The sequence below is a fragment of the Heptranchias perlo genome, unplaced genomic scaffold, assembly GCF_035084215.1.
Source record: "Heptranchias perlo isolate sHepPer1 unplaced genomic scaffold, sHepPer1.hap1 HAP1_SCAFFOLD_143, whole genome shotgun sequence".
NCBI classification, from domain to species: domain Eukaryota; kingdom Metazoa; phylum Chordata; class Chondrichthyes; order Hexanchiformes; family Hexanchidae; genus Heptranchias; species Heptranchias perlo.
In genome coordinates, this window is record NW_027138678.1 from 531030 (window position 1) to 603118 (window position 72089).

General features: G+C 43.6%; 1 protein-coding gene across 1 annotated transcript; it reads left to right on the plus strand.

The window, feature by feature from the left end:
* The first annotated feature begins 21003 nt into the window (after positions 1-21003).
* On the plus strand, positions 21004-56019 carry LOC137308901 (immunoglobulin superfamily member 1-like). Its single transcript, XM_067977337.1, has 10 exons — positions 21004-21123; positions 33453-33482; positions 36906-37205; positions 38909-39214; positions 39581-39871; positions 44677-44967; positions 47852-47872; positions 48224-48319; positions 49283-49320; positions 53502-56019. The coding sequence occupies exons 1-10, from the start codon at positions 21084-21086 to the stop codon at positions 53529-53531; spliced, it is 1443 nt and encodes a 480-aa protein (XP_067833438.1). The 5' UTR covers positions 21004-21083; the 3' UTR covers positions 53532-56019.
* The last annotated feature ends 16070 nt before the right edge of the window (positions 56020-72089 follow it).

Consider the following 72089-nt stretch of genomic DNA (forward strand, 5'->3'; position numbering starts at 1 on the left):
TCTGTCCTGCTCACATCAACAACTCCATGTGGGAACAAGTTCCAAATTCGAACAAACCTCTGGGGACAGAGGTTTCTGCTGAATTCCTTATTGGTTCATCAGTAGCAATCTTACATTTATGGCCAATAGTTTTGACACGCCCACCCCACAAGTGGAAACATCTTCTCTACGTCTACCCTATCAAATCCCTTCATAATCTTAAAGACCTCCATCAGGTCACCCCTCAGTCTTCTCTTTTCCAGAGAAAAGAGCCCCAGCCTGTTCAGTCTTCCCTGATAGTTATGAACCTCTCAGGTCTGGTATCATCCTATCTATCTATCCATCTCTCTATCTATCTATCTATCTATCTATCTATCTATCTATCTATCTATCTATCTATCTATCTATCTATCTATCTCTATCTCTCTAACTCTCTCTCTATCTCTCTATCTCTCTATCTCTCTCTATCTCTCTCTCTATCTATCTGTCTATCTATCTATCATCGATCTGTCTATCTCTCTCTATCTATCTATCATCTATCTGTCTATCTATCTATCATCTATCTGTCTATCTATCTATCATCTATCTCTCTCTCTCTCTCTATCTTTCTTTCTATCCCTCTCTCTCTCTATCTTCTCTCTATCTCTCTCTAAATACCCACCTATCTCTCGATCTATCTGTCTCTCCATCTATCTCTCTCTCGATATCTATCTATCTATCTATCTATCTATCTATCTATCTATCTATCTATCTATCTATCTATCTCTATGTCTCTCTATCGCCCTATCTATCTATCTATTTAATGTCGTTATATTTAATCAAATTGCAAAATAATAGTTGACTGCATAAAACAACTGAGGACTTTTGAATGGAATAAAATAAACTTTTACAAACCTGGTGACAAGTATTTTATTGGTCTCCATCATTGTTGGGTGAGGACGCCTTCTCGGTCATGGTTTCAGCAAAACCCTAACAGGTCGAAGGACAAGAGCAGCAGGTACATGGGAACAACACCACCTGCACGTTCCCCTCCAAGTCACACACCATCCCGACTTGGAAATATATCGGCCGTTCCTTCATCGTCGCTGGGTCAAAATCCTGGAACTCCCTTCCTAACGGCACTGTGGGAGAACCTTCACCACACGGACTGCAGCGGTTCAAGAAGGCGGCTCACCACCACCTTCTCAAGGGGCAATCAGGGATGGGCAATAAATGCCGGCCTCGCCAGCGACGCCCACATCCCATTAATGAATAATAAAAAAGTTATTTTCTATGTGTGTAGAAAACAGAGACATTTCGAGGCCGTGGTGTTGATATTTATCCGCAAAGGGAATTCCCATTCTGGAGTTCACCAATAACCTTTCTTGTCAGGTTCAATTATTTCTAACTGAGAACAATTGATTGATGGAAATCACCAGAGGACCTGCAGTGGATAAAGTAAGAGAATGGAGAATAGTTTTCCACACAGATTTCGCCATCCTCATCATCGGTTAATAGATTTATTAATTATTCTATTTAATAATTCGTTCTGCCCTTTTTTTCTAGACCGTCCGTTAAAACCGAAAATTTCCCTGGAAACACAAGGTCCCGTTACCGAGAAGGGGCAAAATGTTACTGTGAACTGCACAGCTCCAAATGTAGATCCGACCATGAAATTCCTTTTGTTCCTAAATTCTGAAAACCGGAGTCAGATATCCGAAACAACCGAGGGGCAAAAATCTGCCACGTTCAGTCTCACCGTACCCCGCTTAAAAATCGGCACAGAATATTATACATGTCGATACCAAGTCCACATATCGGGGCGATGGATCGACTCAGACACAAGTGATCCTCAGAGATTGGGCGTATCAGGTGAGGCGGAGTTCGACTAATCGTATTTTATGTGAATTGTGGAAGTTTGGCAAATAACAAATCATCAGTTCAGTGTGTTTGAGGATTCTAATCTCGGCCTCTTAGAGCAATAATAATTACAGATTGTTAATATCGCCAGCTATTGCATGCACGATTCGTTAGAACTAAGAATGTCTAAAATGCAACAACATCCATTTGCAAAAAGAACACAGACACAAGGGGGAAATGTGCAGGAGTCTGCAATGGTTGGGATGGACAGATCTGCGTGTGTGGGTGTCCGTGTGTGTTGGAGTTTCTGTCTGTTTGTGTGACAACCTTCAGACAAGTGTGCGAATGTACAGAACCTGCTACATAAATGCTTGTCCCTGTCATTACCTTCCAGATGGTTATAACTGGCAATTGACACTGCTTCTCGGATCTGCACTGCTTCTATTTCTGCTCATCCCCCTTTCGGCCTGCTGTGTGGCCATGAACAATAGAGGTAATGAACCACGTGTTGAAAATAAGTAAGAGGATTCTGCAAACATCTCTCCAAATAGAAATTAGTTTAATTATATCATTGTTTGCATTGCCAAGAAACAGCCCCTCCACCAACATTATTTCTGGGTTCTGAGACGTAGTAAATGTTCAATTTGCACTGGTCCTAAGAATATGCCTTATTATTAGTGTCAACATGTTTTGAAAGGTACAACGACATACACATCATGTGTTAGATATTAATCTTGTTATTGATGTCTGGAGAAAGGACACAGCAGTTCGCTGCTCGCCTTGTGCAGCGTCCGCTGAAACACGATTGTAAAAACTTCGGATTTGGTTCTTCGACTTTATTGATGAAGTCAAGAAATCCAAAACCGGATAAATCTTCAGAAAGGATAAAAAGAACTCGAGGTTTTCGATGTGTTTAACATTCAAGGGATTCCATGGCGCGGGATTAAACTAGTTGCTGAGGGTAACATGTAACTGCTTTGAGTAAGCTTATTGTATTTAGATGTTCCCCTTGTCATTATCGAGAGAATCTCACCCGATTCATTTACTACATTGTTTCAGCAACATGCAAAAGTTGCTGATGCTGAAAATCTGTGATAAAAACAGAAAATGCTGGAAATACTCAGCAGGTCCGGCAGCATCTGTAGAGAAAGAGAGCAAACGTTTCAGGTCGATGGCTTTTCGTCACAACGGGGAGAAATGAAAGATTTAACAGAGTACAGGGCCAATTAAAGGGAGGGAGAAGGGAGAGGAGGGAACATAAGAACATAAGAAATAGGAGTAGGCCAATCGGCCCCTCGATAAGATCATGGCTGATCTGATGCTAACCTCAAATCTAAATTCATGTCCAATTTCCTGCCTGCTCCCCGTAACCCCTAATTCCCTTTACTTCTAGGAAACGGTCTATTTCTGTTTTAAATTTATTTAATGATGTAGCTTCCACAGCTTCCTGGAGCAGCAAATTCCACAGACCTACTACCCTCTGAGTGAAGACGTTTCTCCTCATCTCAATTTTGAAAGAGCAGCCCCTTATTCTAAGATTATGCCCCCTAGTTCTAGTTTCACCCATCCTTGGGAACATCCTTACCGCATCCACCTGATCAAGCCCCTTCACAATCTTATATGTTTCAATAAGATCGTCTCTCATTCTTCTGAACTCCAATGAGTAGAGTTCCAATCTACTCAACCTCTCCTCATATGTCCACCCCCTCATCCCCGGGATTAACCGAGTGAACCTTCTTTGCACTGCCTCGAGAGCAAGTATGTCTTTTCTTAAGTATGGAGACCAAAACTGTATGCAGTATTCCAGGTGCGGTCTCACCAATACCTTATATAACTGCAGCAATACCTCCCTGTTTTTATATTCTATCCCCCTAGCAATAAAAGCCAAAATTCCGTTGGCCTTCTTGATCACCTGCTGTAAGAATAATAGGGAAGGTCAGTGATAGGGTGGAGGGCAGGGGTGATTAAATGCCAATAGGGATAATGGTGCGAGGCAAGGTCGGTGGTAATGGGACAGGTTAAGAACCAAAATGATGGGCCTAGAGTAGCTGTAAATGGCAAGAGCAGAACCATTACCGGCACCTGCTGACCAAAAAATGGGAGCAGCGGTTCTGATCTGAAGTTATTGAAATCAGTGTTGAGTCAGGAAGGTTGTAAAGTGTCTAAACGACAGATGAGGTGATGTTCCTCGAGCTTCATTGGAAAAGTGTAAGAGGCCGAGGACAGAGAGTTCAGCGTGGGAGTGGGACAGGGAATTAAAATGACAAGCGGACTGAGCAGAGGTGTTCAGAGAAGTGATCACCCAGTCTGCGTTTGGTCTCCCTGATGTAGAGGAGACCGCATTGTGAGCAGCGGATAGAGTACACTGAATTGAAAGAAGTACATTGTTTCACCTGGAAGGAGTGTTTGGGGGCCCTGAACAGTGGGAAGGGAGGAGGTGAAAGGGGCGGGTGTTGCTAATCCTGTGCTCGCACGGGAAGGTGCCGTGGGGAGGAGAGCAGGAGTTGGGGGTGATGGAAGAGTGGACCAGCGGAGGGAGCAGTCCCGTCAGATTGCTAGAGGCGGAGGGGAGGGGAAGATGTGTTTAGTGGTGGGATCGTGCTGGAAATGGCGGAGGATGATCCGTTCAATATCCTAAACTCAAGGGAATACAAGTTATCTTTATGCAAACTATCACCATGAGGTAAAACTCCCAGTCCCGGTATCATTCTGGTGACTCTGGGCTGCACCCCCTCCATGTCCAATATATCCTTCCTGAGACATGGTGCCAAAACTGAACGCAGTACCACAGATTGGTTCTGACCAAGGCTCTATACAATTTAAACATGACTTCCTCTGCTTTGTATTCCATCCTCCTTGAGATGAAGTCTAACATTCCATTAGCCTTGTTGATTGCTTTTTGTTCCTGTCAATGATTTGCGTACTTGGACTCCCAAATCTCTTCGGTCCGCTACAGCCCCTAGTGTCTTACCATTTAGAAAATACTCTGATTTGTCTTTCTTTGGTCCAAAGTGGTTGGCCTCGCCATTGCCCACATTGAACTCCATTTGCCACAGTTTTACCACCATGGCTCTCTTATTCTGTCCATGTCCCTTTGTAAATTGTTGCTCCCATCTGCATTACTTACTGTCCTTCTGAACTTTATCTCAGACGAAAACTTGGATACACAATTCTCTATTTCGTCATCCAAGGCATTAATATGTCTTTACATATGGTGAAAAGTTGAGGACAAACGACAGAGCCCTGGGGAACACCACGACTAACTATTCAACCCGTAGAAAGATCCGGCAGGTCATAGACTACAGGAGATCAACAGCTTAATGTGCCAACAAGAACCAATGAACACATTTTGTTTGACCTTTTCTATGTTCTGGTGAATCCAACGCTGCCAATTTTATCGAATATTGCCTTCTAACAGCTTATATTTATCAATATCTGAACAGATGTGTATGAAACATGATTTCTCCGAATTTACTAATCTCCATCTTCTGTTTTATCCTAACCTGGGAATCAAACAACACAGTGAAGAAAACGTGAGTAATATATTACATTTTTCATTTGTTGCAATTTTGCAATCTCCTAATCTATGTTAATTATCTGAACAACAAAAAATCACTAATATAAAATATCTCTTAGATGAATGTTACAACGATTGTCCATGATAAGGAGAGTAATAATTTAATATTTATAATATAGAGAGCTGTGTCCGGCGAGTGTACCAAAATTAAAATATCAGTTAGAATCATAGAATCATAGAAGTTTATAACGTGGAAACAGGCCCTTCGGCCCAACATGTCCATGTTGCCCAGTTTATACCACTAAGCTAGTCCCAATTGCCTGCACTTGGCCCATATCCCTCTATACCCATCTTACCCATGTAACTGTCCAAATGCTTTTTAAAAGACAAAATTGTACCCGCCTCTACTACTGCCTCTGGCAGCTCGTTCCAGACACTCACCACCCTTTGAGTGAAAAAATTGCCCCTCTGGACCTTTTTGTATCTCTCCCCTCTCACCTTAAATCTATGCCCCCTCGTTATAGACTCCCCTACCTTTGGGAAAAGATTTTGACTATCGACCTTATCTATGCCCCTCATTATTTTATAGATTTCTATAAGATCACCCCTAAACCTCCTACTCTCCAGGGAAAAAAGTCTCAGTCTATCCAATCTCTCCCTATAAGTCAAACCATCAAGTCCCGGTAGCATCCTAGTCAATCTTTTTTGCACTCTTTCTAGTTTAATAATATCCTTTCTATAATAGGGTGACCAGAACTGTACACAGTATTCCAAGTGTGGCCTTACTAATGTCTTGTACAACTTCAACAAGACATCCCAACTCCTGTATTCAATGTTCTGACCAATGAAACCAAGCATGCCGAATGCCTTCTTCACCACCCTATCCACCTGTGACTCCACTTTCAAGGAGCTATGAACCTGTACTCCTAGATCTCTTTGTTCTATAACTCTCCCCAACGCCCGACCATTAACGGAGTAGGTCCTGGCCCGATTCGATCTACCAAAATGCACCTCACACTAAGCTTTATCAATCATTGGTTCAACCTCAGCTGGAGGATTGGGAATGATGACAAGTCCTTGGAGAGATGCAAAGGACACTTACCATAAAGATAACAGGGACAAGGGGCTTCAGTTATGTGGAGAAACTGGAGAAGCTGGGATTGTTCTCCTTGGAGCAGAGAAGTTTAAGGGGAGATTTAATAGAGGTGTTGAAAGTTATGAGCGGTTTTGATAGAGTAAATAAGGAGAAACTGTTTCCAGTGGCGGCTGGATAGATAACCAGTGCTTTAGAACATATCTTCCAGCCCATTGTATTTCAGTCCCCGTGGAGATGAAGGCAATACATTATTTGGACCTGCCACTAGTATTTAGTGCTTTCTGTACACGGACCCCTAAATCTCTCTGCTCCTCCACCGCATCTAGTTTCTCACCATTCAGAAAATAAGTTGACCTGCTCCACACCCAGTTACGTTAGCATTGTTTACACCTACCATTCTGTAACATAAACTAAAGTGAAGTTGATTAATTGGGTTGCTGAGAACCATGAAAATGAACAAAAAATATTAAATTTGTATTTTTTTTCCCGTTCCAGCGAACAGTCTTTAATTATAGAGCAAGACAGCGAAAACACCCGACCAATCTGTGAGTAACTACATTAACATTAAGGATAAGAAACGGGTAAAGCCCTCCCAAAGAAAAAGTACGAACAAGGAAATGTCATCAGTGTTGATTAAAGAGGAACTGAAAGCATCTTTCCTCCAGTGTTTATCAGTCCACAGTAGAAACAGGGGCAGTCACTAACACATGACACAGATACTAACGTTAAGCTATCGGTCTATAACCTGGTCCAATATTAAATGTGGAATTTATTTCTTAATCCAGGGAAGGGGAACGGTAACCTCCTTTAATATTTCGCATGGCGTATTTGGTCATGATTAGGAAGATTTTCCTCTATATCCGATTGATTTTTTTCAATATTTTGATTCCAAAAGGTAATGATGATAATGATTATTATTACTGCAATATTATTGTCATTGTGGTTTAGAAACATAGAAAATAGGAGCAGGAGTAGGCCATTCGGCCCTTCGAGCCTGCTCTACCATTCAATATGATCATGTCTGATCCTTTATCTCAATACCATATTCCCGCTCTCTCCCCATACCCCTTGATGCCTTTTGTGTCTAGAAATCTATCCAGCTCCTTCTTCAATATATTCAGTGACTTGGCCTCCACTGCCTTCTGTGGTAGAGAATTCCACAGGTTCACCACCCTCTGAGTGAAGAAATTTCTCCTCATCTCAGTCCTAAATGTCCCACCCCGTATCCTGAGACTGTGACCCCATCGTTCTGGACACCCCCAGCCAGGGGAAACATCCTCCCTGCATCCAGTCTGTCTAGCGCTGTCAGAATTTTATACGTTTCAATGAGATCCCCTCTCATTCTTCTAAACTCGAGTGAATACAGGCCCAATCTCTCCTCATACGACAGTCCTGCCATCCCAGGTATCGGTCTGGTGAGCCATTGCTGCACTCCCTCCATTGGAAGTATATCCTTTCTTAGGTAAGGGTTCAGGTAACAATCTGTATTACTGACATTTTTTTCATTCTACTCGTTTTACATGCAAGTATAATTGAACAAAGTACTTAGACAATAGCATTCCCAAGGACTGACCACTTGCGCTCAATTATTCTCCGCCGACGGTCACGATTTGTTCTCCTATTCTGGTTCAATCACGTTCAACTGAACCTTACTGGGATGAGTCACTTCAACAAGGCTGGGGATTAATTTTATCATTGGGGGATTGTATAAAGCGGGCAGTATCGAATTAGCCGTCCTTTGTACACCACATCTGATTTTCCTTTCCACTCAATTCAATGTTCCAGGCATGAGGGACTCTAGTTATGTAGACAGGCTGCAGAAACTGGGGTTGTTCTCCTTAGAGCAGAGAAGGTTGAGTGGAGATTTGATAGAGGTGTCCAAAATGATGAAGGGCTTAGATAAAGTAAATAAAGAGAAACTGTTCCCATTGGCGGAAGGGTCGAGAACCAGATGACACAGATTTAAGGTGAGTGGCAAAAGAACCAAAGGCAAAGTGAGGAAAAACCTTTTTCATAGAGAGAGTAGTTGTGATCTGGAATGTGCTGCCAGAAAGAGTGGTAGAGGCAGAATCAATCGTGGCTTTCAAGAAGGATTTGGATAAATACTTGAAGGGTACAAATTTTCCGGGTTACGGAGAAAGAGCTGGGGAGTGGGACTAACTGGACTGCTGTTACAAAGGGCCGACATGGGCTCGATGGGCTGAATGGCCTCCTTCTGTGCTGTAACCATTCTATGATGCTATGGTTCCAATTACATATAGCCGATTTTACAGCATCGCCCAAGGATAAAATTACCCCTGATATAATAAGGCCAATTGACAGATGTAAATCTGGCTGTGAGATCCCCAACACCCGTTTTACTATAACATACAAAGACAAATTTACCCCCAATTGAGTGTAAAAGTTTGAGCTAAAAATTGGGACAACAGGTAGTGAGGCCCTAGACAGGATCTCTCGATTCCACGAAATTGTATATAGATATATATTTACTTGCCTAAAAATCTATTTTCTTTTTTTTTGCAGATTCAATGGTCAAGAAGGCGCACAAGACAACCCAGGACAATGTAAGATTTTATTAATGGACACACTACTTTATTTAGCATTTATTAACTATGGGACAGAAATCGCTCACATCCGGACGCTGTCCCATCATCCAGCGAATCCAGGAAGCAAGTTCACAAACCCAGAAATCGTGAACTAGCTCCCATTGGTTCTCCACAGAATTAAAGGGGCGTGGCACGCTACAAACACTGAAATCATTCAAAAATCGTAATCTTACCCATCTGCCCAGTTGGAAGGTAAATACTCACGCCACCAAAAGTTACACTGAAAAATACCAGCTGTACGCTAATTTTGAAAAGCGCCAGGACTCCCAATGATGGGAATAAAAACTAAAAATTAAAATTTTAAAAATGTCATGTTACCCTTGTTTTAATATTTTCTGATCATTTAAAATAATTTTGAAAATTGGAATTGTTTTCTAATTTTAACTGCTGTCTCTTTCATTAAATTAAACCAAAGAAGATATGTGCAATTTTTATTCACACTGACGCACAGAAGTTTACTTGAAATGAATGATTTCTACTTGCCTGCCACGCCACGGATCTGCAGTAAGTAAATTCATGCGTTTTATTCGCAGGAGCTTCTGCGAACGTTGCCCTGCCGATGTGAGTAATTTCTGGCCCCATGTATTATTCAATGACTTAAGGAAAATGCACAGGTCCAAACGGGCAAAATATAAACTCAATGGTGTCATCCAACATTTTCGAAACAATTACTACCAATATTTGTCAGAAATGTAATTTCTGAGAAAGAAATAACATAGAATCATAGAATCATAGAAATTACAACATGGAAACAGACCCTTCGGCCCAACATGTCCATGTCGCCCAGTTTATACCACTAAGCTAGTCCCAATTGCCTGCACTTGGCCCATATCCCTCGATACCCATCTTACCCATGTAACTGTCCAAATGCTTTTTAAAAGACAAAATTGTACCCGCCTCTACTACTGCCTCTGGCAGCTTGTTCCAGACACTCACCACCCTTTGAGTGAAAAAATTGCCCCTCTGGACCCTTTTGTATCTCTCCCCTGCCACCTTAAATCTATGCCCCCTCGTTATAGACTCCCCTACCTTTGGGAAAAGATTTTGACTATCTACCTTATCTATGCCCCTCATTATTTTATAGACTTCTATAAGATCACCCCTAAACCTCCTACTCTCCAGGGAAAAAAGTCCCAGTCTATCTAACCTCTCCTTATAAGTCAAACCATCAAGTCCCGGTAGCATCCTAGTAAATCTTTTCTGCACTCTTTCTAGTTTAATGATATCCTTTCTATAATAGGGTGACCAGAACTGTACACAGTATTACAAGTGTGGCCTTACTAATGTCCTGTACAACTTCAACAAGACATCCCAACTCCTGTATTCAATGTTCTGACCAATGAAACCAAGCATGCCGAATGCCTTCTTCACCACCCTATCCACCTGTGACTCCACTTTCAAGGAGCTATGAACCTGTACTCCAAGATCTCTTTGTTCTATAACTCTCCCCAACGCCCTACCATTAACGGAGTAGGTCCTGGCCCGATTCGATCTACCAAAATGCATCACCTCACATTTATCTAAATTAAACTCCATCTGCCATTCATTGGCCCACTGGCCCAATTTATCAAGGTCCCGTTGCAATCCTAGATAACAGAAGACAAGATTCTAGGGTGATTTTAAGCTAAGGCGCAAGTGGGGAATTGACTGCATCAAATCGGCCGTCCATTTTATATCCAATCCGAGTTGATGCAGGCATGTGGGACGTTAGTTATGTGGACAGACTGGAGAAGCTGGGGTTGTTCTCCTTGGAACAGAGACGGTTGCGAGGAGATTTGATCGAGGCGTTCAAAATCATGAAGGTTCCAGACAGAGTAGATAGAGAGAAAGTGCTCCCAATGGCGGAAGGGTCAAGAACCAGAGGACACAGATTTAAGGTGATTGGCAAAATAACCAAAGGCGACATGAGGAGAAACTTTTTTACGCAGCGAGTGGTTAACGGGGGTCATTGGTCGTGGAAGGTTAATGGATGATGAGATGTCAGGTAGCACGTTAAAGGGTGCCCCGCCCCTCACTATCGCCGACAGTAATTTTTACCCTTGAAGGAATGCTGGGATATTGTGACTTACTTTCGAAACAAGCGACAAACATAAAACACAACACATTTTCTGAAAATATATATATATATATATATAAGAAAATCAAACCAGACAAAGAACTAGGAGACTCATGGCAACAGTTTCCCCCAACTGCAATAATTAATATTTTGTCTCTCAGGTTGAACATGTGTATGACATGGTCCATTTAACGGATTTCACGGCAGAGTCAAAAGCGCCTTTGGCGAGCAAGGAATCATGCATCTATTCCCAGGTCAAATAGCGACTGTACCTGTATTAGTTTGCGAAAGCAGTTCAGTTGCTCAGGATGTTGATGAACCATAGAAGATACAGCATAGAAGGGGGCCATTCGGCCCATCGTGTCGGCGCCGCCTCGAAGAACAACCAGGCGCCCATTCTAATCCCACCTTCCAGCAGCCCGTCCGGGAAAACATAATAATTTCTCAAGAACACTTTTTAATTACCAGCTTTCTGACCATTGACCATTTTTCCAATGTTACCTAATTATTAGGCCCGGTTTCAATCTAACCTACCCGTCTGGTTCGGGAGGGCCGCCCGTTTTACAACCGGTCCGATTTTAATCTCAATTGAAGTCAATGGAGAGTGCAATCGGGCGGGATGTAAAGACACGTTCCCCTCAGGTAGGTGAGGTTGAAATGGGGCTGTTTCTGTTATCACATGGTCTGCAGATCTCACTGTCTCTTTTTAATTAAAGCTTGCCAATTTGCTGTCCCATGCACATCACAATTGGTATGCGTGTTTACAATCATAATTTCGCTATCCTTTGACCATAAGGCCATAAGAGATAGGAGCAGGAGTTGGCCATTCGGCCCCTCTAGCCTGCTCTGCCATTCATTCAGATCATGGCTGATCTGATTTTTACCTCAACTCCACTTTCCCCGCCCTTTCCCCATTTCCTTTCACTCCCTCGCTGATCAAACATTGGTCTAACTCAGCCTTGAATGGATTCGATGATTCGGCCTTCACTGCTTTTTGGGGTAAAGAATTCCAAAGATTCACGACCCTCTGGGAGAAGAAATTCCTCCTCATTTCCCTCTTAAACGGGCGACCCCTTATTCTGAGAATATGACCCCTCGTTTTAGATCCCCCATGAGGGGTAACATCCTCTCAGCATCTATCCTATCGAGTCCCCTCAGAATCTTGTATGTTTCAATAAGATCTCCTCTCATTCTTCTAAACTCCAATGAGTATAGACCCAACCTGTTCAATCTTTCCTCATAAGACAACCCTTCCATACCCGGAATCAACCGAGTGAACCTTCTCTGAACTGCCTCCAATGCAAGTATGTCCTTCCTTAAATAAGGGCACCAGAACTGTACGCAGTACTCCAGGTGTGGTCTCACCAGCACCCTGTACAGTTGGAGATTGACTTCCCTGCTTTTATACTCCATCCCCCTAGAAATAAAGGCCAAATCCTTGTATCCTGTCCTGAAGGGATGCCCAAAGACAGGCGTTTTCCAGTGATTGTAGTTGGTAATGTGTATGTTTGTCCTCGGCATATGCCAGCAATGCTGATGCCAATTCCAATGCACAAATTGTTATCTAGCTGATTGTAGTCTAACTCAACATTGGCATATAATGGAAGTTGGGACTTGTGGTCAAAATCAGTCTTTGGCGATATCGCATCGGCCCGCTGTGATATGTGCCCACCGATATATAGCTCCACTGAAGTCGAAGACAGATTTCTACCAGTTACTTCTGTGCAGCTCACTGGGGCCTTTTGCACAAGAGAATTTGAAGGCATTTGAGCATTTTCATGTATGTCCGTTTTTCAATTGTGTGCAGAAGTGGATGCGTTGGGAATGGGACAAAACATAACATATGTTGTATTACAAATTTACTGATATTCACGAATGTAAATAAAATCGAATTTCCCGTGGTTATATATTTGAGGTCATTTCTCTGGTTCTCATTCTGCAATCCGCATGGTAGAAACATAGCAATCGTTTTCTGTCAACAGACTCAGCCATGAGGAGAGCGAAAACTTAATGGGAGACATAGGTTAAGACTCACATTTTTCCTCCAAAAAGGATGTGGATAACTCATTTTTCAAGCGGCGATAACATTAATTGTGATAGTCCGAAGGAAACAATTTGGGGGAGAAATTTAATTGAGGGGGTCAAGAATTGTTGGAAAAACGGATGAACAGAATATACAATAGAATCGTAGAATGGGTGCAGCACCGAAGGAGGCCATTCGGCCCATCGAGCCTGTGCCGGCTCTTTGTAAGAGCAATCCAGTTGGCCCCACTCCCATTCTCATTCTCCGCAGCCCTGCAAGATTTTTCCCTCAAATTTCTGTTTTGAAATCCACGATTGAATCTTCTTCCGCCGCCCTATCAGGAAGTGCGCTTTCAGATCAGAACATTCGCTGCGCAAATAAGTTTTTCCTCCTGTCGCCTTCGGTTCTTTTTAAGTCTGTGTCTTCTGGTTTTCGATTCTTCTGCTAATGGCAACAGTTTCTCTTAATTTACTCTGTCTAAACCCTTCACGATTTTCAACATTTCGATTAAATTTGCTCTGAACCTTTTCTGCTCTAAGGAGAGCAACCCCAGCTTCTCCAGTCTATCCATGTAACTAAAGTCCCTCATCCCTGGAACCATTCTAGTAAATCTCCTCTGCACCCTCTCTAAGACCTTCACATCTTTCCTAAAGTGCGGTTCCCAGAACTGGACCCAATACTCCAGTTGTGGCCGAACCAGTGTTTTTTAAGGTTCATCATGACTTCCTTGCTTTTGTACTCTGTGCCTCTATTTATAAAGCCCAGGATCCCGTATGCTTTTTTAACCGCTTTCTCAACCTGCCTTGCCACCTTCAACGATTTGTGCACATATACCCCCAGATCTCTCTGTTCCTGTACCCCTTTTAGAATTGTACCATTTAGTTTATACTGCCTCCCCTCATTCTTCCAGCCAAAATGTATCACTTCGCAATTCACTGCGTTAAATTTAAAATGGAAGTGGAAAAATTTTCTGTAAGTCTACTGTACCAAACCCTTTCATAATCTTAAATAACTCTATCAGGTCACCCCTCAGATTTCTAGAGAAAAGAGCCCCAGCCTGTTCAGCATTCCCTGATAAGTATGGCATCTCAGTTCTGGTATCATCCTTGGGAATCTTTTTTGCTCCTTCTCTAGTGGCTCTATATCTTTTTATAATATGGAGGTCAGAACTGAGCACAGTGCTCCAAGTGTGGTCTAACCAAGGTATATGGAGACCAGAACTGTGCACAGTGCTCCAGGTGTGGTCTAACCAAGGTATATGGAGACCAGAACTGTGCACAGTGCTCCAAGTGTGGTCTAACCAAGGTATATAGAGACCAGAACTGTGCACAGGGCTGCAAGTGTGGTCTAACCAAGGTATATGGAGACCAGAACTGTGCACAGTGCTCCAAGTGTGGTCTAACCAAGGTATATGGAGACCAGAACTGTGCACAGGGCTGCAAGTGTGGTCTAACCAAGGTATATGGAGACCAGAACTGTGCACAGGGCTGCAAGTGTGGTCTAACCAAGGTATATGGAGACCAGAACTGTGCACAGTGCTCCAGGTGTTGTCTAACCAAGGTATATGGAGACCAGAACTGTGCACAGTGCTCCAAGTGTGGTCTAACCAAGGTATATGGAGACCAGAACTGTGCACAGTGCTCCGAGTGTGGTCTAACCAAGGTATATGGAGACCAGAACTGTGCACAGTGCTCCGAGTGTGGTCCAAACAAGGCTCTATACCAATTTAACATAACTTCTCTGCTCTTCAATTCTATCCTTCTGGAAATGAACCTCAGTGCGTGGTTTGCTTTTCTTATGGCCTCATTAACATGATTCGCTGCTTTTAGTGATTCCTGTATCTGTACCTTTAGACCCCTTTGCTCCTGTACCCCACAAAGGGCTAGAAATCTGGCCGTGTAGCGTTGTTTCTTAATGTTGATTTTTCATTCGGTCAAATCAAGATATTTTAGCGAAATTTGGATGGGCCTAGCAAAATTCATTTAATGTGAACGACACACAGTTAAGGAACAAAATGAAATTATAAAAAAACTCCAAGGTGTATATGTAACATGCAGGGGCGGCCATTCAGTATAAAGTGTAAAAGGGAGACCTGGGGCTAGTAGATGGTCATTCATTAAACTTGCAAACGGAGTGCGAGGTAGATATAGAGAAGGGAAACTATACTTTGGATTCTTAACGATCGGAAGTAACCAAAACTTGGCTAGAGTGTGCGGCAGTGGGAGCCAGGCAGTAGAATGTGTGTCTCTGGAGAGTGGGCAGAGATTGGCTTTCAGCTGATTCCAAATCCATAAACATGTTTACATTGGAGAAATGCAGCTTCTTTGGGGAGTGTGATTGAGGTATTAAAATGAGCGGTGAGATGAAAAAAAAACGTTTTACGCAGCGAGTTGTGACGATCTGGAATTCACTGCCTGAAAGGGAGGTGGAAGCAGATTCAACTTTCAAAAGGGAATTGGATAAATAATAAAAATTGGGATTGTATTCTCTGGAGTTTCGAAGGTTAAGGGGTGATCTGATTGAAGTTTATAAGATATTAAGGGGAACGGATAGGGTGGATAGAGAGAAACTATTTCCGCTGGTTGGGGATTCTAGGAGTAGGGAGCACAGTCTAAAAATTAGAGCCAGACCTTTCAGGAGTGAGATTAGAAAACATTTCTACACACAAAGGGTGGTAGAAGTTTGGAACTCTCTTCCGCAAACGGCAATTGATACTAGCTCAATTGCTAAATTTAAATCTGAGATAGATAGCTTTTTGGCAACCAAAGGTATTAAGGGATATGGGCCAAAGGCAGGTATATGGAGTTAGATCACAGATCAGCCATGATCTTATCAAATGGCGGAGCAGGCTCGAGGGGCTGAATGGCCGATTCCTTTTCCTATGTTCCTATATTCATATGTTCCTATGTACTTGAAGGGGAGAAAATTGCTGGGCACAACTGGATCTTCTCCCTCATGCTCCAAATTCTTTCCCAACTGCAATGAGATATCCTTAACTCTGAAACTGGGCAGGCAACACAGCCTTCAGGACCCTCGGTCGCAGCTGCAGAGAACAGTATCTATCCCCATGACTATACTATCCCCTACCACTACCACATTCCTTTTTACTCCTCCCACTTGAATGGCCTCCTGTACCACAGTGTCATGGTCAGTTTGCCCATCCTCCCTGCTCTCATCCATACAGTTAGCCCGTACCTCATAACTGTTGGGCAAAGTCAAAGACGGAGGCTCGGCCGTCACTAGATTCTGGGTCCCCACACCTGCCTGACTCGCGGTCACACCCTCCTGTCCCTGGCCACTGAACGAATCCAAACTACTAACTAACCCAAGAGGTGTGACTGCATCCTGGATCAAAGTGTCCAGGTAACTCTCCCCCTCCTGGATACATCTTAATGTCTGCAGCTCAACAACTCTGAGCCGAAGTTCCTGGAGCTGCAGACACTACGGAACATTTAGATAAGCATAATTTAATAGGACAAAGTCAGCATGGCTTTATGAAGGGGAAGTCATGTCTGACAAATTTGCTTGAGTTCTTCGAGGATATAACGTATAGGGTGGATAAAGGGGAACCAGTGGACGTAGTGTATTTAGACTTCCAGAAGGCATTCGACAAGGTGCCACATAAAAGATTATTACTTAAGATAAAAAATCACGGGATTGGGGGTAATATTCTGGCATGGGTGGAGGATTGGTTATCTAACAGGAAGCAGAGAGTTGGGATAAATGGTTCATTTTCGGACTGGCAACCAGTAACCAGTGGTGTTCCACAGGGGTCGGTGCTGGGTCCCCAACTCTTTACAATCTATATTAACGATTTGGAGGAGGGGACCGAGTGCAACATATCAAAATTTGCAGATGATACAAAGATGGGAGGGAAAGTAGAGAGTGAGGAGGACATAAAAAACCTGCAAGGGGATATAGACAGGCTGGGTGAGTGGGCGGAGATTTGGCAGATGCAATATAATATTGGAAAATGTGAGGTTATGCACTTTGGCAGGAAAAATCAGAGAGCAAGTTATTTTCTTAATGGCGAGAGACTGGAAAGTACTGCAGTACAAAGGGATCTGGGGGTCCTAGTGCAAGAAAATCAAAAAGTTGGTATGCAGGTGCAGCAGGTGATCAAGAAAGCCAACGGAATGTTGGCTTTTATTGCTCGGGGGATAGAATATAAAAACAGGGAGGTATTGCTGCAGTTATATAAGGTATTGGTGAGACCGCACCTGGAATACTGCATACAGTTTTGGTCTCCATACTTAAGAAAAGACATACTTGCTCTCGAGGCAGTACAAAGAAGGTTCACTCGGTTAATCCCGGGGATGAGGGGGCGGACATATGAGGAGAGGTTGAGTAGATTGGGACTCTACTCATTGGAGTTCAGAAGAATGAGAGACGATCTTATTGAAACATATAAGATTGTGAAGGGTCTTGATCGGGTGGATGCGGTAAGGATGTTCCCAAGGATGGGTGAAACTAGAACTAGGGGGCATAATCTTAGAATAAGGGGCTGCTCTTTCAAAACTGAGATGAGGAGAAACTTCTTCACTCAGAGGGTGGTAGGTCTGTGGAATTTGCTGCCCCAGGAAGCTGTGGAAGCTACATCATTAGATAAATTTAAAACAGAAATAGACAGTTTCCTAGAAGTAAAGGGAATTAGGGGTTATGGGGAGCGGGCAGGAAATTGGACATGAAGCTGAGTTCGGATCGGTCAATGCCCTGTGGGTGGCGGAGAGGGCCCAGGGGCTATGTGGCCGGGTCCTGCTCCGACTTCTTGTGTTCTTTAGATTTGTGGTTGGGATCAGATCAGCCATGATCTTATTGAATGGCGGAGCAGGCTCGAGGGGCCGATTGGCCTACTCCTGCTCCAATTTCTTATGTTCTTATGTTCTTATGTGGTTACTCGGAATCTAGGGGGTCTCCACCAACTCGCACATGCTGCAGTTATGACCCATCACCTGTCCTGCCATTATTTAATTAGTTTTTAAGTTTTTTTTATTCAATCGGTTATTTCTAGTTTTATTAATCTAGTAAATAATCTAGTATAAGTTATTAATTTAATAAAGTAATTGCAGTTTTGTTCTCCAAACTCTTAATTTAATTTAACCCGCTGCCCTAACAGAGACGAGCAAGAAGTTGTAATACCAACCAGCCAATCACCTACCTGCTGTTCCGTGAAGTCTGTCCTTGGTTTTTCCGCTGCTCCAGGGGAGTTTAGGCCTTGGAGATTCCCACTGTTCCAGGTTATGATCAACCATGACAACCAGATCAACCATGACAATAGTTAAGATAAGGTGTACGGTTACATAGTGGTTATGTTACTGGACTAGTAATCCGTGAGACGAGGAATTCAAATCCTGCCACTAGCAGCTGGGGAATTTAAATTCAATTAATTAAATAAAATCTGGAATTTACAAAACCTGGTATCAGTAATAGTGACCATGAAACCACTGGATTGCAGTAAAAAAAATCTGGTGCATTAATCTCCTTCAGGAAAGGAAACCTGCCGTCCTTACACAGTCTGGGCCTGCATGTGACTTGAGACCCACAGCAATGTGGTCGATTCTTAACTGCCGTCTGAAATAACGTAGCATGCCACTCAGTTGTCAAGAAGGTAACTCAGCACCACCTTCTCAAGGGCAATTAGGGATGGGCAATAAATGCCGGCCTCGCCAGCGACGCCCACATTCCATGAATGAGTGTAAAAAAACATACATTGCGAAATTTAACAATTGAAATATCACATATGGATAGACAACTTTCACTCCAAAAGGAAACGGTGGAAGATTGTCTGTCACAGCATATAGGGCCAGAATTGACTGTAGCCAGCAAAAGAACAGCGCAGAAATTCCTTGAGACTTTGCGCTCCAAGTGGCTGCCTGTGGGAGATCGAGATGGCGAGTTGCCCTCCGCAGCGCACCTGGGACCTGTGTGAGCAGACGAGACACAGTAATGGGGGGTTAAATCAGCTAAGCCTCTGAACAGGGTTGATTCGCATGGAAATACCTGTGGGAATAGAAGTCATGCCCGGAAACAGGCTTCATCCATTTAAAAATAGTATCGTGGAAGTCATTGCAAACATGTTTTCATATAAAAAGCCAAAGAAATAATGGAATTAAATTAAGGAGAAAGTAAATGATCAAAAATTATTGAAATGAGGAGTAATATGAGACTCCACATTCTTAAAATTTACTGTTTAGTTGTTTGGCAGTCAGAAAAAGTTATTGAGCTTTTGAAAACTTGGTTGAGACACGGTGCAATTTTTTAGCGTGCCTTTTGGTGGCGGACTCAGTTACTTTCCAGCGAGGTGGATGAGCAAGATTGCGATTTTTCAATGATTGCTGCGTGGGATGGCCCTTTAATTCGACGTGGGCGGGATCGCAAAATGGGCGTTATCGCTCCTGCCGCCAGTGATACCACCTCCCGCCCCGCCGGATATTCAGTCGGTAGGTTCGATACCGCCCATTTTGCGCCGCTGCCCAAGCCGAATTTCATCCCTTACGTGATTCGAAGCATGCATCGTATTAACCTGACACCTCCTGCTTATTATCAATTCCCCCCGTGGAATCCCAATGATCTAATTTAAAGCATGTGTTAGCCTCTATCAGGGAGAATACTGACTCCCCAAAGCCTTTCCACCATCTACAAGGCACAAGTCAGGAGTGTGATGGAATACTCTCCACTTGCCTGGATGAGTGCAGCTCCAACAACACTCAAGAAGCTCGACACCATCCAGGACAAAGCAGCCCGCTTGATTGGCACCCCATCCACCACCCTAAACATTCACTCCCTTCACCACCGGCGCACCGTGGCTGCAGTGTGGACCATCCACAGGATGCACTGCAGCAACTCGCCAAGGCTTCTTCGACAGCACCTCCCAAACCCGCGACCTCTACCACCTAGAAGGACAAGGGCAGCAGGCACATGGGGACAACACCACCTGCACGTTCCCCTCCGAGTCACACACCATCCCGACTTGGAAATATATCGGCCGTTCCTTCATCGTCGCTGGGTCAAAATCCTGGAACTCCCTTCCTAACAGCACTGTGGGAGAACCTTCACCACACGGACTGCAGCGGTTCAAGAAGGCGGCTCACCACCACCTTCTCAAGGGGCAATTAGGGATGGGCAATAAATGCCGGCCTCGCCAGCGACGCCCACATCCCATGAACGAATAAAAAAAACACTATGTTACCGTGCCCAGTGTTGCCAGCGCTCCCCAGTGTTGCAATATTCCCCATCGCCTCTGGCAACTTGACACATTGTTTTTGCAGGACCAACGCAAAGCAAATGACAAAGCATTTCCTGCCAAAACAGAATTAACTGTTACTGCCCTCCGCGAAAAGGGCGGTCCGGTCTCCCCTCTTGCAGCTGTTATATCAACAATATGGTTGCTTGCGAGCTGGGAAGACGTACGGCCGCTTCCATCACTCGATGATTCATGAAACAGGTGACTCACTTCTCCAAACTAGCTCCAATTGGCTTTGCTCCAAACTCAGCATGCCCGCAAGTTCGCAGTGGTCTGGAAGAGGGACCAGCGACAATCAAAGGCTAATCATAGGGCAGAGTGGGGGGGGAAAAAAACTGGTCAAGAGATACATATAATGGCACAAGAGGCAATGGAAATCTCACATGCTACCAAAGAGCGTGGCCCTGCTTCGTCATGGATTGTACGCCCTGCCAACAACACGTCCTTGTGTAACTTGCCTTTCCTAGAATCATAAAGTCTTGCTCAAAACAACTCGCTGTCTGTAAAAAAAAAGTCTCGCTGACAATGCACGTTTATCATGCACGAGCTTCCTGTTTGAGCGATGTGCTCGCCAAATATGGATATTTTGCCCAACAGTGTCTGACCAAATACTTCCGTTATAGTTCTCAGAGCTGGTTAGGGTTTCATTGTTCCTGAAACTCAGTCCGCATATGCAAGCTTGCAGTGAACTCACGTTTTGCTAACTTTCCCTTCTCGCACTCCCATGACCAAGATGACCCGGGCAGCCTTTGTACTTTTTATGGGTGAGTACTTGTTTTAACACCGCTGTGAGTGAAGCTGCACAATTTGAAAGTCTCTCTGTTGAAAATGTGTGAGGCGCTCCACCTCGCAATGAGATGATTTGGGCAGGTGACCTGTCTCTGATCTGTGCATATTTTGTAAATGTAAGGAATCTTACAACACCAGGTTATAGTCCAACAAATTTATTTTAAAATCACAAGCTTTCGGAGATTATCTCCTTCGTCAGATGATTGAATGAAAAGGTTCTCAAATCGCATATCTTATACGATGTTGGGACAGCATCACACCAATCAAAAGGTGTCGTTGTTATTCAAACAGGCCAGTCACGGAGAACAGAACGTCCCAGTACACTCGATATACATTGTGTCTTTTACACAGGCAAGCAGAAAGAAACTTAAAATGGCAGAGAGAGAGAGAGAATTTTAAAAAACATATAAATTTTTTCCCCTTTTTTGCTGGTGGGGTTACGTGTAGCGTGACATGAACCCAAGATCCCGGTTGAGGCCGTCCTCATGGGTGCGGAACTTGGCTATCAACTTCTGCTCGACGATTTTGCGTTGTCGTGTGTCTCGAAGGCCGCCTTGGAGAACGCTTACCCGAAGATCGGTGGCTGAATGTCCTTGACTGCTAAAGTGTTCCCCGACTGGGAGGGAACCCTCCTGTTTGGCGATTGTTGCGCGGTGTCCGTTCATCCGTTGTCGCAGTGTCTGCATGGTCTCGCCAATGTACCATGCTCCGGGGCATCCTTTCCTGCAACGTATGAGGTAAACAACGTTGGCCGAGTCACAGGAGTATGAACCATGTACCTGGTGGGTGGTGTCCTCTCGTGTGATGGTGGTATCCGTGTCGATGATCTGGCATGTCTTGCAGAGGTTACCGTGGCAGGGTTGTGTGGTGTCGTGGACGCTGTTCTCATGAAAACTGGGTAACTTGCTGCGAACGATGGTCTGTTTGAGGTTGGGTGGCTGTTTAAAGGCGAGCAGTGGAGGCGTGGGGATGGCCTTAGCGAGGTGTTCGTCGTCATCGATGACATGTTGAAGGCTGCGGAGAACATGGTGTAGTTTCTCCGCTCCAGGGAAGTACTGGACGACGAAGGGTACTCTGTTGGTTGCGTCCCGTGTTTGTCTTCTGAGGAGGTCTATGCGATTCTTCGCTGTGGCCCGTCGGAACTGTCGATCGACAAGTCGAGCGTCATATCCCGTTCTTACGAGGGCGTCTTTCAGCGTCTGTAGGTGTCCATCGCGTTCCTCCTCGTCTGAGCAGATCCTGTGTATTCGTAGGGCCTGTCCATAGGGGATGGCCTCTTTGACGTGGTTGGGGTGGAAGCTGGAAAAGTGGAGCATCGTGAGGTTGTCCGTGGGCTTGCGGTAGAGTGAGGTGCTGAGGTGCCCGTCTTTGATGGAGATTTGTGTGTCCAAGAAAGAAACCGATTCTGAGGAGTAGTCCATGGTGAGTTTGATGGTGGGATGGAACTTGTTGATGTTATCGTGTAGTCTCTTCAGTGATTCTTCGCCGTGGGTCCATAGAAAGAAAATGTCGTCGATGTATCTGGTGTATAGCGTTGGTTGGAGGTCCTGTGCAGTGAAGAAGTCCTGCTCGAACTTGTGCATGAAAATGTTGCGTATTGGGGTGCGAATTTGGTCCCCATGGCTGTTCCGTGTGTTTGGGTAAAGAACTGGTTATTGAAGGTGAAGACATTGTGATCCAGGATGAAGCGGATGAGTTGTAGGATGGCGTCTGGAGATTGGCTGTTGTTGGTGTTGAGTACTGAGGCTGTTGCAGCGATGCCGTCATCGTGGGGGATACTGGTGTAGAGTGCCGAGACGTCCATCGTGGTGAGAAGTGTTCCTGGTTCAACTGGTCCGTGGGTACTGAGTTTTTGTAGGAAGTCTGTAGTGTCGCGACAGAAGCTGGGGGTTCCCTGTACAATGGGTTTCAGGATGCCCTCGATGTATCCAGAGAGGTTCTCACACAGGGTTCCGTTGCCTGATACGATAGGACGTCCGGGTGTGTTGGCTTTGTGTATCTTTGGGAGGCAGTAGAAGTCTCCCACACGGGGAGTACGTGGAATGAGAGTGCGTAGGATGCTTTGAAGGTCTGGATCGAAGGTCTTGATCAGTTTGTTGAGCTGGTGGGTGTGTTCTTTGGTCGGATCTGCGGGTAACCGTCTGTAGTGTTCCTGGTTGTCCAGTTGTCGGTATGCTTCTTTGCAATAGTCCGTTCTGTTCTGTATGACAATGGCTCCTCCTTTGTCCGCTGGTTTGATGACGATGTTTCGGTTGGTCTTGAGAGCGTTGATGGCGTTGCGTTGTGCTCGGGTGACATTCTGGACTGTCTTCTGAGTGCGCCTGATGAATCTGGCATTGACGCATTTCCTGACAGCTTGGGCATACATGTCAAGCTGAGGGTAGCGACCCTCCGGAGGAGTCCAGTTTGACTCTTTCCTCTTCGGTTGCTGTACCGTGGATCCCTCTGTCTGCTGTTCTGGATCATTGATTGTCTCATTGGGTTCACTGTTGAAATCTTGGGGTTTGTGGTAAAATTCCCGGAGCCTCATTCTCCTGATGAATTCCTCTGTGTCCGCCGCGAGACCGATGCGGTCCATTTTGGTGGTGGGGCAGAAATTGAGCCCTCGGCTGAGAACCTCGATTTCGTCTGGTTGAAGGGTGTGGTCGGACAAATTGATGATAGACTTCCCTGTGGTTGTAACCGTGGTACCGGGGGAGGCTTGGTCGTTGCTGGTGGTGATGCCGAGTTTCTCAAGCTTCCTGCTCTTGGTTTTCATGTAGGCAGTGTAGTTCCGTTGCCTCGTCTGTTTGGCGGTATATCGTAGCTGGTCTGCTGTGTCCTGAGTACAGGTTGAGAGTATGGACTCTATCTTGGTTTCGAGGTTGTGGCGTCTGCTGTAGAGTTGGTGTATGAGATGGTTGCAGAGTGTGCGAGAGGTATGGCGGCAGAGTCTCTCAGCGTAATCCGAGTTGTATGTGGACTTGAGTGGGTTCTTGATCTGTAGTCCTTTCGGGATCTTGTCTGCTTTCTTGCAGCTCTGTAAAAACTTGATGTCTGTGTCGATATGCGCGATCTTCATGGAGATCCTTAACACTGTGAGCCGGCAGTTTGTGGTGTCGATAGTAGCCATGATGTGGAGATGCCGGTGATGGACTGGGGTGGACAAATGTAAGGAATCTTACAACACCAGGTTATAGTCCAACAAATTTATTTTAAAATCACAAGCTTTCGGAGATTATCTCCTTCGTCAGATGATTGAATGAAAAGGTTCTCAAATCGCATATCTTATACGATGTTGGGACAGCATCACACCAATCAAAAGGTGTCGTTGTTATTCAAACAGGCCAGTCACGGAGAACAGAACGTCCCAGTACACTCGATATACATTGTGTCTTTTACACAGGCAAGCAGAAAGAAACTTAAAATGGCAGAGAGAGAGAGAGAATTTTAAAAAACATATAAATTTTTTCCCCCTTTTTGCTGGTGGGGTTACGTGTAGCGTGACATGAACCCAAGATCCCGGTTGAGGCCGTCCTCATGGGTGCGGAACTTGGCTATCAACTTCTGCTCGACGATTTTGCGTTGTCGTGTGTCTCGAAGGCCGCCTTGGAGAACGCTTACCCGAAGATCGGTGGCTGAATGTCCTTGACTGCTAAAGTGTTCCCCGACTGGGAGGGAACCCTCCTGTTTGGCGATTGTTGCGCGGTGTCCGTTCATCCGTTGTCGCAGCGTCTGCATGGTCTCGCCAATGTACCATGCTCCGGGGCATCCTTTCCTGCAACGTATGAGGTAAACAACGTTGGCCGAGTCACAGGAGTATGAACCATGTACCTGGTGGGTGGTGTCCTCTCGTGTGATGGTGGTATCTGTGTCGATGATCTGGCATGTCTTGCAGAGGTTGCCGTGGCAGGGTTGTGTGGTGTCGTGGACGCTGTTCTCATGAAAACAGCCACCCAACCTCAAACAGACCATCGTTCGCAGCAAGTTACCCAGTTTTCATGAGAACAGCGTCCACGACACCACACAACCCTGCCACGGTAACCTCTGCAAGACATGCCAGATCATCGACACGGATACCACCATCACACGAGAGGACACCACCCACCAGGTACATGGTTCATACTCCTGTGACTCGGCCAACGTTGTTTACCTCATACGTTGCAGGAAAGGATGCCCCGGAGCATGGTACATTGGCGAGACCATGCAGACGCTGCGACAACGGATGAACGGACACCGCGCAACAATCGCCAAACAGGAGGGTTCCCTCCCAGTCGGGGAACACTTTAGCAGTCAAGGACATTCAGCCACCGATCTTCGGGTAAGCGTTCTCCAAGGCGGCCTTCGAGACACACGACAACGCAAAATCGTCGAGCAGAAGTTGATAGCCAAGTTCCGCACCCATGAGGACGGCCTCAACCGGGATCTTGGGTTCATGTCACGCTACACGTAACCCCACCAGCAAAAAGGGGGAAAAAATTTATATGTTTTTTAAAATTCTCTCTCTCTCTCTGCCATTTTAAGTTTCTTTCTGCTTGCCTGTGTAAAAGACACAATGTATATCGAGTGTACTGGGACGTTCTGTTCTCCGTGACTGGCCTGTTTGAATAACAACGACACCTTTTGATTGGTGTGATGCTGCCCCAACATCGTATAAGATATGCGATTTGAGAACCTTTTCATTCAATCATCTGACGAAGGAGATAATCTCCGAAAGCTTGTGATTTTAAAATAAATTTGTTGGACTATAACCTGGTGTTGTAAGATTCCTTACATTTGTCCACCCCAGTCCATCACCGGCATCTCCACATCATATTTTGTAAGGCGAAGTAACATCTCAGTACTAAGTGACTGCCTTTAAAGGGTTGGAGAGACAGTGGGGGTCAGATTCCACTTGGACCTGGAGGGTAAAGCGGGCGGTATCGCATCTCCCACCCCTTGTATGGGTCGCCCATTATAGAAAAACCCTCAATTGTCATTATAGAGAAATCGATTGATTGACTTGAATGGAAGTGAATTTTGGTTCCAAATAGACATCATGAAAATTTCGGTTGTAGCTTCCCGATTGCACCTCCACAGGAAATTCCACCCCATTTGTGGTCTTGTACGCCCCGGCCACAAATCGTAAAGGCGGGATTGGCTTAAATTACTGTCCCACATTACCCCCCTCCCCCGGCCAGATTCCTGCATCAAGTGGAATCAATTCCAGTAAATCGGAATTTACTGGATTCGGAAGTGCAATTTCAAAGTTTGCGGATTACGCCAAATTTGGGCGTGTAGTTAGTACTCAGCTATACTGCGACAAAATACAAGAAGACTTGCAGAATGGGGGGCGTGTCATTGACAAGTTAATTTCAATATAGATAAGGGTGAGGTGGTGCGTTCTGGTAAGAAGAACAAGGAGGCCACACATTCCTTGAAAAGTTAGAGTCTAAATGGGGTTGAGGATAAGATAAGCAAATGACAAAATTGAGGCAGAGACTTCTTTCCCCAGAGAGTGGTGAGAATGTGGAACTCACTCCCACAAGGAGTAGTTGAGGTGAACAGTGTAGATGGATTTAAGGGGAAGCTGGATAAACACATGAGGGAGAAAGGAAGAGAATGTCAAGCTGACAGGGCGAGATGAAGTAGGGAGGGAGGAGGCTCATGTGGAGCATAAACACCGGGATAGACCAGTTGGACCGAATGGCCTGTTCGTGCGCTGTAAATTCTATGCAATTCTTTGTTAAATGTGTTGGTTAAAATACAATAGAATAAAACTGGACCAAACAGTATGATGTGTTCGTGAATACATAATCTTCTTTAAGTAAGTCAATTAGGGGTTACGGGGAGCGGGCAGGAAATTGGACGTGAATTTAGATTTGAGGTTAGGATCAGATCAGCCATGATCTTATTGAATGGCGGAGCAGGCTCGAGGGGCCGATTGGCCTACTCCTGCTCCTATTTCTTATGTTCTTCTGTTCTTATGTTCAATCTTAACAAGTTAAATATAAAAACAGAACGGTAGGAATATAGGAACATAGGAATATATGAACAGAGATAGGCCATTCAGCCCCTCGTTCCTGTTCCTCCATTCAATTAGATCATGGCTAATTTATATCCTAACTCCATTGATGCGCCTTGACTCCATATCCCTTAATACCTTTGGCTAGCAAAAAGCTTTCGATCTCAGATCTAAAATTAATTGAGCTAGCAACTACTGCTTTTGTGGGGGAGAGTTCCACATTTCTAACACCCCTCTGTGTGGAGAAGTGTCTCCTAACTTCTCTCCTGAATGGCCTGGCTCTGATTTTAAGGTTCTGTCCCCTTGTCTTACACTCCCCCACCAGTGGAAATAGTCTCTCTCTATCTACCCTATCAATTCATTTCAAAATCCTGAAAGCCTCAATCAAACATCCTATAACCTGGATATTCGCGGGAATACAAGACTGGTGTATTTAATCTCTCCTCATAATCTAACCCTTGGAGCCCTGGTAACATTTGATGAATCTGTGCTGCACTCCTTCCAATGCCAGTAGATTCTTTCTAAGGTGCGGTGCCCAGAACTGTACACAGTACTCCAGATGTGGTCGAACGAGGGCTGTGTACAGCTGTAGCAAAACTTCCTCCCCTTTTATATTCTAACCCTCTAGATATAGAGACTGACATTCCATCAGCCTTTTTGATTGTATTTAGAGTTTTGCACAGATAAGCAAATGAAGAAATTCACCCTACAAGGTAATGAACAACATATAAGACACTGCAGCACCGCGTGATAAGATAAAATACAAAATGTTCCAAGCCAAAGGTTATCTCCGCCCACCAAACCATCCCTTTAAGGGGCCAAAGGATGGTTTCTATATGGGATGCTGACTTCCCAGATATTTGTTAATACATTCCTTTAAGAAGTGTTACATTCCATCCCCTAATACCAGCAAATATGCGACATCCACTGGTTCCCCTTTATCTACTATTTATTAGAATGATACCCGGACTTCAAGGGTTAAGTTACGAGGAGAGATTGCACAAATTGGGGTTGTATTCTCTAGAGTTTAGAAGGTCAAGGGGTGATCTGATCGAAGTTTATAAGATATTAAGGGGAACGGATAGGGTGGATAGAGAGAAACTATTTCCGCTGGTTGGGGATTCTAGGAGTAGGGGGCACAGTCTAAAAATTAGAGCCAGACCTTTCAGGAGCGAGATTAGAAAACATTTCTACACGCAAAGGGTGGTAGAAGTTTGGAACTCTCTTCCGCAAACGGCAATTGATACTAGCTCAATTGCTAAATTTAAATCTGAGATGGATAGCTTTTTGGCAACCAAAGGTATTAAGGGATATGGGCCAAAGGCAGGTATATGGAGTTAGATCACAGATCAGCCCATGATCTTATCAAATGGTGGAGCAGGCACGAGGGGCTGAATGGCCTACTCCTGCTCCTATGTTCCTACCCTGCTAGTTACACTCTCAAAAAACGCTAATAGAATTGGCTAACACGATTTCCATTTCATGAAACCGTGTTGACTCAGTCTAATCATATTATGAGTTCCCAAATGCCCTGTTACTACATCCTTAATGATATATTCTAGCATTTTACCTACTATTGATAGCAGACTAATTAGCCTATAGTTCCCCGTTTTCTCTCTCCCGCCTTGCTTGGATAGCGAAGTTACATTTGCTACCTCCCAATCTGTGGGGACCGTTCTAGAATCTAGGGAATTCTGGAAGATCACAACCAATGCACCCACTATCTCTGCAGTCACCTCTTTTAAAAGCCTACTTTGTTGGCCATCAGGTTAGTCCCATTAATTTCTCCAGTACTTTTTCTTTACTGATATTAATTACTTTAAGTTCCTCGCTCTCATTCGACCCTTGGTTCCCCATTATTTCTGGTATGATTTTTGTGTCTTCTACTATGAAGACAGATGCAAAATATTTGCTTAATGTCTCTGACATTTCCTCATTCCCCATTATAATTTCTCCTGTCTCAGCCTCTAATGGACCCACGTTTACTTTCGCTACTCTCTTCTTTTTTACATACTTGTAGAAGCTCTTACAATCTGTTTTTATATTTGTTGCTAGTTTACCCTCATATTCGATTGTTTCCCTCTTCATCAATTTCTCGGTCATCTTTTGCTGATTTCTGAAACCCTCCCAATACTCAGGCTTATTACTCTTTTGCCAACATTGTAAGCCCCTTCTTTTAATCTGATACTATCCTTAAGTTTTTTAGTTAGCCAGGGTTGGATCACTTTTTCCGTGCAGTTTTTTATTGCTCAAGGGGATGTATATTCGTTGAGAATTATGAATTATTTCTTTAAATGTTCACCATTGCTTATCTACCATCATATATTTTAATCTAATTTTCCAATCTACCTTAGCCACTCGGCCCTCATCCGTACATAATTGACTTTGTTTAAATTTAAGACACTAGTTTCGGACTTAACTACATCACTCTCAAACTCATTGTGAAATTCGATCATATTATGATCACTCTTCCCCAGTGGATCCTTAACTATAAGATTACTAATTAACCCGGCCTCATTACACAATACTAGATCTAAAATAGCCTGTTCCCTGGTTGTTTCCTCGACATATTGTTCTGGAAAATTATCTCGAACGCATTCGATGAACTCGTCCTCCAAACTACTTTTGCCAATTTGGTTTGCCCAGTCCATATAAAGATTAACGTCCCCCATGATTATTGCATTACCCTTGTTAAATCCTTCCCTAATTTCCTGATCTATACTCTGTCCAACACTATAACCATTGACAGGGGGCCTGTAAACTACTCCCACTAGTGTTTTCTGCTCCTTGTTATTTACTAGCTTTATCCTTTCTGATTCTACATTTTGAGTTTCTGAGTTAAGATCCTTTCTCACTGCTGCCTTTATCTCATCCTTTAATATCAGGGCCATGCACACACCGCCCCCGCCTTCTTTTCCATTTTGCCCATCCTTTCTAATAGTCAAGTACCCTGGAATATTTAGTTCCCAACCTTGGTCACCCTGCAACCATGTCTTATTAATGACTACTAGATCAAAAGCATTTTCTCTATTTGTGCCATTAATTTATCTATCTTGTTACGAATGCTTCGTGCATTCAGAAATAAGGCTTTTAATTTTAACTTCTTACTTTATTTTCCCTGAAGTGACCTTAGTCACTAATGCCCTGGTACCTTTGTTAAACTCTCTGTCCCTTCCTGACAGGCATTGCTTGCTTTTATCCAAATTGCTACTTTGCTCTTCGGCCTTGACTCATCTTTTTCGACTTAGACATTTAACATGACCCGAACCCTTCCCCTTCCCCTTCATCTCCTTTACTGGTTTAAAGCCCGATCCACCGCCCGAATGACTCAATTCGCCAGGACACTGGTCCCAGCCTGGTTTAAGTGAAGCCCGTCCCAACAGAGCAGCTCCATCTTTCCCAGTACTGGTGTCAGTGCTAATGACAACCATCTAATGTTTGTCACTGTGTTAATTTGCGAGTGGATAACCTCACATTTATCCACGTTATACTGCATCTGCCATGTTCTTGCCCACTCACCCAACTTGTCTAGAAGCAGCTCTGGTAGGTCCAATCATAGATGCTTTAGGAGTAACAGTAGTCAGTTGCTATGCACCAGAAGCACCTCTGATAGGAGCAATCAGATTTGTGTCTTGTGCATTAGTAATTTGTTACTATGGACCAAAAACCCGCTCTGATAGGTCCAATCAGATTTGTGTCCCTCTCTTTGCGTGCGTCTCTCTGTGTGTCTCTCTCTGCCTCTCTTTCTCTGTGTATGTGTGTGCGTGTGTATGTTTGTGTGTGTCTCTCTCTCCGTGTCTCTCTCACTCTGTGTCTCTCTCTGAGTGTTTCTCTGTCTCTGTGTGTCTCGCTCTATCTCTCTATGTGTGTCTCTGTCTCTCTCTGGGTCTGTGTGTGTGTCTCTCTCTCTGTAGGTCTCTCTCCGTATGTCTCTCTCTCTCTCTCTCTGTCGCTGTCTCTGTCTCTCTCTCTCTCCGTCTCTCTCTCTCTCTGTTTCTCTCTCTCTCTCTCTGCCTTTCTGTCTCTGTGTCTGTGTGTGCGTCTCTCTCTCGGTATCTCTTTCACTCTGTGTCTCTATCACTGTGTCTCTGTCTCTGTGTGTCTCGCTTTGTCCCTCTCTGTCTCTCTCTCTCTCTGTGCATAGTGCTCCAAGTGTGGTCTAACCAAGGTATATGGAGACCAGAACTGTACACAGTGCTCCAAGTGTGATCTAACCAAGGCATATGGAGTCCAGAACTGTGCACAGTGCTCCAAATGTGGTCTAACCAAGGTATATGGAGACCAGAACTGTGCACAGTGCTCCAAGTGTGGTCTAACCAAGGTATATGGAGTCCAGAACTGTGCACAGTGCTCCAAGTGTGGTCTAACCAAAGTATATGGAGACCAGAACTGTGCACAGTGCTCCAAGTGTTGTCTAACGAGGGTATATGGAGACCAGAACTGTGCACAGCGCTCCAAGTGTTGTTCAACTAAGGTATATGGAGACCAGAACGGTGCACAGCACTGCAAGTGTTGTCTAACTAAAGTATATGGAGGCCAGAACTGTGCACAGTGATCCAAATGTGGTCTAACCAAAGTATGGAGTCCAGAACTTCGCACATTACTCCAAGTGTGGTCTAACCAAGGTATATGGAGACCAGAACTGTGCAAAGTACTCCAAGTGTGGTCTAACCAAGGGATATGGAGACCAGGACTGTACACAGTACTCCAAGTGTGGTCTAACCAAGGTGTATGGAGACCAGAACTGTGCACAGTGCTCCAAGTGTGGTCTAACCAAGTGATATGGAGACCAGAACTGTGCACTGTGCTCCAAGTGTGGTCTAACCAAGGTCTCTCGAGAACAGAACTTTGCACAGTGCTCCAAGTGTGGTTAATAACAGTTCAACATAACTGCTCTGGTTTTCAATTCTATCGGTCTAGAAATGAACCCCTGTGCTTGATCTCCTTCTTTTATGTCCTTATTAACCTTTTACTTTTACGCAATAGTTATTCGTTAATATGCACCAAAAGCAGCTTTTGGAAATCAGCAGGATTCAAAGATTGGGCGCCGGTGAGATCACCGCAAAATGCTCCTCCTCTGGTTATCAGAGGCTGCATCAGTTAAAGTGAAAATAGAGTTGGGTGCAAAACGGGCGGCTGTTCCTTTAACCGTCCTTTCCCCACCCAGCTGAATATTGGCACGGGACACATAACAGGCGGCAGACGCGTTACCGCCCGTTTTTTCCTCTCTGGCGGTCGAAATGCGCCCACCACTACTCTGATCCACTTCAGCATTATTGCCCGTCTGGTTCAGACATGTTTTCTCGATGGCTTGAATCCACTTCATTAATGGCAGTTGATGCCTACACATCTGTATTTGCATCAGCCGATATCTCCACCACTGGCAAGGCTCAACTAACAAAGAACTCCAGGCATATTGCTGAAGGCGGATTTCTACACCTCTGTCTATCTGCTCTCCTGCACTAAGTTCTCATCATTTCCATTCTCTTTCTCTCGCTGTGATGGAGAGAGTTGCAGCTGTCTTGAGGCCAATGTGACAGACTTTCTCCGGTCACAGCTTTCAGTTCTACACTCCTCCCACCAGATATCTGATTACAGTTTGCAGTGTTAGCTCCATCATCAGATGGCAATGTTTGGCTTTTCGTTTATTTGCTGTCTTTCACAACTAATTTCACTTCACTTCCTGCTACTCAGCTTTCGAAAACAATCATTCTTTCCTGGGTTATATCCATAAGACCGCTCGTTTACAATGCGCCTTTCGTGAGCTCAAGGTGTCACAGACCAGTTGACAGCCAAAGCAGCGCAGCCGCTGCTGTAACGCAGGAAATTCGACAGCCAATATGTGCACAGCAGGATCCCACAAGCACCAACGTGACACACGGCCGGATAATCTGGTTTTAGTGATATTGTTTGAGGGATAGATGTTGGCCAGGGCAGAAGGGAGAACGCCCCTGCTTTTACTTCGAAAAGATTTTCTACATCCACCCGAGAGGGCAGACGGGGCCTCAGTTTAACAGAGGGTACCTACGACAGTGCAGCACTCACCACAGCACTGCACTGGAGTGTTAGTTTGGATTACAGACTCAAGTTACAATTCGAACCTACAATCTACTAAATCAGAAGAGAGAGTTTTGCCCAGTGAGCCACAGTTCACACATTGTGTAACTTGAAACCACAACCTCTGTCTCAGAGGTGAAAGTTTTACCAACGCACAAAGGCTGCCACTTTAAATGTCTCTGATATATTAAAGTTCCATATTTAAATATATATTTGCTTAAACACTGATTTGTGAGTTTCTCTTTTTTCACCAATTCATTACAGGGCTTTTCCTGGAAAACAAGAGTGCTCAATGTAAGTCCCTAAAATTATTACTGTGTTCAGTGTAAGTCTCTAAAATTAATACTGTGCTCAATGTAAGTCTCAAAAAATATTACTGTGTTCAGTGTAAGTCTCTAAAATTATTACTGTGCTCAATGTAAGCCTCTAAAATTATTATTGTGTTCAATGTAAGTCCCTAAATTTATTACTGTGTTCAATGTAAGTCTCTAAAACTATTACTGTGTTCAATGTAAGTCTCTAAAAATATTACTTTGCTCAATCTAAATCTCTAAAATTATTACTGTGTTCAATGTAAGTCTCTAAAATTACTACTGTATTCAATGTAAATGTCTAAAATTGTTACTGTGCTCAATGTAAGTCTCTAACATTATTGCTGTGTTCAATGTAAGTCTCTAAAATTATTACTGTGCTCAATGTAAATCTGTAACATTATTACTGTGTTCAATGTAAGTCTCTAAAATTATTGCTGTGTTCAATGTAAGTCTCTAAAATTATTACTGTGTTCAATGTAAGTCTCTAAAATTATTACTGTGTTCAATGTAAGTCTCTAAAATTATTACTGTGCTCAATGTAAATCTCTAAATTTATTACTTTGTTCAATTAAGTCTCTATCATAATTAGTGTGCTCAGTGTAAGTCTCTATCATAATTACTGTACTCAATGTAAGTCTCGATCATAATTACTGTGCTCAATGTAAGTCTCCAATATTATTACTGTGATCAGTGCAAGTCTCTATCATTATTACTGTGTTAATGTAAGTCTCTATCATTATTACTATGCTCAATGTAAGTCTCTATCATTATTATTGTGCTCAATGTAAGTCTCTATCATTATTACTCTGTTAATGTACGTCTCTATCATTATTATTGTGCTCAATGTAGGTCTCTATCATTATTACTGTGATCAGTGTAAGTCTCTATCATTATTACTGTGATCAATGTAAGTCTCTATCATTATTACTGTGCTCAATGTAAGTCTCTATCATTATTACTATGCTCAGTTTAAGTCTCTATCATTATTACCATGCTCAATGTAAGTCTCTATCATTATTACTGTGATCAGTGTAAGTCTCTATCATTATTACTGTGATCAATGTAAGTCTCTATCATTATTACTGTGCTCAATGTAAGTCTCTATCATTATTACTATGCTCAATGTAAGCCTCTATCATTATTACTGTGCTCAATGTAAGTCTCTATCATTATTAATGTGATCAGTGTAAGTCTCTATCATTATTACTGTGCTCAATATAAGTCTCTATCATTATTACTATGCTCAATGCAAGTCTCTATTATTATTACTGTGCTCAATGTAAGTATCTATCATTATTACCGTGCTCAATGTAAGTCTCTATCATTATTACTGTGCTCAATGTAAGTCTCTATCATTATTACTGTTCACAATGTAATTCTCTATCGTTATTACTATGCTCAATGTAAGTCCCTATCATTATTACTGTGCTCAACGTAAGTCTCTATCGTTATTACTCTGCTCATTGTAAGTCCCTATCATTATTACTGTGCTCAATGTAAGTCTCTATCGTTATTACTCTGCTCAATGTAAGTCCCTATCATTATTACTGTGCTTAATGTAAGTATCTATCATTATTACTGTGATCAGTGTAAGTCTCTAACATTATCACTGTCAGTAATATTTCTAAGTATAATAATAATCAAGTGATTTCAGTAGAATTTCCTTGATGGCTTACTTGGTAATTACACCAGTTAGTGAGAAAACTCATCAGGCACATCACAACAACAACTTGCAATCATAAAGAGCCTTTAACGTTGTAAGACGTACTTGAATGGAGATGAAAATCAAGGTGTGCTGTATACCAGGAGACTAATTCAATATCGCCCGCCCAATGTTAAAGCCACTTCCGATGATCGATAACATGACTAGACATAGACGGGGGCGCGGGCAGGACATGCCAAGATTGAAAACGTAACCCTTGCACAAACGAAGTGAGAAAATTGGAATGGGGACGGGAGACTGAACGTAAAATGGAATTCCGTTGAATGCACCTTCACTGACGTCTATGATTTCACAGATTCCCTCCTGCATGTGTTCACCAAGTGGGAAAAAAATAATTATTCAAATCTTTGAAATTATGAGCTTTCCTTATTTGTTAAAGTCCACCAGGCAGCATAATGTACATACCAACTGAGTGGGATTGCTGGTCACTTGTAACATATGACGGATTATATATTGAGCTGTGGTCCTTGGTATGTGACTATCTGCACGCTAAGCATATTCTCCATTAAATGGGTATCTGACCAGTAAGATCTCTTTTCCCGCTGGGCGGGTTAGGTTATATTTTATTGTCTTAATTTCTCGATGGATTACCGCCTTAGCTCCATAAGCCTTGTCACCCTTACCTAACAAAATATATCGATCTCAGTCTTGAAAACTCCAAATATCTTCAGCATCTGCAAAGTTTTTTTTTTTGGGGGGGGGGGGGGGAAGAGTTCCAACCTTCTTTTACCTTGTGTAAAAAACTGCTCTTTGATTTTGCTCTTAAATTGCCTGGTTCCAATTATCTCCTTAATCTTTATTACCTCGTTGCCTCCTTTCACATCTGCAAACGTCTCCTCAAAATATGTGAATCGTTATGTTTCCTTTTGCTTTCTGTATTGTCTCAATGACTTTCTTCTGAGTGCACACTGTGTTATTTTTTTATTCATTCATGGGATGTGGGCGTCGCTGGCGAGGCCGGCATTTATTGCCCATCCCAAATTGCCCTTAAGAAGGTGGTGGTGAGCCGCCTTCTTGAACCGCTGCAGTCCGCGTGGTGAAGGTTCTCCCACAGTGCTGTTTGGTAGGGAGTTCCAGGATTTTGACCAAGCGACGATGAAGGAACGGCCGATATATTTCCAAGTTGCGATGGTGTGTGACTTGGAGGGGAACGTGCAGGTGGTGTTGTTCCCATGTGCCTGCTGCCCTTGTCCTTCTAGGTGGTAGAGGTCGCGGGTTTGGGAGGTGCTGTCGAAGAAGCCTTGGCGAGTTGCTGCAGTGCATCCTGTGGATGGTACAGACTGCAGCCACGGTGCGCCGCTGGTGAAGGGAGTGAATGTTTAGGGTGGTGGATGGGGTGCCAATCAAGCGGGCTGCTTTGTCCTGGATGGTGTCGAGCTTCTTGAGTGTTGTTGGAGCTGCACTCATCCAGGCAAGTGGAGAGTATTCCATCACACTCCTGACTTGTGCCTTGTAGATGGTGGAAAGGCTTTGGGGAGTCAGGAGGTGAGTCACTCGCCACAAAATACCCAGCCTCTGACCTGCTCTTGTAGCGACAGTATTTGTGTGGCTGGTCCAGTTAAGTTTCTGGTCAATGACGACCACCAGGATGTAAATGAGCTTGAAATGTCATGATAATACAGACCCTATTAGATTGTATCTTGTTCTAATATTTGGTTATTATTATTATTTTTATTACAGATATTGACCAGCCGGATATCATTTTAGATCCATATTCTGGTGAATTTATTATAGGCGACACTGTGAACATAACATGTATGGCTCCCATCAGTTATCCAGGAAGTACGTTTTTGCTACATAAAGTTGGTAATGCACGACCGATCCAACGTCAAAAAGCGCCCGATGGATACTATCTGGCTGTTTTCTCGTTTGTCAGAATCCAGCACAGTGACGAAGGCATCTACGCATGTCAATACCTGTCAGAAGATGAATCTCCCTTTAACTCGTCTTTGAGTGACACTGTAACAATCACTGTGAAAGGTAAATCCTTTTCTAAATCGTAGATTATATTATCCCGATTTAGTTGATAAAGTTTGGTCATTGTAAAAGGTGGTATATTATTTAACGAATGTAAAATGAATTTTTGAAACAGCACGTTTGAGAACCTTGGACAAGATAAGGACATAGGAATTGCTACACGAGAAAGACCAAATTCCATCTAGTTCGTCTTCTCCCATCCTGGTAGTGGCAGGGTACAATTACAAGTTGAGTAGAATGGGCCCATACTCTCTGGAGTTTAGAAGAATGAGAGGTGATCTCATTGAAACATATACGATTCTGAGGGGGCTTCACAGGGTAGATGCTGAGAGGCTGTTTGCCCCTGGCTGGAATATCTAGGACTTCAGGGCATAGTCTCAGGATAAGGAGTTGGACATTTAAGACTGAGATAAGATGGAATTTCTTCACTCAGAGGGTGGTAAATCTTTGGAATTCCATACCAGAGGGCTGTGGGTGCTGAGTCTATTCAAGTCTGAGATCAATAGATTTTTGGACATTAGGGGAATCAAGGAATATGGGGATTGGGCAGGAATGTGGAGTTGAGATCGAAGATCAGCCATGACAAGAACATAAGAACATAAGAAATAGGAGCAGGAGTAGGCCAATCGGCCCCTCGAGCCTGCTCCGCCATTCAATAAGATCATGACTGATCTGATCCTAACCTCAAATCTAAATTCATGTCCAATTTCCTGCCCGCTCCCCGTCACCCCTAATTCCCTTTCCTTCTTGGAAACTGTCTATTTCTGTTTTAAATTTATTTAATGATGTAGCTTCCACAGCTTCCTGGGGCAGAAAATTCCACAGACCTACTGCCCTCTGAGTGAAGAAGTTTCTCCTCATCTCAGTTTTGAAAGAGCAGCCCCTTATTCTAAGATTGTGCCCCCTAGTTCTAGTTTCACCCATCCTTGGGAACATCCTTACCGCATCCACCCGATCAAGCCCCTTCGCAATCTTACATGTTTCAATAAGATCACCTCTCATTCTTCTGAACTCCAATGAGTAGAGTCCCAATCTGATTGAATGGCGGAGTGGACTCGAGAGGCCGAATGGCCTACTCCTGCCCCGATTTCTTGTGTTCTTATGTTATTGTAGTGGAGTCCTTGACTAATCATAGCAATCAATCTCTATCAATTAGTCTACCACAGATCCATTGGTGGAGACCTTCGAGAACCATCCGTCCAAAGTCACTTGTTCCTCTCAAACATGCTGCACTCACCACATGTCCTCTCTCAAATTAGACTTCTGCTGTATCCCAAAATGTTATTTTCTGGAACAAACCTATCTAACTTGCATTTCAATGAATCAATGCTAATTGCTTGCACTTTCTCCCCGTGGAGCCTGTTGCAATGATTGGCCACTCGCTCACTGACATAGTGTTTCTGAATTTAACCCCAATCAATCATCTGGTGCTACTGTTCAGGACAAAACGACACAGCTTGTTATAGTTCACATTATCCTTTCGGATCCTAGTATAAATTATCAACCTTCTTTCTAGTGAGAAATGGTCCTTTTATAGAATTATTTCTCATAATCCCATCCTCAGATCGAATTTCACCTCGTTATTCTTCTGTATTACAATTTACGAGAGGAGCTGATCAGGTTAACGGTGTGTTCCGATTGTGCTAAGCATAGTGTTAGCTCGTGTCAAATTGCACTTTTTCTGATTTTGTTTTAACTTGTTCAAGCTCTGCAGAAGCCGACCACCAATCTCCTCCCAGCTTCTGGCATCGCCGCACCAGGCGCCAATGTCAGCATAACCTGCGTAGATCCTACAAAGCGACCAGGCGTTCAATTTTCCTTATACCGGAACAGAAACACAAAATCAATTGGAGAACAAGCCACCGACCGGGGAAGACACGTCGCCACCTTTCACCTGGTAAATGTGCAGTCCGATGATGAAGGTAACTATCGGTGTAGATATCGGATGGAAGTCACAAGCGGAAATTGGAGCGAATCCCCACCAAGTGATCCCGTTAAAGTAACTGTGATTGGTGAGTCAGTCCCAGCAACATCTGCTAATTAATGTAGCTGAAATTGCGTTTTTACAGCTGAGGTGGTGATTTGAATGCAATTGTAACAATAAATTTAGGACTTTTTCTTGCTAATAATGGCATCGGCTAACCCTTTTCTCTAAAATTCCTCTCCCTGTTATGTTAATGGGGATATTAATGCTTTTTTTTCTTGTTTTAATGAGTTGGTGCTTCTTCTAAAATAGCTGAGAGAGTTTTCAGGCCAACTGATTAAGCAGCAGCTAACTTTTACCGTCATTGCATCCTTTTCCCACACTCGGCAGGTGCTTTGAAGCATTTTTCCGCCCCCCCACGAGTACAATGTTAACTGCCTTATTGCACTTTCAGAGCGTGTTCCGAAGCCGACGATAACCTTCGACCCGGTTTCCGGCAGGGCACTACAAGGAGGAGTTATCATCGCCAAGTGTAATGTTCACACTGATCGTCGTACGAACGCTTATCTGTTCAGAGGTCGCAATATGATTTCCAATGTTACCTCGGAGTCAACGTCAACTGTATTCTTCACCATCACCAATGTCAGTACCAAAAACGAGGGAACTTACCGGTGTGTCTACGATATATTACAATCCAGGCGAATAAGATCAGAGCATAGTGATGCCATACGATTAACCGTACTCAGTGAGTTGAAATTACTTTTTTTTTTTCATTCGTTCATGGGATATGGGCGTCGCTGGCGAGGCCGGCATTTATTGCCCATCCCTGATTGCCCCTTGAGAAGGTGGTGGTGAGCCGCCTTCTTGAACCGCTGCAGTCCGTGTGGTGAAGGTTCTCCCACAGTGCCGTTAGTTCCAGGATTTTGACCCAGCGAGGATGAAGGAACGGCCGATATATTTCCAAGTCGGGATGGTGTGTGACTCGGAGGGGAACGTGCAGGTGGTGTTGTCCCCATGTGCCTGCTGCTCTTGTCCTTCTAGGCGGGAGAGGTCGCTGGTTTGGGAGGTGCTGTCGAAGAAGCCTTGGCGAGTTGCTGCAGTGCATCCTGTGGATGGTCCACACTGCAGCCACAGTGTGCCGGTGGTGAAGGGAGTGAATGTTTAGGGTGGTGGATGGGGTGCCAATCAAGCGGGCTGCTTTGTCTTGGATGGTGTCGAGCTTCTTGAGTGTTGTTGGAGCTGCACTCATCCAGGCAAGTGGAGAGTATTCCATCACACTCCTGACTTGTGCCTTGTAGATGGTGGAAAGGCTTTGGGGAGTCAGGAGGTGAGTCACTCACCGTAGAATACCCAGACTCTGACCTGCTCTTGTGGCCACAGTGTTTATATGGCTGGTCCAGTTAAGTTTCTGGTCAATGGTGACCCCCAGGATGTTGATGGTGGGGGATTCGGCGATGGTAATGCCGTTGAATGTCAAGGGGAGGTGGTTAGACTCTCTTCGCAGATCACCTGCACTACAATAGACGCACTGCATCAATGTGTTTCTATTAGTTCTGTTTTGTGTTGAATTATGAAACAAATTTGCCAGTAATTTAGAGCATCCCATGGTCCACCATAGTACTTTACATCGAATTACATAGAATGTAGTTACATAGAATGCACAGCAAGGAAACGGGCCAATCAGACCAACTGGTTAATGCAGGTGTTTATGATCCACACGTGCCTCCTCCCACCATCTAACCCTTCGGTTCCTTTCTCCATCACGTGTTTACATAGCTTCCTCTTAAATCCATCTCTGTTAGTCCCCTCAGCCGCTGGTGTAATAAGATGTACATTCCAACCACTCTCTGGTTCAAGGAAGTTTCACTGAATTCTCCATTTGGTGCAGAAATTTGAACTGTGACAATTATGATTACGATCAGTGCGCTATGTTTTGTAATTCATTCTTGGGGTGTGGGCGTCGCTGGCGATGCCGGCATTTATTGCCCATCCCTAATTGCCCCTTGAGAAGGTGGTGGTGAGCCGCCTTCTTGAACCGCTGCAGTCCGTGTGGTGACGGTTCTCCCACAGTGCCGTTAGGAAGGGAGTTCCAGGATTTTGACCCAGCGACGATGAATGAACGGCGATATATTTCCAAGTTGGAATAGTATGTGACTTGTAGGGGGATGTCTGTTCTTCAAGTAATGGTGACGTGGGTGGGGCAGTCTATGTACCTGCTGCAATTCCTTGCTAGGGCAATTCACATGGCAGATGCGAATGAAATGGCAATGGTGTGGGATTGGAGTCTGGGTAAGGCCGCAGACTTCCTTTCCGGTGGAACTTTACCTCAATGGTGGTAATGGGACAAGTAAAGAAACAAAAGATGTGTCTAGAGGAGCTGCAAATGGCAACATCAGATCCATTACCAGCATTTGAAAAAAAACTTAATGCTAAAGGGTTCAAGGGATATGGGGAAAAAGCTGGAACAGGGTACTGAGTTAGACGATCAACCATGATCATTTTGAATGGCGGGGCAGGCACCAAGGGCCGAATGGCCTACTCTTGCTCCTGTTTTCTATGTTTCTGTGTTAATCAGAGAGATTCATTGTCACTTTTATCTGATGCCTGGTTTTTGGTTCCAGCGATTATCTTAAGCAACGATTTACAGTTAAAATATCAAACGGGACAAATGTCTTGTAAAAAAATAATTGTTCTTGGGATGTGGGTGACACTGTCAAATTAAAATTACTCTCCCGTCAATAATTGTCCTGAGTGCATTAAGAGCCAACTACAGAGTGCGGGGCTTGAGTACAATTGGGAGGGAACCAGTTGGATTTTTACAGCAACAGCGATAGGTTTCATAGCCATAGAACCATAGAAACAAAGAAAATAGGAGAAAGAGAAGGCCATTCGGCCCTTCGGGCCTGCTCCACCATTCAAAATGATCATGGCTGATCGTCTAACTCAGTCCCGTGTTCCCGCCTTTTCCCCATGTCCCTTGATCCCTTTAGCATTAAGAAATATATCTATCTCCTTCTTGAATACATCTAATGACTTGGCCTCCACTGCCTTCTGTGGTAGAGAATTCCACAGGTTCACCAACCTCATTTCCTGGTTCTTGGTTCTAATTTTTTGAGGCGCATTCAGATGAAAGGAGATGGGATTATCTCTCAGCGTCTGAATCCGCGTTATTTTTCAGTAGAGTTGCAGGTAGAAATTGGTTTTGGGCCCAAAACGTGCGACATCCTGCAGGTGTGCGCCAGAAGCTGGAGGCCTGGGACCTTACTTTAGTCGAATCCACTGGAAGGCAAGTTAATCAAAAATCCCACCAAAATCTGAGTGGAGAAGCTTTGCCGACTGCTCAGCACGAGCCAATATTGTTAAACAGTCCTTAGCCAGACTTTAGGCCCCTCAGGAATATATGCAAGGCTTTTAACGCCTGTTTAAGGCCAATCTGGGGTCGGACATATCTCATGCATCCTAGAGGCGCAGAGCCAAGCCCTGCCAAATTGATCTTTCATCTCTTCGTTTTCCAGCCAGAAAACTGGCGGTTCAAGGACCAGTTTCTGCTCCATTGGGGGCAATTAGGGATGGGCAATAAATGCCCGCCTCGCCAGTGACACCCACATCCCATGAACGAATATTAAAAAAAACACCGCGGGCGGGGACGCGAAACCGGCATTAACACATCTCCCACCAGCTTGTACGACCCTCCCGATTGAAGTCAACGCAATTGAATATCGGACGCAATATAACAGGCGGCAGATGCGTTACCGCCTGTTTTGCAACCCCGCATCGCCAATGTATCTGCTCTTATGGAAAGAGGAATATAAATTAGGAGGACATAAGATAGACAAGTAGATTATTGACGAGTTATTATTTGATCAAACAGGATTGGGGCATGTAACCAAATATGCAAACAATCAGCATTGAATCGAAATCTGCCTCATATACAGCTTTAATATATAGTTGTGTTTCATAGTAGGTACAGCACAGAAGTAGGCCATTCAGCCCATCGAGCCTGCGACAAAAAGAGCTATCCAATTTGCCCCACTAGCCTGCTCCATCCCCATTGCCTGCTTCTTTTCCTTTTCAAGTATTTCTCCAATTCCCTTTTGAAAGTTATTATTGAATCTGCTCCCACCGCCCTTTCAGGCGGTAAATCCCAGATCGGAACAGCTCACTGTGTTAAAACATTCTCCTCATCTCCCCCTCTGGTTCTTTTCCCAATTACCTTATATCGTTTTCCATTGGTTACTGACTCTGCTGCCAGTGGAAACAATTCGTCCACATGTAGCCTATCAAAAGCTCTCTTCATTTTGAACACCTCTATTACATCTCCCGTTAACCTTCTCTGCTCGATCCCAGTCTCTCCACAGAACTGAAGTCCCTCATCCCTGATTCCAATCGAGTAAATGCGCTGCCTGAGAATTGGATAAATACTTGAAGGGAAAAATGTACAAGGTTATGGTGAGAGAACAGAGGGATGGGACTCATTGGAGAGCTCTTTCAAAGAGCTGGCACGGGCACATAGGGCCGAATGGTCTCCTTCTGTGCTGTAACATACTATGAAATTATGATAATATTAATATCCTCTGCACGCTCTCCAAGGCCTTCACTTCCCTCCTATAGCGTGGTGCCCAAAATTGGAAGCAATACTCCAGTTGAGGCCTAACCAGTGGTTTCAAAAGATTTAGCATGACTTCCTTGCTTTTGCAATCTATGCCTCTATTTATAACGCCAGTATCTCGTATGTTTTTTTGACCACTTCCTCAACCTGTCCTGCCACCTTCAGCGATTTTTGTACATGCACCCCCAGGTCTCTCTGTTCCTGCATCCCCTTTCAAATTGTACCATTTAGTTTATATTGCCTCTCCTCGTTCTTCCTTTCAAAATGCATCACTTCACACTGCCCTGTATTAAATTGCATCTGCCGTGTGTCTGCCCATTTCACCAGTTTATCTATGTACTCCTGAATTCTGCTGCTATCCTCCTCGCTGTTTACTTTCTTAACACGATCTAATGTGGTCACCACATTACAGGAAGGACCTAATTGCTCTGGAGAGAGTGCAGAGATCATTTACAAGAATGTTGCCAGGGCTTGAAAATTGCAGCTACGAGGAAAGATTGGATAGGCTGGGGTTGTTTTCTTTGGAGCAGAGGAGGCTGAGGGGGGACTTGATTGAGGTGTACAAAATTATGAGGGGCCCAGATAGAGTAGACAAGAAGTATCTGTTTCCCCGAGCGGAGAGTTCAAGAACTAGAGGACATAGATTTAAGCTGATTGGCGGAAGGATTAGAGGGGACATGAGGAATATCTTTTTTACCCAGAGGGTGGTGGGTGTATGGAATTCGCTGCCCGAATTGGTGGTAGAGGCAGGGACCCTCAACTCTTTTAAAACGTACCTGGACCTGCACCGAAAGTGCTGTAAGCTGCAGGGCTACGGACCGGGTGCTGGAAGGTGGGATTAGAATGGGCACCTGGTTGTTCTTGGAGCCGGGGCGGACACGATGGGCCGAATGGCCCCCTTCTGTGGTTAATTGAATTAATTGATACTGTTTTTGCACTAGACATCAAGGCACCTTTAATCACGCTTCGCCCATCTTCGGCCAAAGTTATTAAAGGCGGCAATCTCAGCATGACCTGCGCAACTGCCACGAAACATCGATGTTTCTTCTACATGAATAGCGATGAACAATATAAGCACACCCACCTGGCAGAAGAAAGAAGCAACGTCACGGTCGCCATAACAAACGTAGGCGTGTGCGACGAAGGGAACTACACATGTCTGTGCCTCATGGAAGTGGATGGGACACTGGTGTACTCCGCCCGAAGTAACCTACTGCAAGTGACTGTGATTGGTGAGTTAATTTCATGGAATGCATAGCACAGGAAGAGGCCATTCTGCCCAACTGATCTATGTTATCTATGTTCCATATGAGCCTCCTCCCACCCTAGTCCATCTCACCCTATCAGCATCACCTTCTATCCCTTTCTCCCTCATGTGTTTATCCAGCTTTCCCTTAAAGGCATCGACACTATTCGCCCCAACTACTGCTTGTGGGAGCGAGTTCCACATTCTCACCACTCTCTGGTTAAAGATCTTTCTCCTGAATTCCCTACTGGATGTGTTAATGACTATCTTCTATTTATGGGCCATAGTTCTGGTCTCCCCCCACAAGTGGAAACATCTTCTCTACGTCTAACCTATCAAACCCTTTCATAATCTTAAAGACCTCGATCAGGTCACCCCTCGGTCTTCTCTTTTCCAGAGAGAAAAGAGCCCCAGCCTGTTCAGCCCTTCCCGATAGTTATAACCTCTCAGTTTTGGTATTATCCGAGCAAATCAAACCACTTCATAATCGTAAAGACCTCTATGAGTTCACCCCTCAACCTTCTCCTTTCTAGAGAACAGAGCTTCAATCTGTTCAGTCCTTCCTGAGAGTTATAATCACTCAGTTCTGGTAGCATATTTCGAAAACTTTTTTTTAACCATCTCCAGTGCCTCTATATCATTTGTGGTGATAGTTGCGATTCTTAATCTGAAATTAGACATTTCAAAATATTTACAGGGTTTGGAGTGGAGCTCATACATGATGATAAAGGATTGGTATGAGTCAAGCTCAAGTTAAGGCTCAGAGAAGGTTGATTCCTGGGATGAGGGGGTTATTTTATGAGGAAAGGTTGGACAAGTTGGGCCTGTATACACTGGAGTTTAGAAGAATGAGAGGTGATCTTATTGAAACATATCAGATCCTGAGGTGGGACGAGAAGGGGTAGATGGTGAGAGGATGTTTCCCCTTGTGGGAGAGACGAGAACTCGGGGGCCGCCGTTTAAAAATAAGGGGTCTCCCATTTAAGATGGAGATGAGGGGAATTTTTTTCTCTCAGAAAGTAGTGAGTCTGTGGAACTCCCTTCCCCAGAGAGCGGTGGAGGCAGGGTCATTGAATATTTTTAAGGCTGAGTTAGAGAGAGTCCTGATTAACAAGGGGAGTCAAAGGTCATAGTAGGTAGATGGGAAAGTAGGGTTGAGGTCACAATCAGATCAGCCATGATCTTATCAAATGGCAGAGCAGGCTCGAGGGGCCGAATGGCCTACTGCTCTTAATTCGTATGTTCGTGTGTTCCTATATAAGCTATAAGTGTTTTTTGCATGAAGCCTACTTTCACGTGATGACACACTGGAATTGGGCTGCCAGTAACATTTAGTATACTATTTAGTTTGCTCAGTTTGGGCTCCGCCAGGACCACTCGGCTCCAGACCTCATTGCAGCCTTGGTCCAAACATGGACAAAAGAGCTGAATTCCAGAGGTGAGGTGAGAGTGACTGCCCTTGACATCAAGGCAGCACTTGACCGAGTGTGGCACCAAGGAGCCCGAGTAAAATTGAAGTCAATGGGAATCGGGGGAAAACTCTCCAGTGGCTGGAGTCATACCTAGCACAAAGGAAGATGGTAGTGGTTGTTGGAGGCCAATCATCTCAGCCCCAGGACATTGCTGCAGGAGTTCCTCAGGGCAGTGTCCTGGGCCGAACCATCTTTAGCTGCTTCATCAATGACCTTCCCTCCATTATAAGGTCAGGAATGGAGATGTTCGCTGATGATTGCACAATGTTCAGTTCCAATCGCAACCCCTCAGATAATGAAGCAGTCCGAGCCCGCATGCAGCAGACCTGGACAACATCCAGGCTTGGGCTGATAATTGGCAAGTAACATTCGCGCCAGACAAGTGCCAGGCAATGACCATCTTCAACAAGAGAGAGTCAATGGCATTACCATCGCCAAAAAGCCCACAATCAACATCCTGGGGGTCACCATTGACCAGAAACGTAACTGGACCAGCCATATAAATACTGTGGCTACAAGAGCAGGTCAGAGGCTTGGTATTCTGTGGTGAGTGACTCACCTCCTGACTCCCCAAAGCCTTTCCACGATCTACAAGGCACAAGTCAGGAGTGTGATGGAATACTCTCCACTTGCCTGGATGAGTGCAACTCCAACAACACTCAAGAAGCTCGACACCATCTAGGACCAAGCAGCCCGCTTGATTGGCACCCCATCCACCACCCTAAACATTCACTCCCTTCACCGCCGGCGCACAGTGGCTGCAGTGTGGACCATCCACAGGATGCACTGCAGCAACTCGCCAAGGCTTCTTCGACAGCACCTCCCAAACCCGCGACCTCTCCCACCTAGAAGGACAAGGGCAGCAGGCACATGGAACAACACCACCTGCACGTTCCCCTCCAAGTCACACACCATCGCGACTTGGAAATATATCGGCCGTTCCTTCATCGTCACCGGGTCAAAATCCTGGAACTCCCTTCCTAACAGCACTGTGGGAGAACCTTCACCACACGGACTGCAGCGGTTCAAGAAGGCGGCTCACCACCACCTTCTCAAGGGGCAATTAGGGATGGGCAATAAATGCCGGCCTCGCCAGCGACGCCCACATCCCATGAACGAATAAAAAACGTGATGTGCTAGTGACCCTGTGTAAGTGCAAATAAGAGTGAACTCATCCCAGGATGGTAGTATTTAGATTATCAACACCTTCAGTTGTTCTTAGCATCTTGAAGTATCTGATTGTCATTTTCCACCTAACGCATTTAAGTCCAAAATTGGAGCCCTTGGATTCTGGGCAAAGCAAGAAAAATAATTGTCCGATGTGTGTGTGTGTCTGTTTGTGTGCGTTTGTTTGTTTGGAATAAGATAATTTACAATATTCTCACTATTTTGTTGCAGATCATCGAGAAGCCGGTGCCAGTAAGTACATTGTGGAGTTTTTAAGGGATATCCTAGCTCTGTTTGTTATATAAAAACATCATATTTACATAAATTACAGAGAATCGACAGCGCAGAAACAGGCCATGCGGCCCAACTGGTCTATGCCGGTGTTAATGCTCCACACAAGCCTTCTCCCACTTTACTTCATCTCACCTTCCCAGCATAACCTTACATTCCTTTCTGGCTCGTGTGTTTATCTAACTCCCTCCCCTCGCATTAAATCCCCTTAAAATGTAGTGCGTAATAATAAATCTTCAACTACATATACAAATATATCCGGAAGTTGATTCTTATCGTTATTCTAAATAATTTGTCATTTTTTTTTTCCAGGTTGCAGTCTTACCGTGACAATAAGCTGGATTTGTGCAGCGTTCATAATCCTTATCCTGGTTAGTGCGGTCCTGGGCGTCTACCTCTCGAAAAAGAGTAAGTGATAATAACTTCAATGCTCGCTTAAATACACTATGTTCACGCTCTTCCCTTGGAGAATATTGTGAAGTAGTCGAATGATTCACAGGCTGATTAACAGTTTGACAGGGTGGCAAAGCTGTTGCTTTTGTATCTTCCCTTGCAAAATAGCACTAAGTAGCAGAAAGATCCACAGGCTAATGAACAGTCAGACAAGAACGCTCCTTCCATAGCCCCGTAACAGTCTTTACGGTTGTTCATTCCGACAGGGTCGGGAGGGTTTATGGTGAGGTGGGGGCACCCGCACCCACCGGACGGGAGTATCCCACTGGATGTCAAACCCAGATTTCAAAACTGGAGCCAGCCCTACAACTTCTGACCAGAATGTGGGAATTCTACCACCGAGCCAACAGGCTCGAACCATAACGTTTTATGGTTAAAGCACGTGATGAAACAATTGCATCGAGTTGCATCGAAACTACAGCACACAAACAGGCCATTCGGCCCAACCGTTCAATGCTGGCGTTTACTTTCCACAGGAGGCTCCTCCCTCCATGCTTCATCTCACCCTATCAGCATATCCTTCTATTCCTTTCTCCCTCATGTGTTTATCCAGCTTCCCCTAAGACCCATCTATGCTATTTGCATCTATGCAATCATTCAACAAAATTAGAAAAAGAACCGGAGGGTAGATGAGAATAATTATTTTTGCAGAGCGAGTGGTTATGATTTGCCTGAAAGGGTGATTGAAGCAGATGTAATAGTAATTTTGAAAAAGGCATGAGATATGTACTTGAACAGGGAAAAATACAGAGCTCTCGAAACTAGTTGGAGAACACTATTTAATATAAAAGCCTCAACTTTTAACCAGTCATGAGTGGAACGTGTTTATCTGTGGTTGATTTGTTTTTTTTACATTTAGTATGTGAGGGTTAATAATAAATCAATAAATAATTATATACATACGCTGTTTTGTTTCAGAATCTGCTACGTACCAACCGTCCAGTCCATGCCTAACAGTAAGTAACTAACAGTGATGTTGGAAGTATGAACTAGAGCAATTAATATTCCCTGACAAGTTTACGTTTAAGAAGCCTAATTAACTATAGACGAACGACTTTTAGTTCCATCGTAAACATTTGTAAAAAGGGAGACAGAGCAAGTCCAGGGAACTTTGCCCAGTTAACTTAATGGTAGGAAAGATAATGGGTTCTTTACTCAAAGATGTAATAGGAAGACATCTAGAGAATGAAACTATAATAAAGAATATCTAGGATTGCAACTGGATCTTTATAAATTGGGCCAGTGGGCCGATGAATGGCAGATGGAGTTTAATTTAGATAAATGTGAGGTGATGCATTTTGGTAGATCGAATCGGGCCAGGACCTACTCCGTTAATGGTAGGGCGTTGGGGAGAGTTATAGAACAAAGAGATCTAGGAGTACAGGTTCATAGCTCCTTGAAAGTGGAGTCACAGGTGGATAGGGTGGTGAAGAAGGCATACGGCATGCTTGGTTTCATTGGTCAGAACATTGAATACAGGAGTTGGGATGTCTTGTTGAAGTTGTACAAAACATTAGTAAGGCCACACTTGGAATACTGTGTACAGTTCTGGTCACCCTATTATAGAAAGGATATTATTAAACTAGAAAGAGTGCAGAAAAGATTTACTAGGATGCTACCGGGACTTGATGGTTTGACTTATAGGGAGAGGTTCGATAGACTGGGACTTTTTTCCCGAGAGAGCAGGAGGTTAAGGGGTGATCTTATAGAAGTCTATAAAATAATGAGGGGCATAGATAAGGTAGATAGTCAAAATATTTTCCCAAAGGTAGGGGAGTCTATAACGAGGGGACATAGATTTAAGGTGAGAGGGGAGGGATACAAAAGGGTCCAGAGGGGCAATTTTTTCACTCAAAGGGTGGTGAGTGTCTGGAACGAGCTGCCAGAGGCAGTAGTAGAGGCGGGTACAATTTTGTCTTTCAAAAAGCATTTGGACAGTTACATGGGTAAGATGGGTATAGAGGGATATGGGCCAAATGCAGGCAATTGGGACTAGCTTAGTGTTATAAACTGGGCGACATGGACATGTTGGGCCGAAGGGCCTGTTTCCATGTTGTAAACTTCTATGATTCTATGATTCTAATAGACAGCACGGATTTCAGAAGGGAAAGTCATGCTTGAGTAAGCTTATTGATTTTTTTGCAGAAGAAGTAAAAGACAGAGTAGACAAGGGTAATGTAGTAGATGTAATATATTTGGATTTTCGAAAGGCCTACGATAAGATACCGCATTGTAGACTCATGACTAAGGTCAGAGCATGTGAAATCGGGGTTCAGGTAGCAGAGTGGCAACAAAATAGAAAACAGAGAGTAGGAGTTAAGGGTAGTTACTCAGACTGGAAAAAAGTTGGGAATTGGTGTTCCACAGGGATCGGTGCTGGGGCCACCGTTGTTCACCATTTACATTAACGATTTGGAATTGGGAATCGGACGTACAATTGCAAAATTTGTGGACAACACCAAATTGTGTGGTGTAGTTAATACCAAGGAAGGATGCGTCAAAATTCAAGAGGACATTAATGAACTTACCAAATGGAGGTGTAATTGGCAAATGAGTTTCAATGAAAGAAATGTGAGGTGGTATATTTTGGTAGGAAGAATAAGGAGGCCACATACTGCTTGGATAAAAGTCCAAACGGGATAGAGGAGCAAAGGATCTAGGGGTACAGAAATACAAATGACTAAAAGTAGCATTGTATGTTAATAGGGCCATAAAAAGGCAAATCATTTCTAGCGGGTTAGAATTGAAAAGCAAATAAAGTAATATTAAACTTGTATAGGACCTTGGTTAGACAACACTTGGAGCACTGTGCACAGTTCTGGTCTCCATATTATGGACAGGATGGAGAGGCATTGGAGAAGGTGCAAAAAAGGATTCACAAGGATGATACCAGAACTGAGAGGAACGGCTGAACAGGCTGGAGCTCTTTTTCCCTAGAAAAGAGAAGGCTGAGCGGTGACCCGATAGACAATGATAGGTTTCGTTAGGGTAGATGTATAGAAAATATTTCTACTTGGGAGTGAGTCTAAAAATTGAGGTAATAAATCTCAAATGGTTGCTAATAAATCCAATGGAGAATTGAGGAGAAACCTCTTTACCCAAAGAGAGTAAGAATGTGGAATGTGGAGTAGTTGAGACGAATAGTGTAGATGGATTTAAGGGCAAGCTGGATAAACACATGAGGGAGAAAGGAATAGAAGGATAGGGTGATAGGGTGAGATGAAATAGGGAGGGAGGAGGTTCCTGTGGAGCATAAACACCGGCACGGACCCGTTGGGCCGAATGGCCTGTTTGTCGATGTAACTCGATGTAATTTGAACTTATGCAGGAAAAGATTTTGGTTTATAAATTTGTATCAGGCGGTAGTGCAAAACGGAATAGTGAGCAGTTTTGGAAGAGAACAGGACCCGATAGTTCTTTATGTGGTCCAGCCCGATCTGGCGATGAATGGCTAAACCAGTTGTCCACCATAAACGTTCAAGTCTGTGTCCCTTGGACTTAAGAGAGCGGAGATGGGGGCCGTACCAGGGGCAATGGCCAGGGTGAGAGAGAGTAATGGTTTCAATGGGGACAAGGGCATCAAAGTTGGAGCTGAGGGTGTGATTGAGCAGATCGGTAGCTGCAGAAATGTCTTGATGAATGGAAGGCCAAAGGCCAGACAGTCGGGAATTTGAAAGTGCTGTTTTAAGTGACTTGGCGGGGGAAGAGTTTTCTCCAGGGGTGGGCACGGAAGGAAGTGGGGTTGGGAGGGGGGTGGGGGATGTGGGTGGAGAGGGATACAAGGAAGTGATCAGTATCCGTGATTGACAGGATGGGAGTACAGAGGCCTATTGAGATGGCAAGGTCAAGGGGGCGGCCGTGAATATGGGGAGGGGAGTTCATATGGAGGGAGAGATTAAGGGAGGATGGGAGGGCAGTGAACTCAGAGGAGAGAGAGCATGATGACTTACTACCAGCTGCTTTATTTAGGGTATGTCCTCTGGTTTCTCTAAAGCTGAAAACCAGTGGGTATATCCACCGGGGTTGTCTATTATGGTTTTATTTTCTTGATCACTCAATGTATGTTTTTGTTCTCAATTCACTTCAACCTGTTCTACCAATCGGCATTATAGACGCATACCACGGGTTCTGTTGCACATGCGTGAAGTGAGCTGCAGTTAAATCGTCACTGAGACAACCTGTTGAGTATTTTTTCTAAGTATTCTCCAGTGGCATTTGAAAAACGATTTGCTAGGGTCAGGTCCCTCTGCTTGAACTGTGAAAACAGGGTAGCCCAAAACGGGCGGGACTGCACCGACCACTCGTTGCACTGACCTCAATGGGACTGAATATTAGGCGCTGCGTATAATGGGCGGTCATACCACCCGTTTTGCGCTCTCGCTCAAGACGAATTTAGAATCATGGAATCGTAGATCATAGTATCATGGAGTGCCATAGAAGAAGGCCATTCGGTCCATCGTGCCTGTGCCGGCTCTCTGAAAGCGCTACCAATCAGTCGCACTCCCTTCTTCTTTCCCCATATTTATCCAATTCCCTTTTGAAAGTTATTATTGCATCTGCTCCCACCGCCCTTTCAGGCAGCGAATTCCAGATCAGAACAACTCGCTGCGTAAAAAAAACATTCTCCTCATCTCCACCTCTGGCTCTTTTGCCTTTTGTTCCACGTTCTCTGGTTACTGAAAACCCCTTTTCTGTCGTTGAAAACAGTTTCTCCCTATCTGCTCTATCAAAGCCCCCTCATAATTTTGATCACCTCTATTAAATCTCCCCTTTAACCTTCTCTGCTCCAAGGAGAACAATCCAAGCTTCTCCAGTCTCTCCACGTGACTGAGCTCCATCTGATTTCCCATTTTGGCAAACCTCCTCTGCAGCCTCGCCAAGACCCCGACATCCTTTTTTGAAGTGTGGTGCCCAGAATTGGACACAATATTCTAGCTGAGGTCTGACCATTGATTTAACGATTTCGTTATAGCTACTGCACAGAGAAAATTCTCCCTGAGTTTTGCAGATTCAGGGTAAAAGTATACGCATTCATGATTTGTTTGAAAACTATTTGTGCAAATATATTCGATGCTGGTGAATAGCTTGCTATTCTTTTTTTCAATTAACCACAAAGCTCTGTTTTGTTATATCTTAGGAATTGGAAAATGCACCATTTCCCCAATGACTTTGAACTTCAAATGACCAGCTCAACATTTTGAAATCAGCATCCAAATTATAGCTGTACAAATAATTCTTCAGAATTTGCATGCACCCGTACTACAACATTACAGTGGATCAATAAACAACTGCAATAATACGAAATATCAACCAGGACAAGTAACAAAATACTTTACTGAACACAACCCTTGGAGAACAACTCCGTTCATCATATTGACAACCTATACGTGTCGACTGCGACCATAACCAAATTAAGCAGTGTTTTTGCACATCCTATAAGTAGGAACGCCTGAACAGCTTTTCTAATGTCAACACCAGACAATGAATGTGACCTCAAGAACGTGCTCCGGAACATCTCGATGTCTGTGTTTTTGCCAGACGCTACAAGCGGATTGGTGCAGGGTAAGAAAAATGTCAGCACCCAGAGCAAAAGTGGTAAAAACGCCCAAAGTCCTGTTTTGACTTTCTATCGTGAGATCGCAATGGTGCTTTGCTGAATCTTTACACAGATTTGGCTTCCTGAAAAGTGTTTTCCACAGTCTTTTCGGTACCGCCTGAGCTGGTGTCATATCAATTAAGGACTAATGTGGTTGTATGTTTAACGCCAGTCTGGTTCGACGGCTGCAAAGCTCTTCAGTATTTAGTACGAACTGGAAATGAATTAACTCATCCTACTGAAACCACGGGATCATCACTATTTTCCGCCTCAATGAAAATGGTTCTACTTTTCCCAATGGCCGAACTGGTTTAAGATTTAGCAAGGTCCCTGTTTCTGTACTATATCTGGACGGAGATATCTAGGATCAGCCAGTGCTACATTAGGGGCTCAGCAATTGTCCATATTGCCCTTCGAATACAATTATAGAATCATAGAAAGCTTACAGCACGGGAGGAGGCCATTCGGCCCATCCAGTCCGTGCCTGCTCTATGCAAGAGCAATCCAGCAAGTCCCACGTCCCCGCCCTATACTCGTAGCCCTGCAATTTTTTTCCATTCAAATCCTTATCCCGTTCCCTTTTGAAGGCCATGATTGAATCTGCCTCCACCACCCCCACGGGCAGTGCATTCCAGATCCTAACCACTCATTGTGTAAAAAAGTTTCTCCTCATGTCGCCTTTGGTTCTTTTGCAAATCACCTTAAATTTATGTCCTCTGCTCCTTGACTCTTCCGCCAATGGGAACAGTTTCTATCTAGTCTGTCTACACCCTTCATGATTTTGAATACCTCTATCAAATCTCTTTTCAACCTTCTATGTTCCAAGGAGATCAACCCCAGCTTCTGCAGTCTATCCACATAACTGAAGTCCCTCATCCCTGGAATCATTCTAGTAAATCTCCTCTGCACCCTCTCTAAGGCCTTCACATCTTTCCTAAAGTGCGGTGCCCAGAACTGGACCCAATACTCCAGTTGTGGCCGAACCAGTGTTTTATAAAGGTTCATCATGACTTCCTTGCTTTTGTACTCTGTGCCTCTATTTATAAAGCCCAGGATCCCGTTTGCTTTTTTAACCACTTTCTCAACCTGCCCTGTCATTTTCAACAATTTGTGCACATCTCCCCCCACATCTCTCTGTTCCTGTGCCCATTTTAGAATTGTGCCCACTAGTTTATATTGCCTCTCCTCGTTTTTCCTACCGAAATGCATCACTTCGCATTTTTCTGCGTTAAATTTCATCTGCCATGTGTCCGCCCATTCCACCAGCCTGTCAATATCCTCTTGAAGTCTATCACTATCCTCCTCACCGTTTAATTCCAAGTTTTGTGGCATCTGCAAATTTGGAAATGATGCCCTGTACACCCAAGTGCAAGTCATTAATATATATCAAACTAAGAGGACTAAGGAGAAGACATCTACCCAGGATTATTTGTTAACATCTGGAATGCAGTTGTTAGGATTTAGAATGCGCTGCTTGAAAAGGTGGTTGAAGCAGATTCAATTGTAACTTTCAAAAGGAAATTGAATAAATACTTGAAGGGGGTAAAAATTGCTATGGGAAAAAGAATCGGGGGAGAATGGGACTAATTGGATAGCTCCATCAAAGAGCTAGCACGGACACAATGAGCCGAATGGCCTCGTTCTGTGCTGATTGATTTGATGACTCCATGATTCCTGCTCCTGATGCCTGCTGGAAATGCAAATTAAAATCTCACCGATAGGGGGAGATTTCCCACTTTGCCATTGGATCGTTACAAATGGCCGAGGCAGGGCGCAGAAAGGAAAGTTTGACGTGGAGATCCAAATGTACTTTCCAGTTCCAGTCTGATCTTCTTCTCAATAATTTCAATAGAAAGAAAAGCAGGGATGTATGTTACCCATGTCCGATACTCTCCGTCAGATTTACTGTCTAACTTTCTGCCCAGGCGATATTTAACTTCCAGGACATGAATAGAAAATATACCCTATAATCTCGTGGTATGCATGCATTCTGTCATACTCCTCATTTTGCTATTTTTTCAATGTTATATCTGATATTAAAAATGTTAATAGAACCATGCTTATTGTTCATTTCGGAAGGAAGAATTAGGAGAGCCAATGTGAATTAAATGGTACAATTTTAAAGGTGTGCAGGAACAGAGAGACCTAGGGGTTCACGTGCTCAAATATTTGAAGGAGGCAAGACAATTTGTTAAACTTTCAAAAAAATATACGGGCTGCTGATCTTTATCAATAGAGTACAAAACGAAGGAAATTATGTTAAGTCTTTACTATTTAGGCCTCAACTGGAATATTGTGTTCAATTCCTAAGCACCGCACTTTAGGAAGGATGTCAAGGCTTTAGAGAGGATGCAGAGGAGATTTACTGTAATGGTAGCAGGGATGAGGGACTTCATAGAATCATAGAATCATAGAATCATAGAAGTTACAACATGGAAACAGGCCCTTCGACCCAACATGTCCATGTCGCCCAGTTTATACCACTAAGCTAGTCCCAATTGCCTGCACTTGGCCCATATCCCTCTATACCCATCTTACCCATGTAACTGTCCAAATGCTTTTTAAAAGACAAAATTGTACCCGCCTCTACTACTGCCTCTGGCAGCTCGTTCCAGACACTCACCACCCTTTGAGTGAAAAAATTGCCCCTCTGGACCCTTTTGAATCTCTCCCCTCTCACCTTAAATCTATGCCCCCTCGTTATAGACTCCCCTACCTTTGGGAAAATATTTTGACTATCGACCTTATCTATGCCCCTCATTATTTTATAGACTTCTATAAGATCACCCCTTAACCTCCTACTCTCCAGGGAAAAAAGTCCCAGTCTGTCTAACCTCTCCCTGTAAGTCAAACCATCAAGTCCCGGTAGCATCCTAGTAAATCTTTTCTGCACTCTTTCTAGTTTAATAATATCCTTTCTATAATAGGGTGACCAGAACTGTACACAGTACTCCAAGTGTGGCCTCACTAATGCCCTGTACAACTTCAACAAGACATCCCAACTCCTGCATTCAATGTTCTGACCAATGAAACCAAGCATGCTGAATGCCTTCTTCACCACCCTATCCACCTGTGACTCCACTTTCAAGGAGCTATGAATCTGTACTCCTAGATCTCTTTGTTCTATAACTCTCCCCAACGCCCTACCATTAACGGAGTAGGTCCTGGCCCGATTCGATCTACCAAAATGCATCACCTCACATTTATCTAAATTAAACTCCATCTGCCATTCATCGGCCCACTGGCCCAATTTATCAAGATCCCGTTGCAATCCTAGATAACCTTCTTCACTGTCCACAATGCCACCAATCTTGGTGTCATCTGCAAACTTACTAACCATGCCTCCTAAATTCTCATCCAAATCATTAATATAAATAACAAATAACAGCGGACCCAGCACCGATCCCTGAGGCACACCGCTGGACACAGGCATCCAGTTTGAAAAACAACCCTCGACAACCACCCTCTGTCTTCTGTCGTCAAGCCAATTTTGTATCCAATTGGCTACCTCACCTTGGATCCCATGAGATTTAACCTTATGTAACAACCTACCATGCGGTACCTTGTCAAATGCTTTGCTGAAGTCCATGTAGACCACGTCTACTGCACAGCCCTCATCTATCTTCTTGGTTACCCCTTCAAAAAACTCAATCAAATTCGTGAGACATGATTTTCCTCTCACAAAACCATGCTGACTGTTCCTAATTAGTCCCTGCCTCTCCAAATGCCTGTAGATTCTGTCCCTCAGAATACCCTCTAACAACTTACCCACTACAGATGTCAGGCTCACTGGTCTGTAGTTCCCAGGCTTTTCCCTACCGCCCTTCTTAAACAAAGGCACAACATTTGCTACCCTCCAATCTTCAGGCACCTCACCTGTAGCGGTGGATGATTCAAATATCTCTGCTAGGGGACCCGCAATTTCCTCCCTTACCTCCCATAACGTCCTGGGATACATTTCATCAGGTCCCGGAGATTTATCTACCTTGATGCGCGTTAAGACTTCCAGCACCTCCCTCTCTGTAATATGTACACTCCTCAAGACATCACTATTTATTTCCCCAAGTTCCTTAACATCCATGCCTTTCTCAACCGTAAATACCGATGTGAAATATTCATTCAGGATCTCACCCATCTCTTGTGGTTCCGCACATAGATGACCTTGTTGATCCTTAAGAGGCCCTACTCTCTCCCTAGTTACCCTTTTGCCCTTTATGTATTTGTAGAAGCTCTTTGGATTCACCTTTGCCTGATCTGCCAAAGCAATCTCATATCCCCTTTTTGCCCTCCTGATTTCTCTCTTAACTCTACTCCGGCAATCTCTATACTCTTCAAGGGATCCACTTGATCCCAGCTGCCTATGCATGTCATATGCCTCCTTCTTATTTTTGACTAGTGCCTCAATCTCCCGAGTCATCCAAGGTTCCCTACTTCTACCAGCCTTGCCCTTCACTTTATAAGGAATGTGCTTACACTGAACCCTGGTTAACACACTTTTGAAAGCCTCCCACTTACCAGACGTCCCTTTGCCTGCCAACAGACTCTCCCAATCAACTTCTGAAAGTTCCTGTCTAATACCATCAAAATTGGCCTTTCCCCAATTTAGAATTTTAACTTTTGGGCCAGACCTATCCTTCTCCATAGCTATCTTAAAACTAATGGAATTATGATCACTGGTCCCAAAGTGATCCCTCACTAACACTTCTGTCACCTGCCCTTCCTTATTTCCCAAGAGGAGGTCAAGTTTTGCCCCCTCTCTAGTCGGGCCATCCACTTCGGTTATGTGTTCTCCTTAAAGCAAAGAAGATTAAGGGGAGATTCATTTGAGGTGTTCAAAATTAGGAGAGGACTTGATAGAGTTGATAGGGAGAAACTGTTTCTACGAACAGCTTGAAGATAATTAGCAAAAGAACCAGGGTGGGATGGGGGGAGATGAGGAGTATTGTATCTACCGCAGCGAATTGTTATAATCTCGAATCCATTGCCTGAAAAGGGTGGTGGAAGCAACTTAAATAGTAACTTTCAAAAGGGAATTGGATAAATACTTGAAAAAGATTTTTTTTTAAAGTGCAGGGCTCTGGGGGAATAGCACGGGTGTGTGGGACTAATTGAATAGCACTTTCACAGTGCCAGTACGGACACGATGGGCCGAATAGCCTCCTTCTGTGCTGTAAGGTTCTCCTGATTCTACCTCCACTCAATTGACTGAGAACGCCAGTGTGTGGTTCAGTACATCAGACAATTTCTTGTAAACTGAAACTTTTTGACAGGTCAGGCTCTTTGACAATAGTTGTCAGGCTGCAGATTTCCTGTTTGTCACATTCAGCTCTCGGTCTGTAGCTGTGCTGATCTAAGCTCGCTGTGGTTGGAACCGAAAGTATATCCGGGCCAGAACAGCTGCAGCTTAAAATGAAAAGTGTTCCGATACTTTTAACAGTTTCATCGTCTGCAACTGGTCAAATTTAGAATTACCAGGTTAGATCTTAGCTGAAATGTAATCCGAACGCTTTCTATAAGGGGGAAGCGGAAAGGCATGGAGATATTGTCTAGAACGACATAAAATTGACAGCACGGAAATCGGCCCAACTTGCCAAAGGTGAACACGAGCCTCCTCCGACCCAACATCATCTCACCCTATCAGCATATCCTTCCATTCCTTGCTCCCTTGTACTGCCTTGGGAGAGTCAGCCGAGATATGTGTTCAAGGCTTTACCGTCTTCATTCTTTGAAGGAATTGTCTTATTGCTGTCTCTAGGGTTAAGTTGATTCCTGTAATATATCTCTATGCGGGCTGCAAACAGTAAACCTACGCTGCACTCCCTCCAAGGCCAGTATGTCCTTCCGAAGGTGCGGTGCCCAGAACTGCTCACAGTACTCCAGGTGCGGTCTAACGAAGGTTTTGTATAGCTGCAGCATAACTTCTGCCCCCTTGTACTCTAGTCCTCTAGATATAAAAGCCAGCATTCCATTAGCCTTATTGATTATTTTCTGCACCTGTTCATGACACTTCAATGATCTATGTACCTGAACCCCTAAGTCCCTTTGGACATCCACTGTTTTTAACTTTTTACCATTTAGAAAATACCCTGTTCTATCCTTTTTTGATCCAAAGTCGATGACCTCACATTTGTCCACATTGAATTCCATTTGCCACAGTTTTGCCCATTCACCTAATCTATCAATATCCCTTTGTAATTTTATGTTTCCGTCTACACTGCTTACAATGCCACCAATCTTTGTGTCATTGGCAAATTTAGATATGAGACTTTCTATGACTTCAGCTAAGTCGTTAATAAATATTGTGAATAATTGAGGCCCCAAGACAGATCCCTGTGGGACTCCACAAGTCACATCCTGCCAATGTGAGTACCTTCCCATTATCCCTACTCTCTGTCGCCTTTCGCTCAGCCAACTTCCTAACCAAGTCCGTACTTTTCCCTCGATTCCATGGGCTTCTATCTTAGCTAACAGTCTCTTATGTGGGACCTTATCAAATGCCTTCTGGAAGTCCATATAAATAACATCCATTGACATTCCCCTGTCCACTACTTTAGTCATCTCTTCAAAAAATTCAATCAGGTTTGTCAGGCACGACCTACCTTTCACAAATCCATGCTGGCTCTCTCTGATTAACTGAAAATTCTCGAGGTGTTCAGTCACCCTATCCTTAATTATAAACTCCAGCATTTTCCCTACAACAGATGTTAGGCTAACTGGTCTATAATTCCCCGGTTTCCCTCTCTCTCTCCTTTCTTAAAAAGCGGAGTGACATGTGCAATTTTCCAATCCAAAGGGACAGTTCCTGAATCTAGAGAACTTTGAAAGATTATAGTTAGGGCATCTGCAATGTGCTCACCTACTTCCTTTAAAACCCTGGGATGGAAACCATCTGGTCCTGGGGATTTGTCACTCTTTAGTGCTATTATTTTCTTCATTACTGTTGCTTTACTGAGTTTAATTTTATCGAGTCCCTGTCCCCGATTCAATATTAGTTTTCTTGGGATTTCCGGCATGCTATTCTCTTTTTCTACTGTAAATACTGACGCAAAGTAATTGTTCAACATGTCCGCCATTTCCCCATTGTCAATGACAATATCCCCACTTTCAGTTTTTAAGGGGCCAACACTGCTCCTGACCACCCTCATTTTCCTAATATAACTATAAAAGTTCTTCGTATTGGTTTTGATATCCCTTGCGAGTTTCTTTTCTTACTCTCTTTTTGTAACTCTTACTATCTGTTTTGTGACCCTTTCTTGATCTTTGTATCTTTCCCATTGGCCAGGATCTGTGCCATTTTTTGTCTTTTTTGTATGCCCTTTCCTTATGTCTTATACTTTCCCTTACCTCTTTAATTGTCCATGGCTGTTTTTTTTTCAGGTAGAGTTCTTGCCCCTCAGGGGTATAAACCGATTCTGTATCTCCTTAAATGTTCTTTAAACATTTCCCACTGATCATCAGTCGTTTTACCCATTAACAGATTTGCCCAGTTTACTGTGGACAGTCTCTGTCTCATCCCATTGAAGTCGGCCTTACCCAAGTCTAGAATCTTAGCAGCTGACTCACTTTTTTCCCTTTCAAACAGTACATTGAACTCGATCATGTTATAATAGGCAGACAGACAGACAGATAGATAAACAGACAGACAGATAGATAGATATAGAGATAGATATACTGATAGATAGATAGATAGATAGATAGATAGATAGATAGATAGATAGATAGATAGATAGATCGATAGATAGATAGAAAGATAGATAGACGGATGGTTAGAGAGATAGACAGTTAGAGAGATAGACAGTTAGACAGATAGACAGACAGACAGATAGATAGATAGATAGATAGATAGATAGATAGATAGATAGATAGATAGATAGATAGATAGATAGATAGATAGGCAGACAGATATAAAGATAGATAGATAGACAGACAGACAGATGGATAGACAGAGAGAGAGATAGACAGACGGATAGATAGATAGATAGATAGATAGATAGATAGATAGATAGAAAGATAGATAGAGATATATATATATATAGACAGACAGATAGATAGACACGGGCAGATAGATAGATGGATAGGTAGATAGATAAATAGATAAATAGATAGATAGAATGATGCAGAGATAGATAGATGACCAGGCAGATAGATAGACAGACAGACAGATAGATCGACAGACAGACAGATAGATAGACAGACAGATTGATAGTTAGACAGTCAGACCGATAGATATATAGATAGATAGATTGACAAATAGATATAGAGATAGAGAAAGCGATAGATAGATAGATAGATAGATAGATAGATAGATAGATAGATAGATAGATAGATAGATAGATAGACAGATAGAAAGATATGGAGATAGATAGACATAGATGGAGAGATTGATTGACAGATTGATAGATAGACAGATAGATTGACAGACAGGTGGACAGACAGATGGATAGATAGATAGATAGATAGATAGATAGATAGATAGATAGATAGATAGATAGATCGACAGTCAGACGCACAAATCAACAGCTACATAGTTAGATAGATAGATAGATAGGCAGACAGACAGACAGATAGACAGAGAGACAGATAGATAGATACGGAGATAGATAGATACACTGACAGATAGATGCATAGTTAGATAGATATAGATAGACAGTCAGACACACAAATCAATAAGTACATAGATAGATAGATAGATAGATAGATAGATAGATAGATAGATAGATAGATAGATAGATAGATAGATAGACAGACAGACAGATAGAGAAAAAGGGAGATGGAGAGATAGATAGATAGACAGGCAGACAGGCAGGTAGATAGATAGACAGACAGATAGATATAGAGATAGATAGATAGATAGATAGATAGATAGATAGATAGATAGATAGATAGATAGATAGATAGATAGATAGACCGATAGAAAGATATAGAAATCGATAGACAGATACCTAGAGAGATAGATAGATAGATTGATAGACAGACAGATGGACAGAGATAGATAGATTGATAGATAGACAGACAGACAGACGCACATATCAATAGCTACATAGATAGATAGATAGATATAGTTATATAGATAGACATATAGATAGATGGACAGACAGACAGATCGATGGACAGACAGATAGACAGACAGACAGACAGATAGATGGACAGAAAAAAATTAGATAGATAGATAGATAGATAGAAATAGAGATCAATAGATAGATGGATAGGTAGCTAGATATAGAGATAGTTAGACAGATAGATAGATAGATAGATAGATAGATAGATAGAAATAGAGAGGCAGACAGGCAGATAGATAGCTAGAATGATACAGATATAGTTAGTTAGATAGACAGATAGAAAAATAGACAGACAGACAGACAGAAAATTTGATAGTTAGACAGATCGATAAGCAGACAGACAGACAGATGGGCAGACAGACAGACAGACAAATAGATAGATAGGTAGATAGATAGATAGATCGATAGATAGTTAGAGAGACAGACAGATAGATGATCAGACCAATAGATAGACAGACAGACAGACCGACAGATAAATAGATAGATAGTTATATAGATAGATAGACAGACAGATAGACAGATACACAGACAGATAGATACGGAGATAGATGGATAAACAGATATATAGATAGACAGAGCAGAGATTACACAACTTAGGAATGTATTGCCTAGAATTTAGCAGATTAGGAGGCGATGAATTGTTCTCAGCTCCCCTCAAACCCTTCTACCAATCACTTTAAATCTATGCCCCCCGGTCATGGAAATATGTCCTCCCTATCCAGTCTATCGAGGCCCCTCATAATATAATACGCCTTAATTAAATCTCCCCTCCGCCTCCTCTGTTCCAAAGAAGAAAACCCCTGCCGATCCAATCTGTCATCACAGCTAAAATTCTCCAGCCCTGGGAGCATCCTCGTAAATCTCCTCTGTGCCCTCTCTAGTGATCAGAACTGTACGCAGTACGCCAGCTGTGGCCTAACTAGCGCTGCATTGCCTCAAGACATTGCACATGAATCGGTTTTTAAGTGTGCAAGCGTGGCCTTACACAGAATTACATAGAATGTCCATCAAAGAAACAAACATTTGAGCTCAACAGATCAAAGCCGGTGGTTATGCTCCACTCGAGCCTCCTCCCTCCCTTCTTCATCTCACCCTCTCACCCTATCCTTCTATCCCTTTCTCCCTCATGTGTTTATCCAGCTTCCCCTTCAATCCATCTACACTGTTCCCCTCAACTACTCCTTGTGGGAGCGAGTTCCACATTCTCACCACTCTCTGGGGAAAGAAGTTTCTCCTGAATTCCCCATTGGATTTATTGGTGACTATCTTATATTTATGCCCCCCTCCCGAGTTCTAGTCTCCCCCCACAAGTGAAAACATCTTCTCTACGTCTACCCTATCAAAACCTCACATAATTTTATAGACCTCTATCAGGTCACCCCTCAGTCTTCTCTGTTCTAGAGAAAATAGCCCCAGCCTGTTCAGCCTTTTCTGATAGTTATAACCTCTCAATTCTGGTATCATCCATGTAAATCGTTTTTGCACCTCGTCCAGTCCCTCTATATCCTTTTTCTAATATGGAGACCGGAACTGTACACTAAATGTAGTCTAACCAAGGTTCTATATAAGTTTAAAATAACTACTCGGTTTTTCAAATCTATCCCTGTAGATTGTTTTGGATTTCACTAATGCTGCGCTGGTGAGGGTTGAAACCACGTGACAAAGTTCTTCGTTGCCATTTTTGGAATAGTAACGCCGTTGCAGACCCATGCTGTACCCTTGTAGCGAGATGCTGCATTCCAACAGATCAGCATTGTTATCACAGTCGCATGTAACCACGCTGAGGAATTGTGCAGAGAATACAGGCAACAACAGAGGCAGTGTCCAATATGGTCCCTCGTAACCACCCTAATGAGTTAACAATAGTTTTTGAATTACTGAATAAGGCATTTGTTCCAGAAGTAGCTCTTGACATGGGTGAATGATTGGATACTCTTGTCTGTGACTACCGAGTAGGCTCAGCACAGCATCCACGCACCGTGAATATGGATCATGAAACTTCAGAATCAATCTGGTTTCGCCAACAAGGCGGCTGCACACAGAAAATATTTGATATTCACAGGAACCTTATTGGCATTACAGACCAGAGGATATGGTTATAATTTGCTTCCCCGTTCGCTATCAAAACTTGACTATGATGCTATAGAGGACATGAATCTTTTTTAACAGCCGGACGACCATATGATTCACTAACTGGTCCTGAATCCGGCCCAGACTATGATGGAGTTTATTTACACCTGCTCAGTATTTATTTCCGCTCAGGCACATATTGATGTTGCTATTTCGCCTCATCATTTAAATACAGAGTTGGATAGATAGTTCATAGTAAGATAGATAGATAGATAGAATGCATCATAGATAGATAGATGATAGATGGACAGACAGACAGATAGATGGATAGATGATAGATAGATAGAATAAATAATAGAAAGATGGATAATAGATAGACAGGCAGGTGGATAGAAAGATAGATGATAGTTTGTTTGATAGATAGATAGATAAACAGATAGATAGTTAATAGATGATAGATTGATAGTTAGATAGATTGATAGATTGATAGATGGATGATAGATAGATAGATGATAGGTTGATGATAGATGGATAGATAGATAAATAGATAGATAGTGAATAGATAGATAGATAGCAAATAGGAAAGTGCAATTATATAGCGCCGATCACGTGCTCAGGAGTTCAAAGTGCACTTCACGGGCAATGAATTATTTTTGAACTACAGTCATTGTTGTTTCGTAGGGAAACGCATTAGCTAATATACACACAAGTTCCGTCAAATAGGAGTAAGACGAATGGTCAGTTAATCCGTTATTGGTGTGGATGGTCGATAGATAAATATTGTCCAGGAAACATCGAGAATTCTTGTATGAAAAGCTCAATGGAAATTAAAATCAGGTGGTCTCACTAACGGGCGGCAGTTCCTAAATGCGGGAACCGCAATGCCCTCCTGCGAGGTGACAGAAATTAACATTTTATGGTCATTTCCGGCAGTCGAGGTAACCCTGTTTGACGGACTTCATAAGTGACCGATAACCATTGTTACTCTGGAGCTGTCCTGTGTCCCAAGACCGGATATACCAGGGCCGCTGAATATTGGTCAGAGAGATGAACTCTTCCAAAAGGGTCACAGATGGTGATCGCTTGCATCGAATTTAATTGAATTCCATCCAGATCGTTCGATCTAGAATTCCACCCGGAATTCCATCACGCCTGTCCAAGTCCGAATTATATTCCAATCCTCCTGCAATTTATCCGGATCAGCTTTGGAGTCTATCACCTTAATTAGCCTGGTATCATTTACAAATCTAAACATTGCGTTTGTGACTCCCAGCTCCAATCATCTATATAGATATTAAACAAAGATGGTTCCAAAACAATCCCTGTACCACTAGCCTTTGGGATCTATTGGTCAGCCGATTACGTATTTTCGTAGAATATTTCCACTTATTCCTGTTTTGTCCATTTTCAGTAACATCCATTCCAGAGAATCCTTAACAAAGGCTTTAAAGAACACCAAGTACACCACATTAACTGCCTTTCCCCATCATGCTCCAGGAGTTGACTGTACAAACAAACGAGGTGCACTGGTATGAATATTGCAGCCCCGTGGTTAAGGCACTGGATTCGAAACCCACGTGGTCCTGAGTTCAAATCCGATCAAGTTCTGCAATTGAATTATTTCACACAGGAGAGCTATGTCACCTGGTTGGTAGGTACAGTTGTTGAGGTAATGGGGGGGATATGAAGCCATACTGAAAAGGGTATTATTTGCATCTTTAGAACTGAGGAAAGCAACGGACAAGGAGGTCACATGAAATATGAGCTGGCTCAGTCATAAACGCTGGTTAACAGTAAATGTTAATGTCAGTGCGTTTATACGACGCATAAGATTTCGAAATGGGGTGAGGTGATTTCCGATGTCATAGAAACTGGAGTTAATTATATTACTGCAGACCATCAAACGAGAACCGAAATAAGGAACTATTCTTTCGCAAAGTGCCTTTACCAAACTGTCACCACGGCAACGATCACTTTTACATCACGATCTAGAAACTGAGGGAACACCTGCAGAATTTAAAGTCGCACAGACTGTGTTCTATAGGCAAGATATTGCTGTTCCGATATTGGTGTCCATAGGAACATAGGAACAGGAGCAGGCCATTCAGCCCCTCGTCCCCGCTCCGCCAGTTGATAAGATCATGGCTGATCTGTGATCTAACTCCATATACCTGCCTTTGGCCCATATCCCTTAATACCTTTGGTCGCCAAAAAGCTATCGATCTCAGATTTAAATTTAGCAATTGAGCTAGTATCAATTGCCGTTTGCGGAAGAGAGTTCCAAACTTCTACCACCCTTTGTGTGTAGAAATGTTTTCTAATCTCACTCCTGAAAGGTCTGGCTCTAATTTTTAGACTGTGCCCCCTACTCCTAGAATCCCCAACCAGCGGAAATAGTTTCTCTCTATCCACCCTATCTGTTCCCCTTAATATCTTCGTCCTTGGTCCACTAATTTCAAATATTTCATAAAATGTTGGACAGAAGGATTTCAGCCTCCGATCTGGCTCCCAGTTGTCTCTAAGACCTATTAATGAAAAGAAGGAAAGAAAAGTTTGCATTTCTGTAGCGCCTTACATGACCTCAGGATATTCGCGCGCAGCATTGCCCCACAGTCAGCAATAATTTTTTTATTCGCTCATGGGATGCGGGCGTCGCTGGCGAGGCCGGCATTTATTGCCCATCCCTAATTGTCCCTTGAGAAGGTGGTGGTGAGCCGCCTTCTTGAACCGCTGCAGTCCGTGTGGTGAAGGTTCTCCCACAGTGCTGTTAGGAAGGGAGTTCCAGGATTTTGACCCAGCGACGATGAAGGAACGGCCGATATATTTCCAAGTGGGGATGGCGTGTGACTTGGAGGGGAACGATAATGATCAGATAATGATCAGATGCTCAGTTATTCAATGACGTTGGTTGGGGGATGAATATGGGCCAGGGCATCTGGGAGAACTCCCCTGCGCTTCTTCGAAAATGCCTTGGGATTTTTTTTACGTCCATCTGAAAGGGCAGATAGGGGCCTCGATTTACCATCTGATCCGAAAGACGGAACCTCCGACAGTGCAGCACTCCCTCATCACTGCACTGGGGGTGTCAGCGTAGATTATGGGGCTTAACATCTGGAGTGATTCTCGAAATCACAGCCTTCTCTTTCGGGGACACTGCGCCAAGACTGACACCTGGTTTCCGGCGAGCATCCCCTCGCAGTTATGGTGCGAGATCGGGGCAACCCCCGGCGGAATTTGTACCCCGTGGAGTTAGTTTCCAAAACATGCATCACAGGGTTAAACTGTATGTTTCAAACATCCATTCGTGTTGTTGCAAGTGGAATAATGAGCTGAGTATTTTTTAAACAATTGACATTATCTGAACTTCCTGTTATCAAAAAAGAAACAGAAGTTCACTTTGAGAAAGTGATCAAAAATAATTTACACATTTTGCAAATGTTGGTAAAGCAGCAGGATTGCGATATTGGAACACAAGGCTCCCGTCGTTATGCAAATATATCTGAAGGTCCACTTCCTGTCTAACTGTTGCCTTTTTTGGCTTTTTCAGGCGCCCTGAGGTTACAAGGAGTTGCTCATTTTTACGCAATTAATAAATTAACCGACCCGAACTAACTGATCGAATCCAGTGCAGGAGCCTGTGTCACAATCTGAATGAGCCTGTGTCCAGAAGGGACGGAGTTAAAAATTACCCCTAAGATTACATTCTCTCAGGGCCTGAGGATAAACGGAATACTCTTCCTGGATGTTTTTAGATTCAGTTTCATTCAAAGTTTCACATCAAATGTGACAGTCACCCAAATTGCCATTTTGGAACCCTGCGAGAATCGGCCATCACACGTGTTTTTACAACTTGTAAGTAATTATATGATTAATACCGTTTTCGGTTACTATTCTAAAGGTAAGGAACACGATAACTTAATGTTGCTTTAATATCAGTATGCAGCCAAGTTATGAGCCGACAGAAAGTTAACTCAGAGAATGCAAGGGAGGCAATTTTCCCTGAAGCGTTACTATTTTTCTATCCATATATGATATCTTATTTTGAACGGTGCGTGTGTATGTTAACTTAATCCGATTCTCGCCACATAGAAAAAAAAACTCCAATCAAATGCTCTGAGTGTCAGGTTTCACTTTGCACTGATGTTACGGCGGACGATAGTAGAATCACTGAGGAAATTCGCTCAGTATCTTGTCCCCAAATGTAGAATTTAACTGTGTCTAGAAGGCCTCCGTCCTACGCTTTTCCGTGTCCATTGCTAATTGTGTATCTGCATTCTCGGTTAAATTCCTGACCTGGGCACCTGCCAGGTACCATCAGGCACTGCAGCTGAAAGGGAATTTTCCTATCCCCAATTTTGACTTCCCTTCTGCTATTGCCACTAGAATCGCTTTGCTTTTCCTCTTGGAGAACCATTGCTCCTCCGCTCTATGTGGTTAAACTGCCCGGGCACTTCCACTATTCTCCTCATGATTGCTGTTGTGGTGTGAACAACTCTTGGGCAAGACAAAGGCAGGTTTGTGTGTACCGGTTCCTCCTAGTGAGTTAGCGACCCTGGCAGGTGGTCACTTAACTCGTTCCCCGCTACTGCATTGGTTGGGCGTAATTTTAACTTTCATCGCAGGGTGAAAGATAGGGATCCGACTTGGACATGGGCGCAAAATGGTCGGAACCGCCAGATATTCAATCCCATTGAAGTAACCGTGGGAAGGAAGCTCGGGCGGGAGGTAAAATGGGAGGCTATACCCTCGTCTTTTTTTTTTTGCCCGACGATAAAGGTTAAAATCACACCCTTTCTTTCCAATTGTGGGCTGGTCATCTCCTGGAAAGGATGTTCGAAAAAGTAACCTGGCCAGCTCCGAAAAGTTTATTATTTCTTCCTGGAGAGTTTCCAGATCGGGGTGTTCGGTGTCACAGCGTCTGATCATATTTTGCCTGTACTCAGGGGTACGATAGGGTATTAGTTATGTTACTGGACTGGTAATCCAGAGGTCTGGACTAATAATCCAGTAATAGGTGAATTCACAATCCCATCATGTACTTTGAGGATTTAAGTTCAGTTTTAAAAATCTGGAATTAAAAAAGTGCTGACGTCAGTAATAACTGTCCATGAAGTTGTCAGATCGTCGTAAAACGCCGACTGGGGTTTAGGGAAAGGAACCTGCCCGGGTCTGGCCACATGTGAATCCAATCCCACACTGTCGTGGTTGACTCTTAACTGCCCGCTGAAGTGCCAATGTGCCAAACCTCGGACCAGCTGTTCAAGAAGGCTCATCATCACCTTCTCAGGCCAACTAGGGATGGACAATAAGTATCAGCCTTACCAGCGAGGCCCATATCCCGAGAATTAATTTAAAAAAAAACAAAGCCTTATCCAGATCAACTGAACTGCCGCTCAGGCACAACTCCTCACCATCGACTCACTCGGTTTGGCACTTACTAAACCAAGGAGCTTCTCGTTTGAACAGCAACACCACCTAGAATGACAAAGACATGTTACACACCGTCCTGCCTTGGACACGTATCGCCGTTCCTTCATTGTCCCCGATCAAAATCTTGAAACTCCGTCTGTAACAGCATTGGAGGAACTTTGGAACAGGAGGAGGCCATTCAGCCCCTCGAGTCTGTTCTGCCATTCAATTAGATCGTGGCTGATCTGTATCTTAACTCCCGCGATTGTGGGGGCACACGGTACAAGAAGGCGGCTCACCACTACCTTCTCCAGGGCAATTAGGAATGGACAATAGATTCCGGCCTTGCTGGTGACACTCATATCACGAGTTAATTAATGTTCAGGCTAAACACTCCCTGCGATGCTTTGTAATCTCAAACAGTCAGCGGTGTACTCAGTGGGTCCCTTACAACTCGACTGCTTCATAATATTTAGAAATAGCTAACAAAATCAGATGAACCACGCATAATGATAAATAGTCAAACTAGACTTAATACCAACAATTGGCCTTTTGGTTTAAAGAAGATACTTCGTGGAAGTCGGAACTTCAATGACGCAAATGCATTTAGTAACTTTCACATTTCCAGGTCATTAATTTGTTGTCTCTGGGGATGAAAATAACCTTGGGCCAGGAAACATGACGGGGAACTTCCGCCCATTATACATCCCGCTCAATATTCAGTTTCATTAATTTCAATAAAACCGAATATCGGATGAGGCCTATAACGGGGCTATACAAGAACACAAGATCATAAGAAATAGGAGCAAGAGTAGGCCACTCGGCCCCTCGAGCCATGCTCTGCCATTCAATCAGATCATGGCTGATCTTCGACCTCAACTCCACTTTCCCGCCCGATCCCCATATCCCTTGATTCCCCGAGAGCACAAAAATCTATCGATCTCAGCCTTGAATATATTCAATGACTGAGCATCCACAGCCCTCTGGGGGAGAGAATTCCAAAGATTCACAACCCTCTGACTGAAGAAATTCCTCCTCATCTCAGTCTTGAATGGCCGACCCCTTATCCTGAGACTATGCCCCCTAGTTCTACACTCGCCAGCCATTGGAAACGGCCTCTCAGCATCTACCCTGACAAGTCCTCTTAGGATCTTATATATTTCAGTGAGATCAACTCTCATTCTTCTAAACTCCAGAGAGTATCGGCCCATTCTACTCAACCTCCCCTCATAGGACAACCCTCTCATCCCAGGAATCAACCTAGTGACCCTTCATTGCACCGCCTCTAAGGCAAGTATATCCTTCCTTAGATAAGGAGACCAAAACTGTACACAGTACTCCAGGTGATGTCTCACCAAAACCCTGTACAATTGTAGCAAGACTTCCTTACTCCAAACCCCTGGCAATAAAGACCAACATGCCATTTGCCTTCCTAATTGCTTGCTGTACCTGCATGTTAACTTTCTGTGTTTCGTGTACAAGGACATCCAAATCCCTCTGAACACCAACATTTAATAGTTTCTCACCATTTAAAAAATGTTCTGTTTTTCTATTCTTCCTACCAAAGTGACATTTCCCCGCATTACACTCC

Coding starts and splice junctions, on each gene's coding strand:
- LOC137308901 (XM_067977337.1), top strand. CDS start 21,084: ATGACCAAGATGACCCGGGCAGCCTTTGTACTTTTTATGG. Junction 33,483..36,905: donor GGAAAACAAGAGTGCTCAAT/GTAAGTCCCTAA, acceptor TTTTTATTACAG/ATATTGACCAGCCGGATATC. Junction 39,872..44,676: donor CATACGATTAACCGTACTCA/GTGAGTTGAAAT, acceptor TTTTTGCACTAG/ACATCAAGGCACCTTTAATC.